The sequence below is a fragment of the Gopherus evgoodei genome, chromosome 1 (assembly GCF_007399415.2).
Source record: "Gopherus evgoodei ecotype Sinaloan lineage chromosome 1, rGopEvg1_v1.p, whole genome shotgun sequence".
Classification (NCBI taxonomy): Eukaryota; Metazoa; Chordata; order Testudines; family Testudinidae; genus Gopherus; species Gopherus evgoodei.
In genome coordinates, this window is record NC_044322.1 from 328,343,583 (window position 1) to 328,415,671 (window position 72,089).

At 43.4% G+C, this 72,089-nt stretch overlaps 2 protein-coding genes across 2 annotated transcripts in view; one reads left to right on the forward strand and one right to left on the reverse strand.

The window, feature by feature from the left end:
- The first annotated feature begins 9,799 nt into the window (after positions 1-9,799).
- On the forward strand, positions 9,800-36,210 carry LOC115644593 (glutamine-rich protein 1-like). Its single transcript, XM_030549214.1, has 9 exons — positions 9,800-9,900; positions 13,005-13,999; positions 23,450-23,606; positions 25,038-25,192; positions 26,695-26,809; positions 26,889-26,997; positions 30,307-30,458; positions 34,621-34,705; positions 35,071-36,210. Exons 2-9 carry the CDS (start codon positions 13,016-13,018, stop codon positions 35,255-35,257), a joined length of 1,944 nt encoding a protein of 647 aa, XP_030405074.1. The 5' UTR covers positions 9,800-9,900; positions 13,005-13,015; the 3' UTR covers positions 35,258-36,210.
- Positions 36,211-63,228: 27,018 nt separating this feature from the next.
- MOV10L1 (Mov10 like RISC complex RNA helicase 1) overlaps positions 63,229-72,089 on the reverse strand; it is a 90,253-nt gene continuing 81,392 nt past the window's right edge. Inside the window, exons 25-27 of the mRNA XM_030549578.1 lie at positions 72,018-72,089; positions 64,124-64,215; positions 63,229-63,420 (exon numbers count right to left, since the gene is read on the reverse strand). The exon at positions 72,018-72,089 is cut by the window's right edge and continues 66 nt beyond it. Coding sequence (XP_030405438.1) covers positions 63,411-63,420; positions 64,124-64,215; positions 72,018-72,089 — 174 coding nt within the window. The 3' untranslated portion in view covers positions 63,229-63,410. The remainder of the gene's footprint in view (positions 63,421-64,123; positions 64,216-72,017) is intronic.

Genomic DNA, 72,089 nt, shown 5'->3' on the forward strand with positions numbered 1-72,089 from the left:
AGTTATTAATGCAACATTAAGGTTACACTGTTAACATTTAAAAAAAATATCAAGGAAAGCAAAAGTTTAGGTTCTTATGGCAGTGTTAACTTGACAGTACTGCACACTGTGGTATTTTCTATTCCCCTTCTCATCAAACGTGTAGTTGAATAAATTTGTTTATATTGTTAAATGTATACCTTAAAACTGCAGTTCTCAACTGTGGTATGTGTACCACTGGTGTAAAACTTAGTCTTTGGGGAAAGTTAAAGCTTAAAGGGAAGCTAAAAGGTATCAATTATAAAAAAAATCTATAGTCTGTGAGGTTAAGGACAATAAGAAGGAATTCTCTAAATATATCAGGAGCAAAGAAAATTCTAAAAATGGTAAATGTCTGATACTAGATAAGGATGGAAAAATTGTCAATTGTGATGCACAAAAGACAGAAATAGTCAAATATATTTCTTTTCTGTATTTGGAAAGACGCAGGATGATATATTTATATGTCACAGTGATAAGGAGATACTGTCTATTATATTAGTAACTACAGAAGTTGTTAAACAGCAACTATTAAAGTTATACATTTTATATCAGCAAAACTGGATAATTTGAACCCAAGAGTATTAAAAAAATTGGCCAATGAGCTCTTTGAACCTTTAATGTTGATTTTTAACAAATCCTGGTACATTACAGAAGTTCCAGAAAACTGGAGAAATGCTAATGTTGTGCCAATATTTAAAAATGGTTAATGGGATGACCTGGGTAACCATAGGCTGTTAAGCCTGACGTGGATTCCACGCAAAGCATGGAAATGCTGAGATAGGACGCAAACAGTGAAGAATAAAGCATGGTGGCATAATTAATGCCAAACACCATGGTATTTTCTGTAAATAGATTTTTGTCATACAAATGTGATATAATTTTTTGATGAGATTACAAGTTTGGTTGATAAAAGTAACTGTTGATATAATATACGGTACTTAGACTTAGGTAAGATATTTGAATCAGTCCCACATGACACTGATAAAAAAAATAGAACTATGCAGAAAAAAAATCAATTTGGAGGGTTTTTTTTAAATCAACAAACTGCTGGATGCACAGATTCCTCATATACAATGAAAATCAGAAAAGTTAGATGGAAAAAGCCTACAGTATTAGGTCATTCAGTCCCCCGTATTGCTAAAGCAGGATTAAATTTGTATACCATGACATTTTCCACTGCAGAGGACAAAAAAGTCCAAACAGCTTAGCCAACCACACGATAGACTGTGAGGCAAAGCCAGAAAAATAAGCATGTCTGCAAGGATGCAGATACTACTGTTGAACGCCTATCATACACAAGTTAATATCTGGACTCTCCAGTGGTTTACCATGGTCCCTTTTATATAGCTATGCCTGCTAACACTCATTTCGAAAGACAACCATACAGAAGGGAAAATGGTTTTCATAATATCACACAGAATATATTTTCTTAACTGAATAACAATTCTTTTATATTAAATTAATAAACATTTTCATTGGTGAGATAAAATGGCATTAGAAATATTATCAAAGGAGTTATGTAGTAGTCATCGGTCTTTAACAGCTAACCTGATTACATCTGAAACGCAACTATAATAAATTAGCTTCAGAAAGAAATGTAATGCCTTTGTTAACCATGGGCCTGATTCTCCTCACACTTCAGCTAATATAAATCAGGAATAATTTCACTGAAATCATTGGTGTTACACAGATGTAAAACTGGCATCGGTGGGAGGTGAATCAGGCTCTCTGTTGTATTTTAATGCAATGGATTTATTCAGGGAGAAGCATTGCAAAATATGGGCAATAAATTCCTTTGTGGCTGTAAACAGGGAGACATATGTCTCCTGAGTCACTGCTGACGCAGATGTTGTCACTGAGATGGAAGAAATGCTTAACTACCTGTCTTAGTAAATCTGTGAGAATGGAACCACTTAGGTGATAACACTATTTTTATATATCTACCAGAATTTTCAGCTATTTTGAACTTCACATAAAATCCATAGTACTTTGATTAAGCAGGAGGCTAGAGATTCTTGATATTATGTGACAAAAGGTTACTATGTAAAGGCAGTCAGAGGAGATAAACAGAATTTTTTAGAGACAATAAACTTTATGAAGAAAGTGGTTGAGCCTTTTTTATTATAGTAGGTCAGGGGTAGTCTATTTTTTGTCAAGATCCATATTTCTTGATCAAGGTATAGTCAAGGTCCAGATTACAAAGAATATAATTAAAAAACAATAATTATAAAGTAAGTAAAAAGATTTCAGAGTCTGTTCAAAAGTGTCTGGCAGTCTGGGTCCTGATCCAAAGCTCACTTAAGTCAATGGGAGTCTTTCCATTGCCATAACTTGGCCTTGGTTCAGATCCTGGACCTGTACCATTTATTTCACTGATTCTAAAGAGTGGGAGCAGCATCAACAATACAGACCCAAACAATGCATAGTAAGAGTTGAAAAAGATAGGTAGAAAAACATACATTGTGAATCCCTTTTAAATAAATCTTTGAAATAAAATTCGTTGGACAAAGAAAAAAAAAGTTGATCTCATTTCTCCATTTAATTTCTGCTGCACCCATTCTATAGAATGAATAAAATCACCTCTACCATATTTCTTCATTGACCCAAATCTAGCTTTTGTTTATACTTTTATACATCATTAATCAGCTAATTTTAGGGTAAGTCTCCAGTTTGAGCTGGAGGTGTAATTTCCCGCTCAAGGACATATACCTGAACTAGTTCTGATTGAGCTTGTGTGTGCTAAAAACAGAAGTGTAGCCACGGCAGTGTGAAGGGCTAGCCACCCCAAGTACAGTCCCATCTGAGACACTAGGTACATACTTGGACGGCTACCCCATCCTGTGGCTTGTACCTTTGCAACTACACTTCTATTTTTAGAATGCTCGTTTGATTAGAGCTAGCAGGGGCATGTCTCCTTGAGCTTGAAATTACACTTCCGGCTAACAATGTAGATGTACCTTTACAATCAGACACTCGCTCTCTTTCTCTCGTCAGGTATCTTTTTTACTTTCCAACACTTGCGAAATGTTGTACAAAAAGAAGACAAAAAACAAGTTGAGGCATTTGAAACAATGACTCTTCACTTGGTGCCTTTTCAGGGACCAGTTCAAAATCAATGAAGTCAACAGAACTACTCACATGCTTAAAGTAAATCACGTTTGGGTCTAGCATTCTCAGCGCCTTGCAGGAATGAGCCCCTTTTTCAAGGGGACTACTCACATGTATGTTTCTAGGATTGGACGGTAACACTACATTACATAATGCCTCAAAGAGGCCAGTTTTGCAGTTCCTGTTCAGGTGACTCCCCCTTTGACTCCAATTGATTTCCTTTGGAATTTGCCTGAGTATAAGGACTGAAAAATCAGGACCAAAGACTGCAAGCTATTGTTTGCATGCTTATTCAACAATGAGACTAATGTAGAAGCCACATAACTGAAATGTGGAAAAGGAATAACTTTTTCAATAGAAGGAGCCAAGGGAGAAGCTAAAATTGACACTTCCAGAACATGATCATGCCACCATCACAAATGTAATTTTATTTTGTAGGGAATGGGGGTAAACTTGATGTACTGGGGGCTGTAACACAAGAAAAGACGAAGATGGGTATAGAGAGAGCACTAAAACAGCACTTTAGTGGGTTTTAAAAAGAATTTTAAAATACACCTATAATAGGAGAAAATGCTGATTTGCAGCAGTACACTGAATAATTTATTTTCAAAATACCTGGGGCCTTATTTACACAAGGAACAGAGCCATTTTGAAAGCTACACTAGAATGCAGTTCAGCCACAGCTTCCACTGCGCTGTCTTCTATTGCATCTTGGCTGGTGGTGTACACAGGACCAGGCCATGCTAGAAATGTGTTATGAATCTACATTATCTGAACACAGCTATATTCTGAATGTAGACAGGACATTAGAGACTACGGACTGGCTTCTGTGACTGTGCACTGAGTGGGTAAAAACATTAGGTCATATGAGCAAAAAGCAGAATGGAAAGCCATGAAAACTGTATTTATATATGCTTTTAAACAAAATCGAACACAAACAAATACTTGATGAGTTTTCAAATATAAATGAAAACAGACAGAGAGGACAATGAAGATGTTTTTCTGAGTTTGAATCTAGACCAAACTTTACTGACTTCAGACTCAAGTAATGTTTTTCTATACAAATCTGCAGGATAAACTGGATGAAGATTACAATAATTCACAAGATATTAATTTTATCTGCCTGTAATAAGTTTTATTTTTCATTTTGGTTAATTTTGATCTCTTCTTTCCACTGTCATTTTATCAAATACACTCTTTGTAAGGTCTGTAATTTAAATTACATTGTGGAAAGGTCTAATGTCTTCACAAGCAGATGAGGTTAATCTGTGGGGTACTGCTGTAAAAGGTCACTACACAACATGACACAGAACTACTTACAGACTAAGAAATTTCATCCCATTTGTAAAAAAGAGAGAAAGAGAAAAGAACTTGCAGTTCCCACTTTCAAGGTAAGTGAAACAATAGTACTGTTCATTTTGCACATACTTCAGGGTGACATAATTTTCAAAGTGCAGCACAAAATTAATTTAAAAAAAGCTATAAATTAGGGCTGTCAATCACAGTTACCTCATATGATTAACTAAAAAACATGATTAAAAATTAATTGTGATTAATCACAGTTTTAATCACACTGTTAAACAATAGAATACCAATTGAAATTTATTAAATATTTTTGGATGCTGTCCTATATTTTCAAATATGTTGATTTCAATTACAACACAGAATACAACATGTACACTACTCACTCTATTACAAATATTTGCACTGTAAAAATGATAAACAAAAGAAATAGTATTTTTCATTCGCCACATACAAGTACAACTTACAAATGTAGATTTTTTTTTATTACATCACTGCACTCAAAAACAAAACAAGGTAAAATTTTAGAGCCTACAAGTCCACTCAGTCCTTATTCTTATTCAGCTAGTCACTAAGATAAACAAGTTTATTTAGGAGATAATGCTGCCCGCTTCTTATTTACAATGTCATCTGAAATTGAGAACAGGCATGGCACTTTTGTAGCTGGCAGTGGAAGGTATTTATGTGCCACATATGCTAAACATTCCAGAGGACATGCTTCCATGCTGAAGATGCTCCTTAAAAAAATAATGCATTAATTAAATTTTGACTAAACTCCTTGAGGGAGAATAGTTAAGTCTCCAGCTCTGTTTTACCTGCATTCTGCCATGTATTTCATATTATAGCAGTCTCGGATGATGATCCAGTACATGTTGTTCGTTTTAAGAACACTTTCACTGCAGATCTGACAAAACGCAAAGAAGGTACCAATCTGAGATTTCTAAAGATAGCTACAGCACTTATCCCAGGTTTAAGAATCTGAAGTGCCTTCCAAAATGTGACTGGTATGTGGTGTGAAGCATGCTTTCAGAAGTCTTAAAAGAGCAACACTCTGATGTGGAAACTACAGAACCCGAACCACCAAAAAAGAAAATGAATCTTCTGCTGGTGGCATTTGACTCAGATGATGAAACTGAACACACACTGGTTTGCACTGCTTTGAATCGTTATTGAGCCAAACCCTGCCATCAGGATGGGTGCATGTCCTCTGGAATGGTGGCTGAAGCATGAAGGGACATATGAATCTTTAGGGTATCTGGCACATAAATATCTTGCAACACCGGTTACAACAGTGCATGTGAATGCCTGTTCTCACTTTCAGGTGATATTGTAAATAAGAAGCGGGCAGCATTATGTCCTGCAAATGTAAACAAACTTGTTTGTCTGAGGCTACGTCTACACTACAGCATAAAATCGAAATTACTAAAACCGGTTTTATAAAACCGATATTATAAAATAAATTTTATGCATCCACACTAGGGCACATTAATTCGGTGGTGTGCGTCCATGGTCCTAGGCTACCATCGATTTCCGGAGCGGTGCACTCTGGGTAGCTACATTAAAGGAATGAGACCAATAACTTCGATTTCCGTCCACACTAACCCTAAATCGATATAGTAATATCGATTTTAGGGTTACTCCTCTCGTTGGGGAGGAGTACAGAAATCGATTTTAAGAGCCCTTAAAATCGATTTAAAGTGCCTTGTAGTGTGGACGGATACAGAGTTAAATCGATTTAATGCTGTTTAAATCGATTTAACTGTGTAGTGTGGACCAGGCCTGAGTGACTGGCTGAACAAGAAGTAGGACTGAGTGGATCTGTAGGCTCTGAAATTTTACACTGTTTTGTTTTTCAATGCACTTATTTTTTGTACATAATTCTACATTTGTAAGTTCAACTTTCATGATAAAGAGAGTGCACTGCAGCACTTGTATGAGGTGAATTGAAATATACTATTTCTTTTGTTTTTCACAGCACAAATATTTGTAATAAAATAAATATAAAGTGAGCACTGCACACTTTGTATTCTGTGTTGTAATTGAAATCAATATATTTGCAAATGTAGAAAACATCAAAAAATATTTAAATAAATGGTATTCTATTATTGCTTACCAGTGGGATTACTTTTTTTAAGTCACGTGGTTACTTTTTTTAATCACTTGACAGCCCTACTATAAATGTTATTATCTTCAATGAAGAAATGTTACCTGCACCTAAAACAATTCTTGTTTTCCTTTAATTTCTTCTAAATATCAGCTTCTTATAGTCTCTTATTTGTTTTTGTTATCTCAACTTTCTTTTTCTTTTCTTTTGGTGTTTCAATCAGTCTGCTGGTAAAATGATAAACATGTTTTGGGTGCTAACTTTTATAAAATGAATTAACCAGGGCCGTAACTAGGCATTTTAGCACCTGGGGTGAGCAGGCAACATGTGGGAGGGGCATGTGGGGGTCACATTATTACCCTAAAATTTAGATGCTAATTGAATTACCTACAAATTTGTCTAATTTTAACAGAAGGGTAAACAAGGTTGTGGCCTGCTCTAAAGGAATTGCCAATGTTACTGGGGGCTTGTCTCTGACCTGCAGAAGGCTCTCTAGAGCAAGCTAGTCTTGCTAACACCTGAAAGGACATGGATACATCCTTCTGAACAAGAATGAACAAACAAGCAATAATTCTTCAAAAACAAAAGAATGGTTTATTTAAAGAAATAAATTATTACAATGTATTTGGGAAAGCAAGAAAGAAAGTAGAAAGAACAGAGTAAAATGCAATAGAATTACAATTGAAATAATTAAAGAGAGGCAGCAAAATCCAAGACACAGACTACATAGGATATCTAACACATGCAGGAAATACAAAGCTTTCAATGTAACAAGCCTATAGAGGTCCCATACACCCAGAGGCCTTTAGTCTTAATGTTACAATTTAACCCCATATTTAATACAATGTGATATATGCCACCCTCTTACAGACAAAAATGAGAAAACTAATACTATATTCACAGATTAAAACACTTACTGGAGTTTCAAAATTTAAACTATCATTAATTTCTGTTTATTTAAAGCCTTAATCTTACAGCTAATTACTGTTTTATGCAAACCAAAGTGTCCCGATACTGTTACCACTCTTTTTATGTCCAATTGAGCGAAATATAATTTTATGAAATTTTAAACCCCTTCTGAGGTTTTTCTGCAAACCTCCACTCAGAACATTCAAGGCAAAAATCTCTTCAGTACAACATGTCCCTCCAGATTTCTGCCTTCCAGTTAACACAAAAGCGGCAAATTGGAAGCTGGTGGGAGCCGCCCAGTCTGCACGGGCCCTTGGCTTTCTGCACTGTGGGAGCCGAGCCGTGGGCTGGCTGCCCAGCAATTCTCCTTGCCCTACTCCCCAAGCACTCCCCAAGTCACTTGCTGTCTCGGTCACCCTATGTGCTCTTGCCTCTCCCCGAAAGGAGCCCAGCTCCGGCCGGTGCCACCACCTGGAGCCAGCCCTTGTCCATAGAGCCTGGCTGTCTATAGGGGGCCCGGCAGGTACGCTCTAGGTGGTGGCCCGTCTTGGGGAGCAGGGTAGGGAGGGCTGCCAGGCAGCCTGCCCACATCCATGCTCCAACAGCACAGAGAGCCAGGGGCCTGAGTGGCCCCACCTGCTTCCAATCCACTGGCTCCTGGGAGAAGATGACAACTTTCAAACTGGTGAGGGGGGGCATCCCCCCTGCCCCAGTTTGAAAATCTCTGTGCTAAATGGAATGCAGAAATCTGGGGGGACATGTGACCCTGTGGGCTCCCTTTACACCACCCCATTTCTTCCACTGCCAAGGCTTCACGCCCTGGATGATTGCCCCGCATGCCCCGCCCTGGTTACAACCCCGGAATTACCATCTTGAAGAAGTCATTACATCACTATTTTCTACGGTGCAGATCCACAGAGGTATTTAGGCTCCTAATTTCCATCTGCTTTTCCATTACAACCACAAGGAAACACTTATCTGTGGTTTCTAAAGTTGAAAACTGCCATCTGACAGACATCTGGTGTCAAGCATAGCAGCTCTCACACAACTTCAAGACTTTTGAAAATGGTGTGGACAGGATGAACCAGCTGCAGCACAGATTGGCTTCTAGCATGCTTCACTACAATGTTGAACCCAACTGACACTGTCCAGTAGGACAGCAGTTTCCAGCACTGGATGTGAGGATGGAGGGAGAAGGAGACAACCCTCATCGAACACGCTTTCCAAGTGTAGGCACAATTAGGGGGTTCTGATTATTAGAATCACGAGGTTCTAAAAGAGCTAAGGAGAGTCATTCTTTACTTTAGCATGGACCTGACACACATACACAGACCTCGCAGAGCTTTTCCCATAGCGTAAATGGTAAAGATTAAAATACTTCATGGTCATTGGCCTACCCAGTGCTAAAAATGTTTTAATCTCTGCCCTTCTGTTGGGAAATATTTGAACTATTTTTTTTTCTGTGTTCTGAACTCCAGCTGTGCTGCTTGCTCTTTTATTTCAGAGAAGCCAGAAAGGAAAAGTTCGTCCTCCTGCTGTCCTCTTCCCTTGCTCATTGGTCCAATTAATCACAATGCAGAACATGGCAGAAACAAGGGCATTTGACTTTGCCTCCAAGCTGGCTTTGGCAACTTACCAAGGGCTGCACTTTTCCCCCCCCATACAAAAGGAGTATGTCACCGCTGTCTTCACTTTTCATATGAGAATAACATTCTAAAGGATTAAAGGTCTTAGTACGCCATGTTCTATTTTGGTTGGCATATCCAGGCTGCCACATTGTTCTTTTAGACCTATAGTTCCTCTTTGTTAAAGACAACACAAGATTAAGGCAGACGTGGGTCCCACTTTGGCTGCATAATGCAGGCAGACACAAGAATGATTCTTCCCACAGATGTCTGAAAGGCCAGTGGGAAGGAGCCAGCTAGAAGTCCTAGGCCTGCAGCCCTGTGGCGCCCAGAGACTCTGCAGCACTCCATTTCGAGAGTGGCATCAGCTGGGACAGGTGATAACAATGAGAGTCACGACTCTAAGCTGTTCTGAAAAGAGGGAGGTTTTATGAAAATAATTAGGGGGACTTTTAATGAGCAAAATTCCAGACAGATTAATAGAACGGAACTTCTTTGCACACCGGCCTGAGGCGTGCACACACACCCTGTCCGCGGCATGCACACCTGCGCACACACCCAACCCCAGGCACGCACACCTCGCCTGAGACATGCACGCCCAGCGTAAGGCTCGCACACCCAACCCCAGGCGAGCACCCCCGCCGCAGGCACGCGCACCCGCGTGCACACCCACTCCCAGGCACGCGCAGGCGCCTATCTTCCCTGCAGCTGGAGACACCTGCCCCGCTGAGAAGCCCCTTGTCGCGCGCACCGGTACCTGGCTCGGGCCGCTGTCGCTCAGCCGGGATCCGGGCGGCAGCCGCAGTTGCAGCAGGCGCTCTCCTGCAGCGGGTGCGTGACGGGGAGGCTGCCCCGGAGAGACAAAGCCCGGCGTGGGCGGCTCGGGGCTGCCGGTGCCGCGGACCCCCCCTGCCCCAGAGGTAACGTGCCTGGGGCCACCCGCCGCAGCTCCACCCCGGCCGCTCGTCCTCCTCCGCCTCTCGCTGCCTTCCCCTGCAGCTGCCCCCCACCCAGCCCCGTCTCACTGCGGTCCCAGCCCCTCTTCAGGCTCCCTCCACCCCGCCCTCCCCTTTGTCCTTGTGACTCCTCTTCGCATCCCGCCCGCGGGGGCTCCAGTCAGGAAGGTGCCCAGGGGCCGTTCGGAGAGTTGAGCCCTGGGGGGGGGGGGGTGTTAGCTGCAGCTGCTGCTGGGGCGTGGGGGGACCCGGAGACCGTGTCCTGCGAGGGGCTGAAGTGCCTGCGATGATCCAGCAGCACGTGCGGTCTGTTCTGGATCCCTGCAGGGTTCTCTTCCGCTAGCGAGGGGGGGCAGCCAAAGCGGGTGGGGTGGGGAGTTGGGACCCTGGGAAAATGACACCGCCGTTTGCTCGTCCTCGCCGCCCCGTGAGTGTACGTGTAGCCGCCGCTGTTACTGTAGGGGAGAAGAATCTTGCTCACGTGGAAAATATTCTTTAGCGTGTAGTGACTGAGTGCTGACCCGAGGGGAAATAATGCACCGAGTTAGCAGACAGGAGGTTTCTTTGGGTCTCAGAAGTGCAAATATGTATATTTACTTCTTGATCAGATAAAGGGAGAGAAGGGATGGAAAAATCCCCCCTCCCTGTTCTACATCTAAAATGACAGCTTCAGCGAAGAAACTGTGTCACTCTCACTGTAAACTACATTGAAAATAAAAGCAGTTATATGCCTCTTAAGAGCTGAGGAAGAGCTCTGTGTGGCTCCAAAGCTTTGGTCTCTCACCAACAGAAGTTGGTTTGATAAAAGCTTTTACCTCACCTCCCTTGTCTCTCTCAAGATCAGTCAATTTTTACAGTTTTTAGTGTTGGTTCATTTTGCAGATAAAATTATAGCTAAATAACCTGTTTAAACAGTTAGTTTTGACTAAAGCCAATTGCTTTAGGAATAACTGTCTGTTAATTCTTTATTGCAGATATCAGATGACTAAGGGAATGGGAAGGATATAGGGAGCGTTTAATCTTTAGGTTCCTGCTTCAGAAACAGACACTGACAGTAATTAAACTGGTTCCTGCTGACAGCTTTTTTTTAGTTAATGGGACTTGGTCCATCTGCTGTTTAATGGCTTTGTCTAGAAATTACAAATTGCTTTATTTTTTTGCTGGAAGCAAACTAAGGATATAGTGGGCATGGTGACTGAACAATCCCATCATTTAGAGACCATCACACCAGAACAAGACTGAGGTTTATGGGTAGAGCAGTGGTAAAGCATATATCATCCATCTTGCAACTAAAGTTTTCCATTTGTCCATATAACGGTACTTGTACAGTAACTCCTCATTTTAAGTCATCCCAGTTAACATTCTTATGTTGCTGATCAATGACGGAACATGCTCATTTAAAGTTGTGCAATGCTCCACTCTTATGATGTTTGACTGCCTGCTTTCTCCACAGCTGGCAGCCTCCCTATGCCCCATCCCCCAGCACCTCCCACCTGCTGGCAGACCCTGCGGATCAGTGCCTTGCCTCTCCTTCCCCACCTCCTGCCTGTGGCAATCGGCTGGCTTGCAGTGTTTTGGGGGCAGGAGGGAGGGGGGAGGAGTGAGGACTCCATGTGCAGGCTCCCCCTCCTGCCCCTGCTTCCTGCCTGGGGCAATCAGCTGTCTTGCGGCATTTAGAATGGAGGGGAGGGATGGGGGAGGAGTGAGGACGCAGTGTGGGAAGTAAAGGGGGATGAGGTGGGGGGAGCATAGAGGCAGGTCAAGGTTGGGGGCTTGAAGGGGGAGGGTGTGGGTGGGCTGACAGTCAGGGCCAGCTCTAGCCATCTCGCTGCCCCAAGCACGGCGGCATGCCGCGGGGGGCGCTCTGCCGCTCACCAAAGCCGCGGGACCAGCGGACCCTCTACAGGCACGCCTGCAGGAGGTCCACCGGAGCCGCCTGCTGCCCTCCCGGCAACCGGCAGAGCGCCCCCCCCGTGGTATGCCGCCCCAAGCACGCGCTTGGCACGCTGGGGCCTGGAGCCGGCCCTGCTGAGGGTTGAGCCCCCAGCCCCTGGTGCTTGCAGAGTAGTGGAAGCTGCCGCTGCTGCACAATGTGCTTCTCCTAGCCTACAGCACCTTCAGCCTCCTTGCCTGCCTCATCTTCAGTGCCAGTGGGCTGTGCCTGTGTAGGGTAAGGTGGGGCACCTCCAAACTATAGTACAGTACCTGTATTAAATTGCTTGTTTAAAATTTATATAATGCCTTTTGTCTGGCAAACAAAAAAAAATTCCCTGGAACCTAATCCCCCCCCCCCCTTTACATTAATTCTTATGGGGAGAGCGGATTCGTTTAACACTGTTTCACTTAGTTGCATTTTTCAGGACATAACTACAAAGTTAAGTGAGGAGTTACTGTACAAGTATTATCCAACCATTCTCTTTCATTACACTTAAACTAAAGTGAATAGTGCAGTAACAACATAGAAATGTTTTTGCCCTCTTATCGTTACTCAGATATATAAAGCTGAACCTATAAACTGTTTTCTCTACACTTTTTTTTGTAGCAGAAAAATTAAAAACTAAGGCATTGATCCTGCAGTGAGCTCCATGCACATAAACCTCCATTGATTTCACTGGGAATCCATGTGGATGTCCATATGGCGATCAGGCACTAAATAATTTCAGTTGTTTTCTGTATTCGTACTCTAATGCAAATATAAAGAAGCAAAAGCTTATAGGGAGCAATGTACATAGGAAAGTAGCCAAGCACAGCCAGGCTGTCATCCTTTCCGGGGTTTGAGGAGTTTGTAACTTGGGCTTCTTTAGAACATCCTAAATATGTAGGCACCTAGTCCAAACATGCAGTAATGCTCATTAATGTTGCTGGGAATTATAAATGTCTATTGAATGAAGAGCAACAAAACTGGTTTAGGTGAGTGTCAGAGAATTTGCTTTTTGTTGTTCTAGTTTAAACATACATTATTTACATGATTATTTTCAGTTCTCAAAAGGATGTATCATTCCATCCAGTATGAAGATCATCAAAGTATGAAAGCCCATTCAATATCTCAACATCACATGAAAGTATTTCTAGACTCACTAAGTAGTCAAGGACCAGAAGAAGTACAGCAGTTTGTGCATTCTCCAATCTCGGTATACCAACAAGGAAATCATTATATATACATGGGCAGCACCGACGTAGCAGGGCCTTTGTTAGAGTTAGTGCACCCAGTTACATCTCCTCTCCAACATCCAGGACTAAGCTTCTGTGGACCTCTGGAGCAGCAGCATATTCAAGTGTACCATACACCATCTCAACAAGGCCATCAAATAGAAATGCAACAAAGTCATTTGGTCAAACAAGTACAACTTCAGATAGAGGCTCAGCCCTCCCCTGAAGGGCAATTTAATACATCAGCCTCTGAATGTGAAAGAAGACTGTCATGTATTTCTCCACCTATGAAGAAAAGGAAAATTGACATGCCTGTAGAAGAGAACTACAGTAATAGTCAAGGTGCTCTGCAGAATGTACCTATTACTGTTCTAACAATGCCTAGCCATACCCAACAGCAGGCTTACAATTCTCTTCAACAAGAACTGCTAACAGTAGATAGGAATCAACTATATGGACTTGCACCTGCTACAGGAACAAATGGCCATCTGCCTGATGTAGAATCATGGGCAGTTTGTCCTCATGCAATTTGCCCTGAAGCTCAGAATATGGTGAATACCCCTGTTTATCGGGATGCCTGTGGTATTATTCAGATTGGTGAAATGGCTATGAATATGACTAGCATTAAGTTAGAAGAAAGCAAGGATAATATTCAAGCTGGTTCAGAAGCTAGAAAGAGTATTCAGGAGAGTCCTGTTCCTAGCACACCCTGTTTCCCAGTGCAGTGTGTAAATAAGAATGGAAATATGCACCTTCCTTTCGCTATACAGAGTGGAAAGAGGATGTATCAATCAGCTGAATACTGGGATGAGCAACAGATGCAGGTAAGCACAAATATGAAGCTGTGTGGTGGGATGTATGTTTGTGACTTCTCTGGGTCCAATCCTAGACCTTTCTGTTTCTCCAAGCTGGGTTTTCTATTTCTCGTATTAGCTCCTTTTCAGGGGAAGGTGAGGTCAGGTGGGATTATGCATTGAGACCAAGATAGTTAGAATCTGAAGCTTTAGCTGCCTTTTATCTGCCTAAAATATACATGTTAAACTCTTCAGGAAGTTTTTGTGCATATATAAATCATTACTGAACAGGCTTCAGAGATACAATATTAAACATTGCAAAATTAGCTTTTCCTGTTTGTCATTGCATAATGTACTCTAATAATCAAACCTCCTCCCTATTGATAGGATATTACCATGTTAAAAGATAAAACTTTAACACCAAAAATTTGAAATGTACCTGTGTAGATAATTGTTTTTTTCATTCTACCTTATAACAAATTTAGGCAAGATGCTCCAGGTGGATGGTCTTGTGCCTGCATGCAACTCCATGGCCTCATGTTCATATTGAACCCCAGTTGCCTTGCACAGGTCTCAATGAAGGTAGACAAAGGTGTGGGGGTGTTTTTTGTTTATAAGAAACTAGGGATCCTTGTCAAAACTGTGGCTTTGGGGCTATGTCTAATAAAACTGTGATTCTATAATGTATAAATTGTAGAAACATATTTCTCATTCAGGCAACTGCCCCTGCTTCTGGGTATTAGACAAAAGAATTCTCTATTAACTTAGTTCTGGTATGAACCGTACTGAAAAGCAATAATTACAGTACATATTATATATTGTGAAGTAACTTGGCCAAAACCAGTGTGTTCTTTAATTAAAAATCTTGTTTAACTATAGATTTGTTGTAAGGAGAAAGTTTGTCTTAATTTTCTTGGCAAAACTAGCACAATATTTGTTTACAAACCTTAATTTAGCTGATTGCATGAAAAACACTAATCAGCTATATTTGTTTTAAACTTGGTCTTCTCCTCTCCCTCTCCCCCCAAAATGTAGCTGAATATAAACCTAAAATTGTGGGATTATGGTAACATTGTTTGGGGACAGAAATGGACAAGGGCTGTAACAGTAGTCATTTATAGTCCTAATTTGGTGTAGTAGTCATTTATAGTCCTAATTTGGCCTACAATATAGCCACACCCTGGAGTTTCCCTACTTTTTTCTCACTCTCCCCCTTCCCCCAGGAAAAAGATTTAAAGGGGCCATGCTCTCTAAACCCCAAAGGGGTTACACAAGTACTGTAGTGCAGTCTCTTTATCATGAAAGTTGAACTTATAGATGTAGAATTATGTACAAAAAATAAATGCGTTCAAAAATAAAACAATGTAAAACTTTAGAGCCTATAAGTCCACTCAGTCTTACTGCTTGCTCAGTCAGTTGCTCAGACAGACAAGTTTGTTTACATTTGCAGGAGATAATGCTGTTCACTTCTTGTTTACAATGTCACCTGAAAGTGAGAACAGGCGTTTGCATGAAACTGTTGTAGCTAGCGTTGCAAAATATTTATGTGCCAGATGCACTAAAGATGCTTCAATCACCATTCCACCACACACGTCCATGCTGATGATGGGTTCTGACTGATAACAATCCAAAGCAGTGCATACCAACGCATTGTTCATTTTCATCATCTGAATCAGATGCCACCAGCAGAAGTTTGATTTTCTTTTTTGGTGGTTCGGGTTCTGTAGTTTCCACATCAGAGTGTTGTTCTTTTAAAACTTCTGAAAGCATGCTCCACACCCAGTACTGATCAGATTTTTAGAAGGCACTTCAGATTCTTAAATCTTGGGTTGAGTGCTGTAGCTATCTTGAGAAATCTCAGATTGGTACCTTCTTTGCGTTTTGTCAGATCTGCAGTGAAAGTGTTCTTAAAATGAACATCATGCTGGATCATCATCCAAGACTGCTATAACATGAAATATATGGCAGAATGTGGGTAAAACACAGAGGTAGGAGACATACAATTCTCCCCCAAGGAGTTCAGTCACAAATTTATTTAACTTTTTTTTTTTTTTTTAAAACAAGCGTCATCAGCATGGAAGCATGTCCTCTGGAATGGTGGCCAAAGCATGAAGGGACATACAAATGCTTAGCATATCTGGCATGTAAATACCTTGTAATGCCAGCTACAAAAATGCTGTGCGAAAATCTGTTCTCACTTTCAGGTGATACTGTAAAAAAAAAAAAGTGGGCAGCTTTATCTCCTGTAAATGTAAACAAACTTTGTTTCTCTTAGCGATTAGCTGAACAAGAAGTAGGACTGAGTGGACTTGTAGGCTCTAAAATTTTACATTGCACTCAAAAACAAAACAGTTATGTACCAAACAAATCTACATTTCTTTGCACTTTCACAATGAAGAGATTGCGCTATGGTACTTGTATGAGGTGAATTGAAAAATACTATTTCTCATTTTTACAGTGCAAATATTTGTCATAAAATATAAAATGAGTACGGTACACCTTGTATTCTGTGTTGTAATTGAAATCAATATTTGAAAATTTAAAAAAAAAATAAAAAATATTTAAATTTCAATTGGTATTCTAGTTTTTAACAGAGCGATTAAAACTGAGATTGTGATTCATTTTTTGAGTTAATCGCATGAGTTAACTGTGATTAATCAGCAGCCCTAGAATTTATCCATTTACTTTATCATGATACAATTTTTTTAAATGATTTGCTGAAATACAAGTATACGTACCATCCTTTTTCCATTACTTAGTAAGTCTTTTTATATTTTACACAAGTATATTAACAAATTCTTATTCTAGTGGTCATTAAAAATTATCCTTCCAAACGTTCATACGCTGACAGGTTCCAATATTTTTGACTGTGATAAATATCAATATGACAGACCAGTAGTACCCAGTAGTACCCAGACCAGTAGTACCCAGGGGGACGATGGAACCCAGCTCTTTCTTCCCACTCTTCTTACAGATACCATGTTTTCCCTCCTTTCTCACTGAGTACTTATGACTTCCATTAAGTATATGTTGTGAGTATGTATTAAAGATAGTTTATGCACAAAGACTAAGGGGGAGATTTGCAAAGGCACAAAGTGTAGTTTGATGCCCAGCCCCCCTCCCCTCGTTTTCTCAAACTAATACTGAATTTATTTGAATAAGCATTACCTTGCATCAACACAGCTTGCTTATGCTTAGTATGAATATATACTGAATACACAGTATGAACTTTACTCTTCTCAGACAACTAGAGCAATTTTGGAGGGGGGCAGGGGGACGATGGAACTTCCCTCAACTAGCAAGGAGGCTTCACGTGTCGGCTGGTCTAGCATCTGCTGCAACCTCAGACAACTTGTGTGGGATTGGATCTGCAAATTGGGCAGCCTGCCATGAACAGCCTATTCCTCCAGGAGCAGCCATTCCGCCCCACTTGTTACTTGTTGTGTAGCCCCACAGTGGGGTTTATGATATCTAGAGAGGGTCTTGCATTACCCCCAGTCCATATACGTTACTAAGACTTGGTGCATTAAGACTATACTGGGGTGAAAGACCCTTGGACTCCCATGTTGGAATCTATTGAATCTCCCTCAGCCCAGGATATTGTAAACACTTTAAATAGTTACAGCCAACATTTGTTTCATATTATATAAACACTTGTGCGTAGTGTTAGGTTTGTTTGTTTTTTTTAAAAAGAGTATGTGACTCTTGGACTGATTATTTTTTCCACTGTTTAGATCCAACACTGCAGTCCTTCTAAAACAATAATGCAAGGATTAAATAACCTAGTTCACTAGGTATGGTACTAAATAGAAACCTGGGCCCCTTTATATGGTGCAAAGTTGATGCAGGAAGAGAGAACCGATTTTGTGTGTGTGTATGTATTGCCTCCTCTTCCTAAGTGTGTACTTCCTGAGCAATGGGGAAAAAATAATTCATTGTGTTTATAACTTAAATCTTAATATATAGATACAAAACATAACAACTGGTGGAAAATACATAGATTAAAACTAGTGCTGTATCCTTCAGAGCAGTCTGGCTCTGTCTGCTGCCAATTTCCTTACCCCTGATGAATCATTTTGTACATTCCTTTACCAAGTACTTGTCTTCAGGCAGAAACTTCCCATAGGGTCTCATTTTGTTCTAGCTAAGGGGTAAAAAGTAACCAACATATATGGCAAAAAGTACATTGCAATTGTAATCTATCTCAGTTTATGTATTTGAATGTTTACAAAAAAAGTTCCCTACATTTAAAAAAAATGGTTTTAACCCAGCAATGCCTCATTAAAGGAAGCTAAAACCAAACAAAAAAGGAGACAAGTGAATCTGAATGATTTGATATTACATCTCTACAAATTTATTAGTGAAACCAATAAGCTTTCCTTAATAGGGCCTTGTTTTATTTTCCAGATGATCACTGTAGCTACTGAAACAACTATTTTGAGATTCATCTGCACACAAGATCTCTGAATCATCTTTTTGATGTTGCCTGAGGAGCCTTCCTTAGCTGCCTTATGTTAAAGTGAACTGTGCTGTACCAGCAGAGTCATGTTTGTTGTAAGTATTCTTTTGCAGCTGTACAGTGAGGTCTCTTAATGTGCCATGCTATATTTCAGTAATTAATGGAGATGATTATTGAACTATATCATTTCACATTACTTAACAAGTTCGTGTTCCTCAAGGATCACCACTTGTTTCACTCTACAACTGCTCCTGCAGGTTCCTCAGACAATAGCATTAAAAATAGCACCTGATTTGTCACACTTTCATGCAGTGTTATGTTTCTTAGTGGCTCCACTGGTCTCCTGGAAATTTAATATAAACATCAGGTTGAAAGAATTACCTCTTCCAAACAGCAAAGTGGAGAAACTGAAGCAGTAAATAGCAAGCATGTTCCAGCTAGCTCTAGATATGCTTGCTAGTCATTAAAGATCAGACAGGGCAGGTGAGAGCACTGAAGTGAGGTCAGTAAAGGTTGGGAAAGTTGTTTCTCTTCTTTTCTCCTGTTTGTTGTGATGAGGGAAAAATTCTTTCCTTTTTCCTTGCAGACTGAACTCTTCTCTTTTCCCATACTAACCTCCCCCAACTTTTATCTTCCTTCTTACCATTAAGGTTCCCTAATAAGAAGCCTTTCACTTCATTGTGGCTTTTCATAAGAACGGCCATACTGGGTCAGATCAAAGGTCCATCTACCCATGTTCTGTCTTCTGACAATGGCCAATGCCAGGTGCCCTAGCACAGTGGTTCTCAAAGCCAGTCTGCTGCTTGTTCAGGGAAAGCCCCTGGCAGGCTGGGCCGGTTTGTTTACAGGCCACATCCGCAGAAAGCGGGCGGGCTGAGGGATGTGCTGGCTGCCATTTCCCACCACCCCCATTGGCCTGGAGCAGTGAACTGCAACCAGTGGGAGCCGTTATCGGCCGAATCTGTGGACATGGCACGTAAACAAACGGGCCTGGCCTGCCAGGGGCTTTCCCTGAACAAGCGGTGGACCAGCTTTGAGAACCACTGCCCTAGAACAGGTAATCATCAAGTGATCCATCCCCTATCACCCATTCCCAGCTTCTGGCAAATGGAGGCCATTGACACCATCCCTGGCCATCCTCGCTAATAGCCATTGATGGGTCTATCCTCCATGAACTTATCTAGTTCTTTTTTCAAATGCTGTTATAGTCTTGGCCTCCACAACATCCTCTGGCAAAGCGTTCCAAAGGTTGACACTGTGTTGTATGGGGGGAAAAAATCTTACTTTTGTTTGTTTTTAAACCTGCTACCTATTAATTTCATTTGGTGGCCCCTAGTTCTTGTGTTATGAGAAGGAGTAAATAACATTTCCTTATTTACTTTTTCCACACAGTCATGATTTTATAGACCTCTATCATATCCCTCCTTAGTTGTCTCTTTTCCAAGCTGAAAAGTCCAAGTCTTATTAATCTCTCCTCATACGGCAGCCATTCCATACCCTTAATCATTTTTGTTGCCCCTTTTTTTTAATCTTTTCCAAGTCCAATATAACTTTTTTTTGAGATATGGCGACTACATCTGCATGCAGTATTCAAGATGTGGGCATACCATGGATTTATATAGAGGCAATATGATTTTTCTATCTTATTATATATTCCTGTCTTAATGATTCCCAACATTGTTTTCTTTTTTGACCACCACTGCACAGAGTGGATGTTTTCAGACAGCTATCCACAATGACTCCAAGATCTTTTCTTGAGTGGTAACAGCTAATTAAGACTCCACTATTTAAATGTATAGTTGGGATTATGCCCTCCAACTTGCATTGCTTTGCATTTATCAACATTGAGTTTCATCTGCTTTTTCAACTGTCACCCACTTTTGAGAGAGCTTTTTGTAGCTCTTCACAGTCTGCCTGGGACTTAACTATCTTGAGTGGTTTTGTATCATCTACAAATTTTGCCACCTCACTGTTTACCCCTTTTTCCAGATCAGCTATGAATATGTTGAATAGGACTTGTCCCAGTACTGACCCTGGGGGACACCACTATTTACCTCTCTCCACTCTGAAAACTGATCATTTATTCCTACCCTCTGTTTCCTATCTTCTAACATTTACCAGTCCATGAGAGAACCTTACCTCTTATCCCATGTCTGCTTACTTTTCTTAAGAGCCTTTGGTGAGTACACTATATCCACTGGATCCCCCTTGTCCACATACTTGTTGATCCCCTCAAAGAATTCTAGTAGATCAGTGAGGCATGATTTCCCTTTGCAAAAAACATGTTGACTATTCCTCAACAAATTTATGTTCATTTATGCTTACCGATCTGTAATTGCAAGGGTCACCTCTGGAACCCTTTTTAAAAATTGGCATCACATTAGCTATCCTCCAGTCATTTGGTGCAGAAGCTGATTTAAATGATAGTTTAAAGACGACAGTTAGTGGTCCTGCATATCTCCCCATCCATTTCAAGTAATCCTTTTATTCATATTCCTGTGAATTCATTAATTCCACACTCTACCTCTTTGATTCTGCTCCATTTACAGTACTTCTCACTTATTTTGTTTATCTCTGTACTCTTGCTATGACACTTTCTAGCTGGGGGTTGCATTTTCACTTGCCACCCTTTGCACTGGGAGCTTTCCTCTGTGAACTGTTTCCTCTTTAAAACTGGTCTCCATCTCCTCCCTAGCTCATGGACCGACACTCTCGGTAAACTAATTTTGTGCTAACATGGAAACAAAATGTATTCTAAGCTACAACAATCTAAACTGTATAGAAATTGAAACAATATCATCTTTATAAAAGGATTATTTTGCAATCTTACTCTTCCCTACTCCCCAGGAAAAAAGCTCATGTAAAAGGCAGTACTAATATATCAATAAAGAAGCCCACTATTTTTAGAGGCTCATACTGTGTGTCTGCAGTTAGTAATCATAATAAAACTGAGACAATTGAATTGCTCCTGATCTGGAGGTTCAATTTTTTTTTTAATTACAAAAACATAAGTCTTTAGAATAATTTTTCTTAGCTTCTAGTGTACTCATTGCCTTGGCAAACAATGTGATGCAAAAGAAAAATAAGCAATACAATGCTACTGACACCTTTAAATATGATTGCCCACAAACACTATATTAAAAGAATATTATTTAGCTTGCAGAGTCAAATACTCAAAAGCTGGGAAATGCCAGATATGTGGTTGCCTCTGCGGCTTTAGTTCTGCCTGCCTCCCCCTTGTGTGTATGATTACATAATATTGTAGCATCATGCATATACCTGGGCTGGGGGACAGAGCTAAGGTTTCTGAGGCAACCCTAGTTTTTTGAGTAATTGATGTTTTGTATGTAATTGCCTTGAACTTCTTAAGAAAAAGGGAGGAAAAACAAATTTTATCATGTGGTTAAGTAACAAAATGGATAATATAAAATGTTCCCCAGCCTAAAGATAGGGGATCTGGTGGCAACCCCTATAATAACATAGATGAAAACTTTACCAAGTACTAAAACCAAAAAAGAGTGCTTTTAGCTTGTGCTCCAAAGGCTGCCAGACTTAGGCTCTAGGCTGGGGAATGAGTTCCAAAGGTGAAGACCCTCTACAGTGAACTCCGCTGCTAGTCCTGCAGAATTAAATTCCAGGGACTAACTGTAACGATCTTGGGGTTCATTAAACAAACCAAATGAATGCGAAAGAAATAAAACTTTTAACAAAACTGGAGAGCTTCTGTGATGAGCTGCTGCACACAGCCCTGATGGTCCCTGCTTCCAGGGCACAACTCCAAATTCCTATATTCATAATTCTGTCCCTTATGAGGGAATGTCTCTAAATTACAGTGTTCTACAAACATCTCTCTGCAATAACAAGATCACCTGGAATGCTGTTGGATAGCTCTGGCTGGGTATTAAGTGGGACACTCTCAAGTTGCTGGGTTCCAGACTACTCAGACCTTTAAAGATTGTCACCAATATATTGAATTGACACCCAGTAACCTGTTAGCTGTTTAATGGTTCATCAGACTTAGAATACGGGCAGCTTCTTTCAGTGGCAGCATTCTGTTCGGGTTTGATGCTGTAACCAGTTACTATTATGCTAAATGATCTGGGACTCTCCTACTTGAGAGACTGCCTCTCTGTGTGATACTGCCAAAGATATAGTCAGTGGAGGCACTTGAGATCAAGTACCCATAACATAAAAGAATGGTTAGTGTAGCATTCCCATTGTGGGTTCCTTGGCTTTGCAGCTCACTCTCCCTGCCTCCTTTGGTTAGAAATATCTCTAATTTGTTCTTCAGGGCATGCTGTAAAGTTTTGATACAGGCAGGTGGCAAGTGATATGGTTTAAGGTATCAGATTTTGTTTGGAGACTGCTGTTTTTGTAAACAAATGAAGCTGGGATAGGGATTATACAAATTCTACATGATTAAATAATGGCAGAGTGCACAGAGCTGGGATGGGCCCTCTTAAATATGTATCTTTATAAATTGAAAGAAAATAAATAAATTTTACTTGAAATCACTTGACTGGAATATGTTAAGCAGGGGTCTGTGTCTGTGCATAATAAGGCCTACTTCCTAATGGCAATGTCTTGCACATGCTTCAGCATTTGGCTCTTGTTCAATGTATTGTTATGACACAGATTCAATAACTGCTGCAAAATAGTAAACCTTTAAACCTAAAGACATCAACTTCTAAAAACCCTTTCTCTGCCTTCAAAATTTAAATAAACTCTCCTAATTGCTGACAAAGTATTTTGCAAAATAGTGGCCAAAAAGACTTGAAATGAGGCCTCATTATTGCCAGATAGTATTGTAAAGCATTTTGGAGAAGGATAATCTTGTTTTGCATATCTAAAAGCAGGCTGTAAAACTGCTGAGATTATACAGTTTATAATGAAATGCTAAGAGAACTTAAATATTAAGTACAATGTCAGCACATACTAAAGGTTATAATCTTTCTTTGCCTATAATACCAAACTTTTTTTCTCAAATGGCTGTTTTATTTTTTTTCCTTCTGGTTACACAGGATTCTCAGTCACTGCCACACTTGCAGATACAGACTGATTTACGTCTTCCTTGCAAACTCAAACCAGAAGAAGGAGCTAATTTCTGGAAGAAGTGGGCACAAATGAAAAATGAGGATGTATGGAAAGATGCTGGAAAAAACCCTCAGGGATTTGGAAGTAGGATTTTTAATTTATTTTTCACTGTTCACTTGAAAAAAAGAGGTCCTTGAATGTCATCTAAAGATTTAGGGCCTGATTTTTGTTCAAATATCTTTCTCCCCAAGTCATCCCATTGAAATCCATGATTAAGGGTTGCAAAATTAGTTATAAAATAAGGCTCTGTGTAAATCACAGTTTCACAGACTGCACAGAAATGGTGAGATTAGCCCAATACTGTGACGTTTTTGCAACCATGGGGAGGCAGAAAGAGGCATCCCTGTTTCAGCCTCTCCTCTGTTGGAAAAATCAGAGTATTGGGCTAATACAGCTGCTGCAGTTGGGGGCTGGAGGTTGAGATGTCTCATCATGTGGTGCTAACTGTCTGGCCCAGCTCTCGCCCAGCCTGCCACTGTTACTTCCTGTCTGGCCAGCAGAGAGACAGGGAAGGTGCAGACAATGCATGGGGATTAGGAGATCCTGGCCTGGCCTAGCCTAGCCCACTCCATGGCAGTCCACGGCAGGCTGAGGGGAGATACTGCAGGTGCTGAGAGGGATTTTCCGCTTGGAGCATGAGCATGTGTGTGAGGGGGGCCAGACCTGGGATAGATGGATGGCGCCATGTGGTGATACACACCCTGCCCCAGGGGCCTGCTATGCCCACTCCTTAGAGTGGAACTGGCCTGCCTCTTACCTGCCCTCCCCAGGATGGGATCAGCCCACTTAACCCACCATAAGCAGCGTCTTCCTCAGCTGGGAGCTGGAGGCTGGGATGCTTGCTTGGAAAAATTGCAGCAGTTCACCAGGGGAGGGAACTCAGCAACTGTGCATGTTCTGGTATTTCGTGAAATTCCAACACTTACCCCTGAAGCTGTTGTGATTCAGTACAAAATACAATGCGGTTTACACAGAGTCTTAGGGCTTGGCTACACTCACACTTTACAGCGCTGCAACTGGGGAGTGAAAAAACACCCCCCTGAGCGCTGCAAGATACAGCGCTGTAAAGCGTCAGTGTAATCAGGGCAGCAGCGCTGGGAGCGCGGCTCCCAGCGCTGCACGCTACACCAGTAAGGGATGTGGTTTACATGCAGCGCTGGGAGAGCTCTCTCCCAGCGCTGCTGCTCTGACTACACTCACACTTCAAAGTGCTGCCGCGGCAGCACTCCTGCAATGCTGCCGCGGCAGCGCTTTGAAATTCCAAATGTAGCCATACCCTTAGTTGTAAACTGCTCATTCAGAATATTTCAGCCTATCGCAGTTTCCAGAAACAGTATGTATTTGGTTATGTAGTGGTTTGTCACTTATAAAAAAAAAAAACAACCCCAAACTTCTCAGCATTAAAAAACCATGCAAGAAATTACACATTTATTAGAGAGAAGAAAGGTTTATGCTAACTTGACAAATAACAGGAGAAAAATAACCTGGCTTAAATATGCTCTTTTCACATTATAGAAAGAAAACCAATGACTTTTAGGGAAGACGTCCTTTCAGTGCCAATAGCAGAACTGAATTATGGGCTGTGCCTAATGACCAAAGACGCTAGAAAGGAAGATGGTTCCTCTTATGAAGCAGACATGTTGTATTATTTCTTCCTTTGTATTCAGAAGGTAAACATAAAATGCTGTTGAATGACTGTTGGACTCCTACTATACACAGAGAATTAGATCTTTCATGAAAAGTGCCGTTTTCCCCTTCAGGACGTATCCCGTGAGAGCTAGTTGCCAAAGAAAATCCGAGAGCTGATTGTAGCTACTCATGCCAAGCTGAAAAAGCGCATATTCCCTTTTCTGAAACGGTGTCACTAATGTAATGTGTTCTGCCCAATCCCATAAAATACTTTGTTAAAATATAGAATTAAACAGTGAAAGCTTTTAGTTTTGTACCTAAGGATGGTGGGGGTTGGAATTCGAGGAGTTCGGGGAGGGGCACAATTGGGGCTTTTTGAGGCATAATAGGATTCCTCAATGCTCAGCATACTAAAGCTTTCATGATAAGAGATCCAAAACAACAGCTTGTTGTTCAGTTCATCCTTCAAGATGTGTTGCTAAGGGAACTTAGTGTGGAGCAGGAGTTAGCCTATAAAATAGATAGGGCATAGGTGCAGGTAGTGTTAACAGCAATCAGCTGAACTGTTAGAATATAGGTATTAATTTTGTTAGTGTAGACCAGGCCCGTGATGATAAATTTGAACCTTCTTCCAATAAGTCTTAAATACCTGTACTGCTGATACCTGATCAATAGGATTAATGAGCTTTACATTCTTGAAGTGTTTCTGAATTCACTGTGTTCTTGCAAAACTCACTTTCCAGTTTATTCTTGTTCAGACGACTAAAGTCTAAATGAAGAAAGTTGATGTATGCATGTCGCAGGCATTATTGAGACAGACTTTTTGGGTGGAAGAGAGATGTTTCATTCCCCCCCCCATAATAATTTAAATAGAACAAACTTAAAATCCAGTTTTTAAAAATGTACTAGTTTAGGGAAATTTCTCTCTCATGCAAGAGTCAGTAGAACTTTGTCAGTGATTCATTTAAAACATGAGATTATTATTTTTTTACAATGAATCATTTAAATTCCAACATGCTAGCCCACTTCACTAGGGAAAATGTTACTGTGAAATGATGAAGACTTACTGATGTTCCTGTTTTTCTGTACTGACTGAGTTACGTTTTTGTAGAGTTTACATTCTGAGCCATTTTATGGTTGAGACATACAGAAGTTAACTAACTTAGGCCTGGGCTACACTAGCGCGGGGAAGGGAGGGGCTGAAACTAAGATACGCAACTTTAGCTACGCTATTCGTGTAGCTGAAGTCGAAGTATCTTAGTTTGACTTACCTACCCGTCCTCATGGTGGTGAGTCGACTGCCGTGGCTCCCCCATCAACTCCTCTTACTCCTCCTGCTGAGGTAGAGTACAGGTATCGATTAGCAGATCGATTTACCGTGTCCAGACGAGACACAATAAATTGATCTCCAATACGTTGAACACTACCCGCCGATCCGGCGGCTAGTATAGATGTACCCTCAGTTATAAAATGAGGTCTAGTAAAACAAAGCTTTCATTTCAGTTGTTATCCTACCTACATCCATTTCTTTTTTTGTTCATAGTATATGTTTGACAATGACAGAATTGACAACATTTTTGCTGATCTTTATTATGTGAAGTTTTTGGAAAGACTTCATGGAGTGATGAAGGGATGGTGTCCAAGAGTGAGCCCCTCTGGTAAGTGGAGAAACATTCGGGTGGGAAATGAAGCCTGTACTTGACTAGTATGTTCTAAAATGAATTTATTTGTTTCCAGGGTATATTCTGTCTAGTTGTATCATGGAGGAAATGTTATGGGACTGCAAACAACTTGGAGCACATTCTCCTGCTACTCTTCTGTTCACACTAATGTATTTCAACACTAAGTAAGAATGTTTTATATAAAAGTCTTTCATGTCTGAGTCCATGTAGCCTACCAAATGGCTTAGTTTTTTGTAATTGCTGAAAAAGATTTCCCAAACTCCTCCTATCCCCTGCATACCAAACAGATGGAATGGTAAATATACTTGCCAAAACCTTACTATTTGTGTTTTGCTCAAATTCTCATTGTCTCTTGATGTTTAGTGCACATAGTGAACTGACGGGTGGGGAGTGGATAGTACATGTTAGAAGTAGTTGTTAGATTTATTTTCCCTGATTACTCATATCTAACTTTTCATAAGAGGTTTATCTTTCAGTACTTAGCTTATCATAACTTTTATATAATTCATTTTCTCTTTTTTATACGTCTTTCTTTAAAACAGAACTATCATGTTGGCTATTTTCACAACCACAAACAATATTCATGTGGAAACCCCTGCAGGACTCATTATGGAGTCTTATAAGATACAATCCCTGTATGCTGTTTATGTAAATTCTTAAAACTTGGTATTTATTTCTTTTCTTGTGCTGTCAGTTTATGAACATCCATTAATATTGTTTCCATTTTCAATGCCAAGCAAGCTATGTATACATTGCAATAAAACACAGTTGGAAGGTAATATATTATTCATTAGTGCAGGGGTCGGCAACCTTTGGCACACAGCCCATCAGGTCATCTGCTGGCAGGCCGTGAGATATTTTGTTTACATTGACCATCCGCAGGCATGGCCCCCCGCAGCTCCCAGTGGCCGCAGTTCACCGTTCTCAGCCAGTGGGAGCAGGACTGCGGGGGGAGGGGCGCAAGTGGGGCAATTTGCCTCAGGCCCCCACAAGAATATAGTATTCCATAGTATTGCAACTTTTTTTTGTGGAAGGGGCCCCTGAAATTGCTTTGCTCCAGGCCCGCTGAATCCTCTGGGCAGCCCTGAATGGGAGCTGTGGGAAGCGTTGGGCCGCAGGAACGTGCTGACAGCCGCTTTCTGCAGCTCCCGTTGGCTGGGAATGGCAAACTGCAGCCACTGGGAGCTGGGGTGGGGCATGCCTGCAGACAGTCAACATCAGCAAAATGTCTCATGGCCCACCAGCAGATTACCCTGCATTAGTGGTCTTAAGCTATTACACTTCCCTCTCTCCTCTTCCCCCCACCACTTGCTTACCCTAATTGTATAATTTAGAATTTTAATTTACTTAATTACATTGGTATTGAATTGTTCACCTCAAATTGGAATTTAACTTTCTAAAAACAGGTTGGAATCAAGAAATCCTATAATACTTGTTGACTTATTCTTCCTTTGTATAAAAATATTTTCTCTTTATAAAATTAAATATTCTGAAATTATTTATAACATAGACATAAGTCAATGATTCTTCCTGACCACACGCTATTTGTGCTCAATTATATTACAAGATGATCTTTGACTCTTCTGAGGATGTGCATTGACAAAAACATTAAGATAAACATTTGCTAAAGTTTTAAAGTAACTGTTTCAAATCATATTTGGTCTGAATTTGACTTTCTTTTACAATTATCTGGTAAATAATATCATCTCTTTTAAAATATTTAGTAATGCCTTTACTTTTTAATAGAAAAATCATCACTGTTCTGTGTAAGGCAAGTTTTTGTATTTTTCCTCTGCAGTTAACAAAGAAATACCATTCCTAGTTTTTAAATAGTTTTTCTTTCTGCACTAGAATCAACAAAACCACAAAGCAATATTAACATTAATTACAAGATGTGTCCAAATATTAGGGGGTATAGAGACTTAAATGTTTTGCCAAAACCAGAAACTTTTGTATAAAAAAAAAAACTTTTAATTTGCAGTCTTATAAAAGACAGCATTACTCTTTTTATAGCTGAAATGAATTTTGGTGTGTAATGATTTTAAACAGATTGCAATTCAATAACATCACAATAGGATGTGCATTCCTATGCACCTTTGATCTGTCATTAAGCTAAAAATTAAGGCCCCAGTCCTTCAAAGCACTCAAGTACCGATGCAAAGTCCAATGAAGTAAATGGAAAGACTCCCCTTGAGTTCTGTTGGCTTTGGATTATGGTTTTAACCATGTGCTTAGCTTCAAGCCCATACTTAAATGCTTTGTTGAATAAGAGCTGGAGGGTATGTCTGCAAGGGATTAAAGACCTGGTTAGCCTAGGTCAGTTGACTTGGGCTCATGGACTCAGGCTACGGAGCTAAAAATCACTGTGTGGATGTTCAGTCTCAGGCTGGACCTCGAGTCTTCGGACCATCCTCTTCGCAGGGTCCCAGAGCTCAGGCTCCAGCTCAAGCCCCAACATCTACACTGTGATATTTTCAGCCCTGGAGCCCAATTCAGCTGATGTGGTCTAGCTGTAAGTGTTGTATCCCTATGTAGACGTACACTAAGTGCCTTTAACTACCCAAAAATGTACCAGTATTTTAACCTTCCCCAAACAAAAAAAGTTAGAAGCATTCAGAATGGGTTTATTTTGAAAGATTATTCTATTTACTATGCTGTTATAAATAGCTCTCAGATGGAGAATCTGATTTTGGGTTGTTAAAATTATTTTTAGTCTATCTTCCTGTTTCTCTTTCATGTTGTTTTATGTTCCTTTTATTTATGGTGGTGGAAGGCAGAGCTGATTGATTGCTATTAAAGATTCTTTATAATGTTGTTTAAGACTCCTCGGTAACCAAATTAGGAGTATACTACAAGCGGAGTAAGATCTCAAGTCAAATCCAGCAGAAACTTCAGTGAGACTACTCACAGTGTGTAAAATTAAGCATGTGCATAAGTCTTTGCATGATTAAATGATGATTTCTAATATAGTATTGGATCCCACAAATACTCGCTTTTCTAGTACTACTCATGTGAGTAAAGTTACTTTCAGGATCCAGTCCACAGATTAACTTCCAAAAGGAAACGCCTGTATAGTATAGTGAGGTCTTAAGGAATGTTTTATCTCTCTGTCCTCACTTCTGGTTTTGGCACAATGCAGAAGGGACCTTTCTGAAATTTGAGGTGGGGTCTAGATGAGTTCATATAATTAGTTGAAGTCAGAATGTGACTTTGAACAGGTAGGATTATATTCTGAATTCATGCTGTGCCATAAAATCGTACTATTGAATCAAATTATTCTGGGTTTACACAGGTATGACAGGTCAGAATTTGGTCCACAGTCCAAAGCTATACTTTTTATCGAGAATCTGGAAAGCCTTTTAACAAATACTTCTTCTCACTTAAAAAAAAACAACTTAAATACTTCCTGCCCAGTCTGCCAATCTTTCTCTCCAAAACCGAGTTATAATTGTTTTTCTCTTGTATATGAGTAGGTATTTCATATTGAAAACTGTGGAGCAGCATGCGCAGCTCGCCTTTTCCAAAATACTGAAGCAGACCAGGAAAAATACAGGCATCGGAAAGGACAAATGTTCTGTTGTACGATTCCTGAGGCTTTCTGGACAGATTCTTGGAGGACGAAAAGGTTTGAACTCATTAGACTAGGATAATACCCTTTCAAATGATTGTCAAGTATCAGAGGGGTAGCCGTGTTAGTCTGGATCTGTAAAAGCAGCAAAGAATCCTGTAGCACCTTATAGACTAACAGACGTTTTGGAGCATGATCTTTCGTGGGTGAATACCCACTTCATCAGATGCATGTAGTGGAAATTTCCAGGGGCAGGTATATATATGCAAGGAAGCTAGAGATAGCGAGGTTAGTTCAATCAGGGAGGATGAGGCCCTGTTCTAGCAGTTGAGGTGCGAAAGCCAAGGGAGGAGAAACTGGTTTTGTAGTTGGCAAGCCATTCACAGTCTTTGTTTAATCCTGAGCTGATGGTGTCAAATTTGCAGATGAACTGAAACTCAGCAGTTTCTCTTTGAAGTCTGGTCCTGAAGTTTTTTTGCTGCAGGATGGCCACCTTAAGATCTGCTATAGTGTGGCCAGGGAGGTTGAAGTGTGCTCCTACAGGTTTTTGTATATTGCCATTCCTAATATCTGATTTGTGTCCATTTATCCTTTTCCGTAGAGACTGTCCAGTTTGGCCGATGTACATAGCAGAGGGGCATTGCTGGCATATGATGGCGTATATTACATTGGTGGACGTGCAGGTAAATGAACCAGTGATGGTGTGGCTGATCTGGTTAGGGCCTGTGATGGTGTCACTGGTGTAGATATGTGGGCAGAGTTGGCATCGAGGTTTGTTGCATGGATTGGTTCCTGAGCTAGAGTTACTATGGTGCGGTGTGCAGTTACTGCCCACATATCTACACCAGCAACACCATCACAGGCCCTAACCAGATCAGCCACACCATCACCGGTTCATTCACCTGCATGTCCACCAATGTAATATATGCCATCATATGCCAGCAATGCCCCCCTGCTATGTACATCGGCCAAACTGGACAGTCTCTACGGAAAAGGATAAATGGACACAAATCAGACATTAGGAATGGCAATATACAAAAACCTGTAGGAGCACACTTCAACCTCCCTGGCCACACTATAGCAGATCTTAAGGTGGCCATCCTGCAGCAAAAAAACTTCAGGACCAGACTTCAAAGAGAAACTGCTGAGCTTCAGTTCATCTGCAAATTTGACACCATCAGCTCAGGATTAATCAAAGACTGTGAATGGCTTGCCAACTACAAAACCAGTTTCTCCTCCCTTGGCTTTCGCACCTCAACTGCTAGAACAGGGCCTCATCCTCCCTGATTGAAGTAACCTCGTTATCTCTAGCTTGCTTGCATATTTATATACCTGCCCCTGGAAATTTCCACTACGTGCATCTGACGAAGTGGGTATTCACCCATGAAAGCTCATGCTCCAAAATGTCTGTTAGTCTATACGGTGCTACAGGATTCTTTGCTGCTTTTAAAATGCTTCTGTGCCATTGTTTGTTACTAAGGTTGTGAAGGACATGACAAAAAAGCCTTCTTGGCAATTTCTTTGGAATCTGAGCACTGCTGTTAGGGTACATATATGCTTAGACTCTGTTCCAGCAGAGAGAACTGTGTAGGTGAATCCCTCCTACAGTACAAAGCCCCATTTAAGTCAGTGGGGTTGTTTAGGGAAGCAGGGGTTTGCCTGTGTAGAGTCAGTCTCGGGCCTGGAGCTTTAGATTGTATTCCCCACCCTTAGTGATGCACATCTTAGTTGGGACCCTCAAATGCACTCAGCATTGGCCTAACTCTGCACTCACTGAAAGCAATTAGAGTAAAGATAGGCCAGCACTAAGTACAGGGCATTCTTAAAAATTCCAACTTTCATGTTTTTGGCGATTTTTCTAACTTTTATTAAAGCTGTCTCCCTGTTTCCTTTCTCTTCTCTCCTTGCATGTTTGTCTGTCTTTTTGCATCTTTTCTACATCTGGTTCTTTTAGAAACCCAGACATAGGATTTGTTTCACAGGGGACATTATGCTATGTATATTTTAGATGAGTTACGCTCAAAATGCTTGGGCCAATTCCTTGCTCCCTGAACCCCTCCTAATTTACAAATGCGCACACACCTCTGCCTTGGTGGAGCATATCTGCTCTCTTCAGAGTTTTTCTTTCCTTAAAACCATAACCTGTCATCAACCTGTGTGTGGAGTTCACATTGACATTCTGTAGGGGAGAGGATTTTTGTCTCTAGCATACTGGCAGACTGTTGTCCTAGCCATTTTCCAAAATGGTTGGGGGTCATGGAACTAGCCTATCTGAAAGTTTAACAAACTACAGCTCATTCTGTGCTCTGAACTGTCAAGTGATTGGCTTCATTCTCCAGTTACTACAGGTCTACCGTACGTACATACATACATAATGGTTGAGTATCTTCTCTGCAGCCATAAGGCATAGGCTGCTTAAAGAAATAGCATCAGACATGTGCGCAAATGAAATCCCTGCCCCCACCCGAGAGGACTGTGCATGTACAGATGAACTCTTGAGGTGATTCCTAAATTATAGAATGAGAGGGTACATTCAGACTATACAAGAGCATTAAACAGTGATTGCTATAACTTTTCTGAATAGAGTTGGTCTCCAGAAAGGCTGGATGTGTATTTTATTCTTTTGGGTCACTTTCTGCAAGTATTGAACAGCATGGCATTCCATAATACTTTCTTTATGCTGCAAAAATTTGAGGCATCCTATTATATGCTTTGTGGGTATAACTTGCACAGCTTCCCTATGTTACCATGTGATCTAATTGGCATTTCTTTCAGGTTGTTTGATGGTCACTTGTTACAGCTTGTCTTAAGCTTAGGCAGGGACCCATATTTTTTTTGTTTGGGGCTGCAACACTGATTGAGGCCTCTCAGTGCTACTTTAATATAAACCAGTATGCATCCCATCTACTACAGTAAAGAATGCTAGCCACTTAAGTTTAAGCACTTTGACTTCTTAATGAAAATGAGTTTGAGTAGTAGGGTTGCAGCTATTCCTAAAGTGCTGAGTGGAGGCCATGACTTGGTTTCTAGAGGGTCTAAAGCAACTTTAATAAAAAAAAAAACAGTTTACAAATAAATAGGATTTCATCCAAGGAAATTGTATAGGATTTACTTAAAAGAATGGAGGATTTGGAGTCCTTAGAAAAGTTGTCAGTATTGCCTTTTCTCTTTATCCCCCTCATCTCCTTTCCCTTTCTGCCACTTTGGGGAATGACACTTTCTCTACTTATCCAGTGGGAGCTAAACACTACCACCAAGACCTGCAACAGAATTTTTACCTGTTTACAAATCAGTCCGTTCCATGATGCCCAGGCATTCACTAGGCTAGTGAAATGGCATCAATCCTAGTGATCCAGCTCCTGGAGCCCTTGAGCTGATTGCAAGGGAAAATTCCTCTCTCATACATGCTTTTTTTATTTTATTTTTTTTGTGCAAGCATTTTAAAATGATTCATAGCCTTAAAAGCACAATTTTTGAAAAGGCTTTGCAAAATCAAGTAAATTAGGAAGCAATCGCTCATACAGTCATTGGTTGTTTTAGTGGGTTTTCAGAGAGGTGCACATATGCCCATAAAGTCAGACTGCTTCAGACTGGATCTGCAACACCTGTGATGGGGTTCTGCAGACACAATGAATGAAATCCTGCCTCACTGAAATCAATAGGACTTTTGTCATTGACTTCACTGGGGTCAGGATTTCACCTCATACGTTCAGAAAACTCATCACTGGTAAATAACTTTTTACATGAACAGTTGGTTTTTATTAGGTTAAATCCTTATGTTTTAGGTCAGCCATACAACTCACAGCATACGTTTTTATAGCTACATGTTTTTAGCTGCCACTGTCTGCAGGGCGTACTTTACTGTTGCATGAGCTTCACCTTCTGTTTCCTATGATACAATTGTGCATACTGATGATCAGTATGGGTAACATTTATCTGTTAGTACAACATGCTAGACTGGCTTTATTTTCCTAAGCTGTCAGTCATTTAGCCACAGACTAGGTCAGACACTGGCAAGAGCAATAAGTTTCTGCATACTACAGTAATGGCGTGCCTGTTGTTGAAATATTCAGCTGCTATTTAAAGGCGCCATACTGAAATAAGACTGTTTAAAATACTATTATTGATCAAAAACTTTCATCTATAAAAATACTTCATTGAAACTAAATGCTGTGTTGTGAACTCACTACACACTATTTGCCTCTTTTTTGATTTGCAGATGAGACTTATGTGGAACAACCTGAAAACCCAGACAACCCTTTGCAGTGCCCCATAAAACTGTATGACTTCTATTGCTTTAAATGGTAAGGCTCTAAGGACTTATTTTCTAAACTAGTTTTAAACATTTGATGGCTTTCAACGTTGTTTCATCATACTAGCTATAACACCTTTAGCAGTTCACAGGGAAAGATTTTTTCTCTTCTATAATGATTGACTTCCCTCATTTAATACTTGGGCTTCAGACCACAACAAACACCTATTCCAGTCTGAGTTTGGCAAGAGTGTATCACTGGTAAGTCAAAGAGGAATGCCTAAAGCTAGCAACTTTTTATGTGTGGGAGCAAATATCTTATTACATAATAAAGAAGTCAGTCAGTTCTAATTTTGCTATTAAAAGGAGTATAACTAAGTAGTGTGTTGCATGGTATAATTTAAACTTTCCTTATAGCCCCCAGGGTGTCAAAGGGCCAAGTGATGCCTTCTATCTGGTCCCTGAACCAGTCGTGGCACCAAACAGTCCTATCTGGTACTCTGCTCAGCCTGTGAAAGTGGATGTGATGGAGCAGATGTTGACCAGAATTCTGATGGTCAAGGAGGTCCAAGAAGCACATGCGAAGACCCATATATCAACATAGCAACAAGGACAAATGGATAAGTTACAATGTTGCCCTTATTACAAAGTTGTAAATGCAATATTTTTTTTTCATAAGGCATGGAAGACTGTCTGTAGCTAACACTTTCTTTTTACTAGAAGATGACTGAATGCTATTAGTAAATAGCCTTTAACAGTACCAATTTGCTAAATTCCACAAAGTGGATTTCCTATTTTGTTCATATTTGTCTAATTTATACTAGCACCTAAAGAGGGACAGATGTGGTTCTAGTACTAATACTGTAAAACACCAGTTAAATCAGAGTCCCAAACCTGTCATTTTGATTAATTTATAAGTACATAGCTCTTTAAACTGAATTGACAGTGGGACATGTATACAAATTCAGTTTTTATCAAAGTCCTCAATGGAAATAGTGGTTACTGAATAGTATTACTTTACACTGTGACTTACTAATAGTCCAATGCAGGCATAATTTTCTCTATAAAACAAGACTGACTTTTACATTTTTTTCCTCGTTAAAAGGATGCTTCCATGACTAGTCTATTTGCAAAGGATAGACTTTTTGGAGAAATAGATTTCTTACTCCTCTCAAAGAACTAACAGCCTTAAATGCCTTGTGGCTAATGTTTTAATATAAGCTATCCAACCTTATACAAATATTACTCTGTTTAGTTAGCAGGGAAAGAATTTACCTCACTTTCAAAAGCTAGGGCAATAAAGACACCAGAAGCACTGAGTCTGTTCCTATTTCTAGGTTGTGGGTATGTGCATCGATAAATTTCTCACTACATCCTTGACACTTTATTGGTCTCAACCGTGTATGTAGAGAAGGCTTGCATAACACAGATCTATACAAATTTACCTCAGTTCAGTAATCTAGTGCCTTACCACAACCCAGCCACTTAAACATTGTAGCGGTGGCTGTAAAGTATCTTGTTGACATAAATTCACCTTTTCCAGGGAGATTTTGTACATTTTTCACATGATAATACTGTATAGATCACCAGTAGGAAAAATGGAGTTTGTTAGTGGAAATATTATAGATTATGCTATGTTATCTTATTTACAAACTCAACACTTATTGTCTTGAAAATAAACTTTTTGCTTTTGATAGTGTTGTCAAAATTACATTTAAACATGAAGATGAAACAAATGAAGTGACCCACTGTTTTTGAATAGCTCACTAAAACCAGACTCAGATCATATTGTGCATAAACAATAAATGGGTTAAGATCACATCTCTTCAAATGTTTGATTGAAGAAGAATGCTGCCACTTTATATTTGTACACTGAGTGGAGGCAGTAGTTTTTGATCCAAGATGGGAGATGTGACTATTGACAGTGACAAATATCTACTGCAGTGCATGACCTCTAGGGCCAACATGCGGAGTTAAAATTAAATAGGGATGGCATCTGATCTGGTTTATACAAGTGTATATGCATGTGTTTTTTTTCTCTCTCTCTCTCTCTCCCCCTCCCTCCCTCCCTCCCTCCAGATACACACATACAACCTGCTGTAAATCTCCAGAAACATTTAAATGAATGTGTTGCAAATTGCCATTCTGAACATATTTTTATCACCTTCTCTTTTCACAGTAGAGATGGGAGAGAAAAATATGTTCAGAATGGCAAAGACCTAATAAATAATCCAGCCCATCTCTGCTAATAGAGGCTTGTTCCTACAGACTTCTCCAAACTCATGTTCTATTGCAAATGATGGGGCTTCTTCCTCTCAAGAATAGCCTCCCTTCTGAAGTGATGAAGCTTTTCCTGCTCAGCTTAGATTTTCTTTCCTAATTTTCTCACTGATCCTTGTTGTGCTTTCAGAATTCCATCCTAAATTACGTTCTTCAAAGAGTCAGACATCCATCCCTTTAGTCATTTTAGTTAAACTGTCACAATCAATCCTCCCACCTCCTTTGGAACTGTTTTCATGTGATCAGCAACCTCGCTGGAAGATTGTTCGTACTGTGGCTGTAAAAAGCATAATCTATACTGTCTATCTTCAAATCATTCACAGAGAGTATATGCATATTGTAAACATAAACAGAGTAGGAAGAGAGCCTTAGGATTCATCCACTCATTTCTGACAAACAATTAACCTACAACATCCACACCCTTCTTGACTGCTAATACACCAGCATAGGAACAGTCGGATGCAACAGGTCTACGTTTGAAGTGCATCTTATGTTACTAAGTTTATTATGCAATCAAAATTAGCCCAGCTGATTAACTTAGACATATGAATTATTGTAGATAAATTTTCACTTCCAAACAATACCCAGCAAAAGATAAAAATGCTGTAGATGTTATTGTAGAGTTTACAGCCGCAGATAATGTGAAAGCTAAGCTTATTTAGTCTTACAAGGAGAAGTTAGATTTTAATTGAGATTAGGATGTCTAGCGTATGTAACTGAGCCTTCATTCTTAAAAGATCCATCCCACTTTGAATGAGCCTTCATCTTATTAGTGATAGACATGATTCAGCTATATGAAAGGAAGTTCACAGCCTAAGTAAACAACCTATTCAGTTACCATTGTCACAATTAAGATAGTGGCATAATTTGGAAGTGGATAACATGGTTACAAATAACAAGGTCTGGTACAGATGGTACAGTACGTTACAGCAAAGCAGCAGCTCTGCTTTAGTTAAGGCGGGGAAGCCCTTTCTGTTTAAAGGTTGACTCTGAGTGCTCTAAAAGCCCCAATGTTTACTTGAATTGCCTTGAAATTTGGTATGCTTCATGAGGATGGCGGGTAGAGTTAGTGATCCAAAGTTGGAATTATTTGAACAAGGAGTTTGAGATCCAGCATTTCTTAAGGTTGACATTCTACCAATGGCTTTGTGTAGACTCGGGAATCACTGTCTCTGATTGTGCCCCAAATGGTCTGTCACTCAACATTTATCCTAACTATTTTAGAATACCTACCAGCCCTTAGGGGAAGTAATAGTGAAAATGTTATTCTAAAAAGTTAACCTGTCTAGATATGTGCTAACGCTTTGCCACAGTAATGTTTCTACTGCCAACCTACATAATGGTCAAGGTAGCTGTGGCTATGACTCAACAAAAACATTTTTCTGTTTAAAAAAACCAGACTGATTTTTACTGACAAAATACTTAACACAGTTAGAGTTGGCTTGTGGTATTTCACGCTCTTCCAAAATAATGAGTTCAGTGACACTGTAACCTCTGAAAACCAGGAAGTAAATAGTTATGGTACATGTGCACATGCGCGCACACACACACATTCTGCTTCTGGAAGTAGTGAAGAATACTCAGGGAATACAGCATATGGACACTGGAAGACAGAGTATAAGGCAGATTGCCTCATATCACAATCATAGTTGTTCTTTGAGATGCGTTGCTCATGTCCATTCCATGTTAGGTGTATGTGCTTGCCATATGCACCAATGCTGGAAGTTTTTTCCTCTGGTGCCCTCTGGAGTGGCGCGCATATGTGCAGATAATATTGGGCTCCACCAGCTTCCCCCTCTGTTTCTTCTTACTGCCAGTGACGGTGCTGGAACATCTCCTTGCTTCAGCAAGTACTCTTCCTATTATTCACTGGTTCTTCCTATCATTCATTGTATAAATAGTTCATTAGATAAGTAGTTCTTTTTGTTCTCTTAATAGTTAGTTAATAGTGCTGTAGATAAGTTAGACAGTCCCCTAAGGGACTTAGCTCAGGAATGGGGCGTGCCCCGGTCCCCGGGCTTCAAGACTTGTGATAGCTGCAAAAAGCCTATGCCAATCAGCAACTCATCAAAGCTGCTTAAAGTGTTTAGGGTAAACCCATGTTAGTCGTATCTGCAAGAGCTTCAAGACAAGAACTAAAAAAGAGTGGGACATAAGACTTGGAGCGCTCCTCATAGAATCAACCCTTGTGCCGGTGTCTGAGCTGAGATCGGACTCTGCACTGAACACAGTGGCATCGGTACGAAATGCACCGCTGGCATTGGCCTCCTGACACCGGTCCCTGGTACTTGCTAAGAAGCAGAGGAAGCACACCGGGAGAGGGCATTCCCCGACATCCCACCCAGAGACAGAGACCGGAGAGCGGCATAGGCCTGTGTGGGCCAACATGTCTCCGGAGCCCAGCCAGGCATGTGCATAGTTGGCTAGGCTATTCAGCTCTCCTAGGGACCCACCAGTAGTAGGGGCAAAGGTCCCATCCATGCTGGTGGACTACAAGGCCACAAAAGACATAGTGTCTTTGCCATTGCCATCGACACATTGTCAAGACTTAGCCATCTCTAGAGGGAAGTCAGCACTGAGGCCCATGCAACGGGTTCTGTCTGTGCAGCATAGCTCCCTGACACTGCAGTGGTTGACATCAAAGCAGCGATCCCTGGGGATGTGTTTCCAAACTGCTCATGCTGATCAGAGTTCTCGGGACCAGTCCCTCAAAGTGTGGCATCACTTGCACAATGGTCGGCACAGAGCAGTCCCTGGAATCATGGCACCAGTCACTGGAGCATGGGCATCGTTCCTTGGGGCAAAGAAGTTAACCAGGACCATAAAACTGGTCCTCGCCACCGAGACGCAGATTGCTGGACTCATGACAATGATCCCAGGGGTTGTGGTGGCATTCTCTGCCATTTCATTCTTGGTCGCTGGACCCCCAGCACCATTCCCAGAGCTTTAGCCATCGATCGCCATTGTACCGTCACTGATCTGCCGAGCTCTGCCATTGGTCCCCAAACAGGTAGCACTGGGACCCCGAGCCCCAGCCGCAGATGCTGGGATGGTAAGTGTGGAGGTGATAGGGACATAGCGTTGGCACTGCAATGGTCTTCAAGTCAGGAACTTTCCTCCTCTGGCTTGGAGGCTGAGGAGATAGCAGGTCTCTCGGGCTGGGTGCACCCAGCCCGATGCGGGAGAAGGGCAAGGGCTATAAGAGCTGTCAAGGCCAACAATCAGCCCTTTCCTCCCACTTGGGCTTCTCCTGCTACCCATCTGGAAACAAGCGGGCACTTTGAGGATGTGTCCGAGGCCGAACTCCCAGTCTGCAGCCAGAATCCTGCACCCCTCTTGTTTTCAGACTTTTTCCTTTCCTCCCCACTTGGGCCGCTATAACATTGGACGGGTGGATCCTCAGCACTGTGGCAGTCGAGTATACCCTACAGATTATTTCTGCTCCACCCTTCCCCATCCCTCTTCAGGGACCCTTCTCATGAGCAACTTCTCGCTGAACAGCTGCAAGCCCTCCTGTGAGTAGGAGCCAAAAAGGAAATCCTCATACATCTAAGAAGAAAGGGTTTTACTCTCAGTACTTTGATACCGAAGGCCAACGTGTGTATGTCTGTCTGCAACCCATATTGGACCCATGAGGCATCAAGTATCTCAAGAAGTTGAAGTTCCTCCTTGCCTCCATTATTCCCTCCCTAGAGAAACAGGTACACCACCCTCGACTTGAAGAATGCTTATTTTCATATTTCCATTTTCCACGGACACAGAAGGTTCCTTTGGTTTGTAGTAGGACAAACCCACTACCAGTTTGCAGTGCTTCCATTTGGCCTGGCTATGCTGTCAAGGGTATTCACAAAATGCATCGTGGTGGTCACAGCCTACCTGAGGTGCCAGGGCATTCAAATCTACCCATACTTAGAAGATTGGCTCATCAAGAGTCGTTTGCAGGCACAAGTCCAGCGCAGCATCTAGTTGGTGAAAGCCATGTGCCAAACACTAGGTCTGTTGTAAATGAACAAAAATCCACATTGGACCCAGTACATAGAGTTCATTGGGGCAATTCTGGACTCTATCTGAGCCAGGGCCTTTCTCCCAGAGTCCAGATTCAAGGCAATGTCAGGTCTCATCACCCAACTCACCGGTCATCCTATCACCACTGCCAGGGTATGCCTCAGGCTGCTAGGGCACATGGCAGCGAGCACTTATGTAGTTCAACATGCACAACTTCATCTCGGGCCCCTCCAGATGTGGCTGGCACCAGTCTATACCCCAGTCAGGCTCCATCTGGATGGAGTCCTCACAGTTCTGCTGCAAATTCTTACTACTCTGGAGTGGTGGTCCAACCTGGTAAATATATCCGAAGGAATATCCTTTGTGACCCCAAACCCCACAATGGTGCTAGTGTTGGACTTGTCTGACTTGGGCCTGGAAGCCCACCTTGGATCACGAAAGACCCAGGGGCTGTGGTCCTGGGAAGAGCTGGCACTGCACACCAATGTCAGAGAGCTCAGGGTCTTCCAGTTGGCTTGTTAAGTATTCTTTTTGCAACTGTCCGATGAGGTGTTACAAGTGTTGACAGACAATAGGGCGTCCATGTTCTATGTGAATAGATGAGGAGCATGATCCTTGGGCCCCCTCTCAAGAAGCCCTTTGACTATGGGACCACATGCTATACACATCAAAGCTCTACATCTCCCTGGTGTCTGAAACACACTAGTGGATCGCCTCAGCAAGTGGCTTTTTTCTCATCACGAGTAGTCCCTCCACTCAGAGGTCGTCAGAATGATCTTCCAGAGGTGGGGAACTCCCCAAGTGGACCTATCCGCCACCAGGCGGAACAGGAAGTGCTATCAGTTCTGTTCCCTTCAAGGGCCCAACAACAGTTCACCTAGTGCTCTCTAGGCTCACTGGTCCTCCCTCTGAGCCTCTAGCCTCCTGTTCTTTCACATCTGTCATGGAAGGTTGCTTTTCTTGTGGCTATCATGTCAGCGAGGGGAGTCTCCAAGACTGAAGCCCTTACATTGGAACCCCCATACATGGTGTTCTACAAGGACAAGGTTCAGTTGCATCCACAACTGGCCTTCCTGCCGAAGGTGGTGGTGTCTTTTCATGTTAGCCAGGACATTTTCCTCCTAGTATTCTGCCTGAAGCTTCACTTGTCTAACGAGGAGAAGCGGTTGCACACCTTGGATGTCGGGCGGGCTCTGGCTTTTTTTTTTTTTTTTTTAAGAGCGTACCAAACCCTTCCTTAGATGACTCAACTCTTCGTCGTGGTGGCCGACAGAATGAAAGGCCTCCCAGTGTCTTCTCAGAGGCTTTTGTCTTGGATTACTACCTGCATCTGTTCTTGCTATGACTTGGTGCAGGTCGTACCTCCAGCCATAGTGATAGTCCATTCAACTAGAGCTCAGGCATTGCCAGCAGCCTTCCTAGCACAAGTCCCTATCCAGACATCTGCAGGGCCGCAGTGCGGTCATTGGTACACACCTTCACAACCCACTATGCCATCACTCAGCAGGCCAGAGATGACGCTGGCTTTGGCAGAGCTGTGTTGCAGTTGATATGTCCATGAGCTTCTACCCACCTCCAGAGATACTGCTTGGGAGTCACCTAAAATGGAATGGACATGGGCAAGCACTTGAAGAAATAAGTTACAGAAGGTTGGTAACTGTTCTTGGAGATGTGTTACTCATGTCCACTCCATGACCTGCTTTCCTCCCCCTCTGTCCAAGTTCTGGCAAGAAGGAACTGAAGGAGGGGGCAGCCCGTTATACAGTTGCATACACATGCCATTCTGGAGCCAGTCCCCTATGGATACCACTGAGGGGAAAACGTCCAGCACTGGTGCATGTGGCAAGCATGCTCACACCTCACATGGAATAGATATGAGTAACACATCTTGAAGAACAACAGTTATGGAATGTTAATAACCATTTTTTCTGCCAAGTTTCTCAAACTAATCCCTCCCTCTATTCAATACAGCTGTATCTAGCAGTGAATGCATCTGTAGTGCATGCAGATAATTTTTAGTGGATAGTGCTAGCTCCAAGGGGAATTATTAAGGGGGCATATACCTATACTTTGTGTTTTCTGGTTCTTCTTTGAGTGGTGGTCCCTATGTGTATTTACTGCATTCCATGTGCCTGCGCTGAATTTTTCACTAGCAGGGTCCATTGGTCTGCACCTGCTGCTCCTTATGCTCTGAACTGAGGGCTTGAGGGGTAGCACACACTGACCTCCTGTCCAGTTCCTTTCTACCATTTGTCATATGAGACAAAACTTCCTCAGTGTCCACAAGCTTTTCTAGCATTCCTGCTCTTAGGTCTAGCTGTTGTGAATAGTTGCTCTTTAGACAGCTTTTAGTAATAGTGTCAGGGGTATAGCTTCCCCTAGTACCTGTACAATTTGGGGCACTTAGTTCCCTCACTTCAATTCCTGCCTAGGCTGCCCCTAGGCTCTTCCTGGTTAGTGATTCCCCACAAGAGCTGCTGATGCTTTCACAGGGAGACCCACTCTTTAAAGTGCAAGATGTCATTCTGTCCTTCAAAGGTGACTGTAGAACTTGGATGGGGCCTTTCATATGGCCCTAATCTGACCTTGGGTCTACTGGCTCTCTAATACAGTGGGTGGAGCCACCACCTAATGGCCCTCTGGCTCCTGTGCTCCTTTACTCCTCATCCTCAGAGGTCAGGCCCAAGGACTCCTCCAAACTCAGAAGTGAGGAGGGTAAAGGCAAGCACCCTGATAAAAAATAAGAATCACCACCTCCTCTAAGGAAAGGGCTACCTCCCCCATAATCTCAGGGTTTAGTGAGCTGTTATGTGCTGGTATGGGTGTAGCTAGAGCTCAGAGAGCATGGTTCTCCTTTGAGTTGTCATCTGGTGTGATAATTGGGTCTAAAATTTACTCTAATTGAGCTCAACTGTAAGTGAGTAAGTTCATAAGACATCACAATAACCTATAACAACCCATATTGACAGGAACAGGTGCAAGAAAACCAGAGAAAACCTGAATTAGTCCAAACAAAAAAGCCTGCTAATATAGTTCTGACTCTTTTGAGATCATATCTGATAAACAAGAAAATGTGGATCTGGAAATTAATTAACCAAATTGGTGTGTTGGGTATTAGCACTAACTCGTGGACAGAATGACAGGATGGGCTAGTCTTTTTGGGGTCTTGAGACTTTGGGGAGAAAATAACAGATGGAGGCTACTGCTGTAAGCTTCACCATCATGGCTGCCATCCCCATTATTTCCTGGGAGTGTGGGTGGTCTTCATCCTAATCCTGAAAGATCTCTCGATTAGACCATAGAGAGGGACCCAGATAACATTGCTGCGTCTACTGGCTGTAGCTGAATCCCAACAGCACTTGGATGAAATGGGATCAGACTTTAACAACAACAGTTCCAGCCCACCTCAACTATCTTTTTCTCTTTTCTCCAAAAGGAAAGTTATTAGCATCTTGGACAAGGGTATTTTCCTTCTAAAAATGCTCTCCTGGGAAAGGGAAGAAGGGATGTTAAAAGAAAAACAAGCCTTACTTAATATTTTACCTTTCAAATGTTTTAACATTTTTTCTTTTATCTTTAATAAAAGGTTAAAAAGATGTTTAATGTTGTATTTGCCATGGTATGAAGCAGCCTGAAGTCTCTGTGTACCAAACCTCAGACCTTGTTTTACACTGTATAATATGATGGTGACTAAATGATAACATCTTTGGCCCACATATTCCATCTAAACTAATACATGTCACTCTAGGTGCTCCACCATAGGACTTGTGCACACTCAAGCACTTCTGGAGATTTTAATCAGCAGGGTCTGAGGGTCTACCCCAGTGTTTCCTCTAATTTTTCCTACCCATGTGCAGAATGAATTTTATGTGCACTAATACGGAGGTGATGTCTGATACATCACCTTCATATTGGTGCACATAAAATTCGTGGGGTGAGGCTGAGGGGTTCTTGTGGGAGGGGGTTGGGGTACAGGGTTGGGGTGTAGCGGTGTGAAGGCTCAGGTTAGGGGTGTGGGCTCTGGGTTTGGAGCACAGGAGGGCACTCTGGGGCTACTTAAGAGAGGACACACCCCAATGCACTCTCCCCACAGCAGCAACTGGGCTGGAAGGAGGGAGGGAGAGGAGCCTGTCCCTACCACGGGATCTCTGGGGTTGGAGCTGCAGGATAGGTGCCCTGGCCCCAGCAGATCTGGGGTTGCTGCTCCTGCTGTGTTGCCTCACCTGCAGCTGCATCTGGGCTGCTCTGGGGCCAGGCCACGCCTGGGCCCAGTCTGGCCATGGCTGGGTCTGTGCCACTCTGGCCATGCCTGGGCCCAATCTAGCCTCACCTGGGTCTGTGCTGCTGCGGCCATGCTGCCCCGGCTGCACCTGGACCTGATCCACCTGTGGCAGGTCCAGGCCACCAGGTGAGTTAGGGCCAGGGGAGGGATGCCACCTGGCCCTGGGTGGGTTCCCTAAGCACCTGCATAGTGCTAAATAGGCTGCCGTGCAGCTTACAGGGAACTTAGGTCTACACCTGCGCTCTATACATCCTTGCGTTCTAGTGCAAGAGTATATAAAGAGGGACCCATTACCCTTCCAGTTCCTTCTCACCCATCCTCATCTCAAGCTGGAGCACTTCAGTGTCTGCTGCTAGTTGTCAGCATCCTTTTATAAATATTCTATTCGTTATTGTTCTTTTACTTTACTTTAGCATAGTTTTGTGCTTTTGAGGGTAGGGGGTGTTTTCCAGCTGCCCCTTTCCTTGTGCTGCCAGGGCCATTCCATTGTCTGGGGCCTCCCTGGTTGGGTTATGCCAAACCCTCCCAGGCTTCAAAGTCTTTTAGCTCTGCCACAGGTCTTCAGCCCTCAGCAACAGGCATTCTACATGAGTCAGGGAGACTCTTGTCCTGTGAAAGGTTAAGGTCTACACTTCATTTAAAAACGGATCTTGCAAGCTCTGAGAGCTCCTTGAGGCTCATGGAGCCTAATCTGTTCCAGTACACTAGCATCACACACTCAGGCGACAGTGGTGTCTTCCACAGACCATGGGGCAGTTTTGGAAACTAACCATTCAAAAAGGAAAATCAAATTCCTGCAGAGAGAGACCAAAAGAAGGGGAAAGTCACTGTTCAAGACTGGAAATAGTGAGAGCTCATGCTCTGGTAATGGGTACTGCTACTGGCTCTGGTACCAATGCACCACTACCCACCATATACTTGTGGGTATACTTGCACCAAGAAATCTTCTAGCAAACCATGCTGAGAGGCATCATCATCAATACTGAAGCTTAGCCCTCTAACCCCTGAGACTTCTCCAGGTGCTATGACTCTTTCTTCTGTGGTTCTGGTATTGCCTCCTTTAGTTCACAGCCACAAAAAGTGCATGGACCATCCCTCTGCACCCTCTCAGGTATATTCCTCCTTCGGGTGCATAACTATGTGGTGCATGAATTGTACTGCTGCACCCTCTCCCTGGTGCAGTCTCTGGCTTCTGCTGAGCACTACTCTGGCTCCCCACTACTGTCCAGGTTCCTCTCTCACAAAGACCTCCTGCAGAAGAACTGGAATCACCCCTCTTAAAGGGTACTGAAATAAACTCTTCCCTAGTATTGCTAGAGAACTTATCACTTGAATTCATCCCAGCAAAAATCTTGACTGCTGGTACCAACCCGATCACCAGCCCCACCTTTGCCTCCAAAATGGACATGGTTCCCAGTACCACTACCTGGAGCTCCTCTATTGGATGCAGGAGAAGATACCTCTTCTGACTTGGACATTTCTGTCCAGGACTGCACCTCCATCCCAAACCCCGTCTTCCTTGTTCCCTAGGAAAAAGATCCCAGAATGTGTCATGTTCATATCACCTCTGGCATGAGTATCCCGAGGACCTTTTCTTTATGCACAACTGTAGTGGGTCTTCTGGAACCCCATGCCTCCTTAAAGTGAGCAGTATTGTAGGCTACCTTCCTGTAAGAGACCCATTTTGGACCAGCAGCTACTGGTACCACAATAGCTTCCCCAAGAAGTAGCCACAGAGGAGCAAGAAGCTGTTACCCCAAAATTTGGACCTAAGACACCCTAATAATGGTCTGCCTATATCTGTAAACCAATTGTCAGTTTTGCACATCTGAGTAGGCCTGCCCTAGAGGAATTACCCAGGTTTTACCAGGGAGGGTAAAACCTCAGAGGACTCCCCAGAACAGACCAGTTTTGTTGACCCTGGGGAGGACACGGATACAGACCTCCGCTCAAAGGACTGACACTCAACCAGTAATTCTGTGAAAACAAAATAATCATTTATGTAAACAGCATATAATCAAGAAAGAACACAGTATAACACAACACAAGCTACATAACAATACAATGTTGCATTGCATACACTAAGAGAGCACAACATACTACATAAATCATAATGGCATACAATGTTGCATAATATAGTTCTTAAATTTATCACAGTGTAACATAGACACACAACAAAGCTGTAAACATTACAATATTTACATATTAAATGGCAAACTTTAAACATTTCTGAGTGGTGATCTGTCACTTACAGAATGCATGTAGTGATCTTAAAATCCATTCATACACAGGCATCCAGCTTGACAACTACCCCCATACATTCCTTATAATTTAAAAAAAAATAACTATACTTACTCTTATTCTTCTTAAATCCCTTTGTTTCGTCTAAGGTCCTTCTGTTCTGTCAGGTATAGTGATTTTAGTTCTACTTTGCTTCTGAGCTTGTCTGCTTTGCTCTCTTTTGTCGTCTTCTCCCTTGGCTCCAGCCACTGCTCATGCACAGTGAAGCTTGTCACCTCTGTCTTATATATGATTTCTGACACTTTCTGATTGGTTGCTCTTTCAATGTCATCTATTAGCATACCTGTTCGGCCAATCAGACTTTCCTATCACTCAAGCTGAACCTGTTTAAGAATCTGCCTCTTACCTGACTGACCCCTCCCTTCATTTATTTAGAGTCAACTTAATCTCACCTTAGTGAACTTTACTCAGCCTGTTACCCTACAGTTTGGATCTTAGGCACTCCAATAATGGGTTGCCTACAACTATGCAATTTATTCCACCCAAATGGGTAATAAGTAAGGCTAAGGTTATGTTAGGGCAGACATGAGAGTCACGGAATGTGACTTTCAGTGACTTCCCTGACAGTGGGGGCCCCCCCACAGCTGACCAGTCACCCTGTAGAAAAACTGCTGACGGAATGTGGTCCTTAGGGTGTACTGAGCATGCTCAGTAACATCTGCTGAAGCCAGCAGTGAGGAACTCCTGCAGCAGTCCAGCCTCTGCTGGTGACCCCTGCAACTGGCCAGTGCAGGTGGGGACCCCTGAGCACCCCAGCTGCCACTGCTGGTGGGGACCCCTGAGCACCCCAGCTGCCACTGCTGGTAGGGCCCCCCATGCAACTGCTCAGCCACCACTAGCAGCCGATCCCATCCTCTCCCCCAGCCCCCACAGGCAGAGGGATCCTGGAGCTGCTCAGTGGCTGCTGGAAGGGGCCCCCACAGCTCCCCAGACATTAGAGGCGGTGGAACCCCTGCAGCTGACTGGATGTCACCGCTGGTGGGGACCCCCTAAGCTGCCCAGCTGCTGGTGGTGGTGGCAGAGGAACCCTGGAAGTGCTCAGCAGCCACAGGGACCCCTGCAGCTCCCCTGCTGCTGGCAGGGCCACCCCTTGCAGCTGCTCAGCTGCCCCCCATCTCACAGCTCCTTGCCACTTCTGGCCACTGCAGAGGGACCCCAGAGCTGCTTAGTGGCTGCTCAACTACCACCCCCAAAAACTCCCCAACCAGTGGTAGCAGGGGACCTCCGCCCCCCCACTCCAGCTCCACAGCGCAAAGGGGACCCTGCAGCTCCCAGCTGCTGAAGGCAGGGGAGGGACGGGGTGGTGGACTCTCCTTCCTCCCCATTTTGTCATGGATATTTTAATAAAAATCAGGGACAGGTCACAGGCAAGAAACAAAACAAAACAAAAAATCACAGAAGCCATGACCTCTCCCTGACTTTTACTAAAAATATCCATGACAAAACTGTAGCCTTAGTAATAAGGTGGTGGCCAGTCCTGGAGGAATTGCCAGGGTATTAGCAGGGGGCTTGTCTCTGACCCACAGAGGACTCCCCAGAGCAGGCTAATTCTGCTAACCCCTGGAAGGACACAGATACAGGCCTCCACTCAGAGGACAGACATGCAAACAGTAATTCTGAAAACAAAGTATCATTTATTTAAAGGAGATAAGCAATTACAATATGTTTAATAAAGCAAGAAAAATACATCATTTTCTACAAAACATACCATGTAAAATGCTGTTATAAAATAAGAGACAGCATAGGAAACATATCAGACATAAGTCATATAGCAGTTACGATATGGTGCTTAAGGCCCACAGAGATCACTCAGACACATGTATAAAGCCCCAATACAAACAGAGCTTCTATGCATATGTACAAGAAAATATTACAATACGTTAAAGAAACATGATGATTTACATTAACATTCTGTGAGCAGTGGCCAGACATTGAATGGGTGGGGCAGATCTCACTCAGAGGCAGGCATCTAGTTTTTATTTACAGGCACATGCTTTTTTTTTAAAATTAGATGGAAAAATCAGACTTATACACTGTCACTCAAAATCCCTCTGATTTGTCTCAAGGGGGCCTTCTGTTACTTTGGAGATAGCTGCTCTGGGGATGGCTGCTGCTGCTGCTGCTTCATGAAGCTGCCATTGCTGCCTGCCCTGAAACTGCTGGTGCTGCTGTGGTGGTAGCTGTTGCCGTTGCTGCCTTGGAAACTACTTGGAAGCTTCAGTTGCTGCTGCCTCTGTGGGTAGCTGCTTCTGGAAGCTTCTGCTCTTTCTTCGGATTTATTCCCTGCAGCTCTGCAACCCAGATACCATACATGCCCACACACTGTTAAGCCTCTTGGCTGTCAGCCTTATATACTGGTTGCTTTCTCAAGTCCAGCTTATTTGCATAGGTCTTTCCTGCCCAATTAGACTAGCTCAGCCAATCAGTTTTCAGTTATTAGCATAGCCTCTCATCCTGTCTAGATCCTCCCATTTCTGCATAGATTGTCCCCTGGAGGTTATCATCATTAGCACAGATCCTCCCTCTGATCCTCCCCTTGAGGTCTTGGGAGCCTTGCTGAGTCATTCCCCATTGAACTCTATCTAAATGTGTGTAATTGGAACCACCATTTTGGTTTTCTGACTCTAAACTATTATTAATTCCTACTTATCTAAAGCCCTAATTCTAAAACTACTGCTGTTTTATGCAAGATAAAGCATTATTGTACTGTCAACACCATTGTCATGCCAATCTGGAGAGGTGCAATATTATGGTGTTTAAACCATTTTCAGTTTTTGAATGCAAATCTCTAGCCAAGGCTCTGCAAGGATTTTCAGAGCAGCTAAAAGCAAAATCTTTTGTTACAACCCCAGTTACCCATCTGCTATTGGCCAGTTCAGCCTAAGATCACCATTTTGATTTTTCTAAGTAAAATCGTTATGGCCACCATTTTAGATTTCTAGCTAAATGCTATAAACTATCACTATTTAATATTTGTAAAAAGCCTTACATCTAAAACTAACTATATTTTATGCATGTCTAATTATTGATACCGTCACCACGTTTGTTATGCTAATTGGGGCAGGTAAAATTCAGGCTGTTTTTCTCCCTCTCTGCCTGCTCCCAGCTGTGTGCCACAGCACTGTCTTTGCTGCTGATTTCTTTACATAGGCTTTAGAGTAGCTTAGGCCTGGTCTACAGCACGCGTTTCAACCAAATTTCGCAGCATTAAATCGATTTAACCCTGCACCCATCCACACAATGAGGCCCTTTATATTGATATAAAGGGCTCTTTAAACCGGTTTCTGAACTCCTCCCCGACGAGAGGAGTAGCGCTGAAATCGGTATTGCCATTTCGGATTAGGGTTAGTGTGGCTGCAAATCGATGGTAGTGGCCTCCAGGCAGTATCCCACAGTGCACCATTGTGACCGCTCTGGAAAGCGATCTGAACTCGGATGCAATGGCCAGATAGACAGGAAAAGCCCCGCAAACTTTTGAATTTCATTTCCTGTTTGTCCAGCGTGGATCTCTGATCAGCACGGGTGGCCATGCAGTCCCAAATCCAAAAAGAGCTCCAGCATGGACCGTACGGGAGATACTGGATCTGATCGCTGTATGGGGAGACAAATGTGTTCTCTCAGAGCTCTGTTACCGAAGATGAAATGCCAAAGCATTTGAAAAAACTCTCCAGGCTATGATACAGAGTCCACAGCACAGTGCTGCGTGACAAGCGTAACGGAAAGCCAAAGAATCAAATGGACACTCATGGAGGGAGGGAGGGGGTACTGAGGACTCCAGCTATCCCACAGTCCCCGCAGTCTCCAAAAAGAATTTGCATTCTTGGCTGAGCTCCCAATGCCTGTAGGGTCAAACACATTGTCCGGGGTGTTTCAGGGTCTCTCTCATCAATTTACGCCCCCTCCCCCCAGTGAAAGAAAAGGGAAAAAAATCATTTCTTGACTTTTTTCAGTGACACCGTATGTCTACTGCAGGCTGCTGGTAGACGTGGTGCTGTGGCATTGAACAGCAGCATCCTCTCCTCTCCTTTCCCTGGTGGCAGATGGTACAGTGCAGAATGACTGGTAGCCATCCTTGTCATCATCCCGTGAGTGCTCCTGCCTGGCCTCAGGTGAGGTTGGCCGGGGGCATCTGGGTAAAAGTAGGAATGACTCCCAGTCATTCCCAGCAGATAGTACAGAACAGTTGATAACCGTCTTCATCATAGCAACTGGGGGCTGAGCTCCATCAGCCCCCCCGTCATGTCTAAAGAAAAGATTCTGTACTGCCTGGACTATCATAGCCGCTGGAGGCTGCCTCCCTCTAATTTTATCTCACTAAAAAGTCAGTGTTTCTTATTCCTGCATTCTTTATTACTTCATCACACAAATGGGGGGGGACACTGCAACGGTAGCCCAGGAGGGTTGGGGAAGGAGGGAAGCAACAGGTGGGGTTGTTGCAGGGACACCCCCTGGAATGGTATGCAGCTCTTCATTTCTGCAGGATCTGACATGGAGCAGCTGTGCTCTCTGGTTCTCTAGTACACTTGCCCCATATTCTAGGCAGGACTGACTCTATTTTAGATAAAACATAAAGGAGGGAATGACCCGAGGAGTCATTCCCATTTTTGTCTTTGCACCCCCAGCCAACCTCAGCGAAGGCCAGCCGGGGCACCCATGACAGCAGCAGATGGTACAGAACAACATAACCATCTCTGCTACCTTACAAAGGCAAATGAATACTGCTGTGTAGTGCTGCAGTACCACCTCTGTCAGCGGCATCCAGTACACATATGGTGACAGTGACAAAAGGCCAAACAGACTCTATGGTTGCCATGCTATGGCATCTGTCAGGGCAATCCAGGGAAAAAGGGCGCGAAATGATTGTCTGCCGTTGCTTTCACGGAGGAAGGAATGAGTGACGCCATTTACCCAGAATCACCCACGACACTGTTTTTGCACCATCATGGGCATTGGGATCTCAACCCAGAATTCCAATGGGTGGGGGAGACTGTGGGAACTATGGCATAGCTACAGTGCAATGCTCCAGAAATTGATGCTAGCCTCAGTACATGGATGCACACCGCCAAATTATTGTGCTTTGCGTGGCCACGTGCACTCAACTTTATACAATCTGTTTTACAAAACTGGTTTCTGTAAAATCGGAATAATCCTGTAGTATAGATGTACCCTTAGAAAGACTCTTATCACATCTAGGAAGTTGTCGTCCTGCCTTGCTGAGAGGGTTATGCCCCTGCCCCCATACTCTGCTGATGAAGAGATTAGACTCCCTCTGGTCCCAATGGAGAAAGTCCAGGAACCTCCACACTTCCTGGTGAACATTCTACTTCCTAGGTCAAGGTTGTCTTATTAATAGATTTACTGTCACCAATCTACTATACGGCAGACACCTGCCATCATCCCATCCACATGGAAGAGGGCAAACAGTATTACGTACTGGCCAAGGGGATAGAATTTTTTTCCCCCTCTGATCCTTGGTAGTGGATTTTTTCCCCCGATGTTTTTTTCCTACCAACTCCTGTGTAGTGGATGCAGTAAACAAGAAATCATTGAAAAGCTTATTCCAAATTGACTCTCTCAAACAAAGGGCTCTAGTGGCTGGAGCTTCTGGGCAAAAAGAGCTACTCCTCAGCTGCTCTGCAGTTTAAGGTCACGAACTATTGAGCCTTGATAATGAAATATGCTTTATTAAACATGTAGCAGGTAGCCAATAAAATGTACAAGACCGAAGAGTCATTTTAAGCCCTTGTTTCAGGCGGCCAGATGATCATGAAGGCTCCCTAGATTCGATAGCAGTTGCTGTCATTCGGTGAGCCTCTTGGCTATAAAACCTCCAGCATTCCCAGGGAAGTTCAGAACGCAGTGGAGGACCTTCTTTTTGAAGCTCTTCAGTAGCAACACCAACCGCTCACTCCACTCTCAAGAATTGCAGGATGACTCTGTGAACTGTTGGGATCTATTTAGCAAACTGCAGCCTGCCCAACAATCTTGACTTTTTCAATAGCAGACCTATAGGAGGCCTGCAAACCCCTCCAGAAAGAGGTTCAGACCTCACAAGAAGGGGCTCTCAACCTTTATGTTGACCTCCCCATCTGCACCTTCCTTCAAACAGCCATTTTGTCAGCTTGGTCGAGGGTCACAATTTACCCCCTTCTTTGGCTCTCAAACTGCTGAAAACCCACCTCAATTTATCCTTTGGGGACTCTCTCCCCAATTATCTACCTGACTGGGACTTCATCACATCAGACAGATAGATGATAAAAGGTGTTTCAATAGGACATTATATCCAACTCCATTCCCCCCACCCTTCCCTTCTCATGAGGGTCTCCTGAGCAGGAGGTTTGACCTCTCCTGCTTCTGCAGGTGATAGATCTAGTTCCCTCAAATTTGCCAGAAAGGGGTTTTATTCCAGGTACTTCCCGCTTCCCACAAGGCCAGGAGGATGGCGGTAATCTGTGGATCTGAAGTCTCTGAATACTTTAATGTTTTAGCAATACTTTTGTTATTAATTTTGCAAAATTGCAATTTAGCAGCAATAACTCCATCTTAGATCCTGGGGACTGGTTCGTTGTTTTCAATCTCCAGGATGGATACATTTATGTAGGTATTCACCCATCTCAAAGACACTCATCATTAGCATGGATCATTACCAGTATCCTATCATCCCCTTTGGCCTTTCATCTTCCCCAAGTGTCTTTACAAAGGTCCCCTCCGTCACTGCAGCTCAGCTGCATCAGTGGGGAATAGCTGTCTTTCCTCATCTAGATGATTGGCAACTCCAGAGTCGCTACTTCCTTGAGATCCAGGCAGCAACCATCAATGGCCTTTGTCTAAACCTGGAAAAAATCCTACCCTCCTACTGGTACAGTGCATAGACTTAACTGAAGCTGCTCTGGACTCAACTGCTAGGATCTACCTACCTACAGAAAGGTTTGCCATGATGGCCAGTCTTCTCTCTACCCTACAGCAGAGCCCACAATCCATAGCAAGGGCTTGCCTACAGCCCTTAGGCCACATGTTGGCCTGTGCATTTGTGACCCCTCGTCGTCCTCCCATGCAAGACTACAACTTCAATGCCTTCAGGCCTGGCTCAGGACTGTTTATACCCCTGACATAGTCTATCCAAACAAGTGACCATATCTCTGAGAGTTCTCTGCTCCATCAAGTGCTGCAAGGATCTTTTCAAAGTTTGTGTGCAAGTTGCATTTTTCTTCCATCCACCCCCGTACAGGTTCATTACCATGGATATTTCCCTGCTGGGTCATGGTGCCCACCTCCAAGGCTCTGTAGGCCAGGGAAAATGGACTCCTGAAGAAGCTTCTGTCCAGATCAACATTCTCAAGCTCAGGGCGTTGCCCCAAAAAATGCATTTTTGGCATTTCTAGCCTATTGCCCACTTAATCTGTCTTTACCGAGGTATAAGTTTCTGGAATTGTTAAGGAAAACACTAAAGGACATGGATATAACCTTCCAATAAAGTAACTGACATGGGCAGTATACTTTTCCAAAACAAAGAATTTTATTAATGTAGCTAATAGCCCCTAATACAGTATGATCTAAAAATCCTAAACAAGGGACAAAACCCCTTATACCAGTGGTTCTTAAACTGTGGGTCGCGATCCCCTTTGAATAGGGTTGCCAGGGCTGGCTTAGGCTTGCTGGGGCCAGGGGCTGAAGCCCTGGGCAGCAGCACTCAGGTTGCAGGCCCCCTGCCTGGAGCTGAATCCCTTGAACTTCAGCTTTGGCTCCCCCTGCCCAGAGCAGTGGGGCTCGGGATTTGCCGCCCTCCCCCTCTCCAGGGCAGTGGGGTTTGGGCAGGCTCAGGCTTCAGTGCCCCCTCCTGGGCTTGTGAAGTAACGTTTGGTGTCAGAAGGGGTCACGGTACAATGAAGTTTGAGAACACTTGCCTTACACAAATCCCTTATTGCACGTTTAAAAGCGCATTTAAACTATGACAGCATATAGTGTAAATGATTCCAAGAAAGTACTTTGCTATGAATGGCCAGTTTGTAACAAATCATGGACAGCAGTTCTTGAATTTGCTCTAAGTTTTGCATAGATAAGTTGCAACTAGTAACAGTATTTTATGCATTCTTAGAAACACCACCCTCTCCCCTGCATACTATATGCTAACATAGTTAAAACTAACAGGATTACTTTATAAATCCTTTGGTATCCTTTGGTTGCTGATGCTTGCTGCTGAAGTGGCTTTTCCCAACAGTGTTTTTACTAGGAAGGTGACCTTCATGGAAAGGAGGGACAGAGAGCATGAAGCCTGTGGGTCAAAGAGTGACTCAGTCAACGCTAAGAAAACAAGGTTGAAGTCCCACTGAGGGCAATAGGTTGTGTGTGTGAAAGTCCTGAGGAGATGCTTCCAAAACCTGGTAGTTAATGGGTGTATAAATATGAAGTGCCCTTCCCCGCAGGTGGTGGGGATGGAAGACACTGATAGCCAGCCTGCTATGGAATTGAGAGTGAGTCCAAATGTCTTCAGGGACAGGAAGTAGTCTAAAAGAAGGGAATGTTCACTTCCTCAGGGGCAAAGCCCCTCTCTGCTAGGCCCAGAGGGTGAAGTGTTTCCACTTGGGCTGATAAGAACACCTCATGGACTCTTTTCTGCAGCTCAAAAGGATATCTTGTAATGCTAACAAACATTCCTGTTCCAGAGAAGATGCCCATCCAAATACCAAGCTCCAATGTGAAACTTCTGTGGATGTCTGATCCTGCTGTTGTATTGCATGAGTAGTTCCAAGAAAGGGGGTAAGGGAATTGGGGGACAGGCCAATGTGGAGAAGTTTGGGAAATCAAAACTGGCAGGACCAGAACAGGGCTATCAGGATGGACCTAGCCCTCTCCCATCTGATTTTGTAGAGGATTTATGGAAGGGGGGGGGGGGGAGAAATGTGTAGTTGATCTGGTCGAACCAGCGGAAGATGAGGGCACTGCCTTGAGAATGGATACCAACAGCTCCCCTGGAGCAGTATGTACTCCATTTGTTGTTGATGTGAGAAACAAAGAGGTCTCTGGTTGGAGTCCCCCATTGCAGATGTTGTTGTTCACTATGGAGTTGTGCAGCTCCTATTCGTGATCAGTGATTAATCTTCTGCTTAGAGAGTCTATAATCATGTTTCGAGTCTCTGAAAGATAGGCTGCTGACCAGGAAGTAAATTGAATAGAACCTTATGCCCTGATAGAGCACCTCCTTTTGACCCATCACTCCCTTTGTAGTAAGAAGTCCACTTCTAGGGTGAGGATGCTGTTGTGAATGTGGTCCCTGAAAAGGGATTGGGGCAGGGGATGTGGATGAAGTAATGCGGTGAACTCAATTGTACAGTCATAGTGGATGACATCCAGGACCCATTAGTCCATTGTTGTTTTACCAGCTTGGAGTGCAAAGGAGTGCTAGATGACCCCCAAAGGGGGTGAGTTGGTTGCATGGTGGTAGGCACAGTGGTGGTTGATGACTCTCTAGTGGCACTCAAATATTTTTGAGAGGTTTGAACATGAGAGGAAGAAGATTGTGAAGGTGGGCCCCAAAGGTGGGATCATTGCATCTTCTGGCACTTATAAGGTTTGTATGACCTCTGGTGAAAGAACTGGGTGTGTAGGTGGCAGGCAGTAGAATTTCCTTTTGAGGGCAGGTGTATAGCTACCCAGTGATCATAGTGTGGCTCTGGAATCCTTGAAGGAATGGAGGGAATCATCAGTCTTCTGAGTAAACAAATGTGACTCATCAAAAGAAAGGTCCTCAATGGTTTTCTGCACCTTTCTGGGGAACCTGGATGAGTGCAGCCATCATTCTCTCCTCGTGACAATACCAGTGGCCATCGAGCGAGACAAGGTATCTGCTGCATCTATAGCCAATTGCAGCGCCATTCTAGCCGCCAGCTTGCCCTCCTCCAGGATAGACTGGAAACATGCTCAATCTTGCTGAGGCAGCTTGTTGGCAAAGTCCTCCAATTTACTGTAGTTAAGAAATACATATTTGGCAAGCAAGACCTGGTAGTTTGAAATCTGAAATTGGACGCCTACTGAAGAAAAGAATTTGTATCCCAGAAGATCCAAGAGTTTGCTCTCATCTGTCAAGATGGAGCATGTATGTTGCTGTCTGGATTATTCTGTTGCTGCTTGCACCACAGGGGCATTGGGTGAGGGGTGAGAGAAAAGTACTCTGACTCTTTAGCTAGCATTTAGTATCTCTTCTCTGCCCCCTTGAGGCTAAGCAAGCAAGTAGCTGGGGTATGTCAAACTGTTTTATCTGGTTGGAGAATGGCATAGTTAATTGGTCAAGCAACCCTGTTCAGTACTGAGGAATGAAGGATGTCCCGGAGCTGATGCTGCTTGTCCTGTACTTCATCCAGTGGAATATGCTGTTTGCCTGTCACCCTTCACAGGAGTTCCTGAAACTTGAAAAAGTCATCTGGAGGTAAGGGGGTGGCTGAAGTGACTGCAGCATCTGGGAAGGATGATGGGAAATGCTCCTGTTCCAATGGTACACTCAGAACTGGACTCAACAGTTCATCCTCCATATCTTGTTTGGAGCATCTGCTCAAGGGTGCCCTAAGCAGAGATAGGGGCAAAGCTTCCTTCATGGAATGAGTGGGTTCCAGTAGGGCCAGCAAGACTGATCCAGCAGATAGTGGGGAGTGCCACATGAAGGTAACCAGCAGCTTCCATGCTGCTGAAGGGGAGGGTATTGCCACACCACGGGAGGACCTTTCATGTAAATTGTACTAACCTATAGTGAACTGGTGGCTCTTATGCTCTGTCGGAACCAGCCGACTATAAGAACTCGGATCCTGGATCAAATGGCGGTACTGTTGAAACCGATGGAAATATGTAAACCATAAGAGACTGAGTTGAAACATGGCCCGACTGTGGCAATTCCTGGATAGGTCGGATTTTCCTAGGTGCGGGTGGCAGAGGAAGATGTGGAGATGTCAGTTCCCCCAGAGTGAACCACTCATGTGGCTCTGGTGCCTTCTCCGAGCACTGTGTTAGACTCGCATCAGAAGTCTCCCTATGAGATATGGAGCAGGCAGATACTGGACACAGTGTTGGTATATAACCCACAAATACTCATTATTACTTAGAAAATAAACCACTCCCTCCACATTCATAGCCCAAGCATACTACACCAGAATCTGAAGATCAGAATTGAAGTCCCGATGGCCAGATGACGTTCAGTCTGAGCACAAGATGCGAGGAGCCAGCATTACATCTTAATCTAAACAGGGCTCTGGATCCACGAACGACTCCAAATTGTGACAGGTTTCAGAGTAGCAGCTGTGTTAGTCTGTATCTGCAAAAAGAACAGGAGTACTTGTGGCACCTTAGAGACTAACATTTATTTCAGCATGAGGTATGCATCCGAAGAAGTGAGCTGTAGCTCACGAAAGCTCATGCTGAAATAAATTTGTTAGTCTCTAAAGGTGCCACAAGTACTCCTGTTCTTTTTCCAAATTGTGAGAGTATCAAATATCTTTAATAATCCACTTTGTCACATCAGTAATTGTCTGGGCAATTTCAGAGACAGTTCTGGGCAAACTGTCAAAACCCAAAATGTTTAGAAACAGTCCCAGGCCCAAACCGTTCCTCTTTCCCCAGTTCTTGTTTACAACTACAGCAGATACATTTCAACAGGTACATTGTTATGGCAATGCCCCCACTGTTATTTCCTTATCTCATATTTCTCCATCTTTCTCATAAAGTTATTTTTCAAAAAAAAAAACTCTTGATGGTTTAAAACCTCAAATTCTTGCTTCGGTTGTCAACACGCAACTCATGGCAAGCACACTTCATCCATATTAGGCCTATATTACATGGATATATGGATTACGTATGGATATATACCTTCCAACACCAGGTGTCGACAGTACCCATTCTATAACTGGAGCTGAGAACTGTCCCCGAACTGATGGATCCCTCATCTTAATGGAGGCTGACCCTGAAAGCGTGCACAGCTTGGTACCAGTGGATCTGTTGGTCTGTGCAATTTTGTGTCATGCTTGTGTGCCTTGGAACGCTGCCACTTCTCTGTGGCTGGAACTCATGGAAGGTGCACCATCCTTTGGCTTGGAGGAAGACTTACTGCCGTGCTTATGTGCATGCTTCCTTGCCTCCCAACTAGGCTCCAGCACAGAGTCTGTAGCTGCAGTACCACTGGAGCTGGAATTGAGCTCTGCAGCCAGAAGCGCACTCCTGAGTTCCTCAGGCCAATGTATGGGGGTGGGCAGGGGAAGCAGAGGAGTGTTCCCTGACCTGGTTTTGACTTCAGATTCATGGCAACCTCCATGAGGTGCTTCTAGAGGAGAAGAGCCTGGCCTTGCTGGGTACGACTTGGGAAGAACTGGCAGACACTGCACCTGGATGAAATGTGGGCTTTTTCCAAGCAGTAGAAGCAGCGTTGGTGCTTGTCACTCAGAATGAACATGGGCAGCAGGCACAGATCTTTAAACTTGGCATCTTTGTCATAATCTAGTACCTGCGTGTGAGTACGGGGGGGAGACAACTGGAAAACAGATTCCCCCAAAGTCCAAATCCTACTAAAACTACAATATTTTATATTTTGATTGATTGATATATATATATCAATCAATCAGAGGGGTACCTGTGTTAGTCTGGATCTGTAAAAGCAGCAGAGTGTCCTGTGGCACCTTATAGACTAACAGACATTTTGGAGCATGAACTTTCATGGGTGAATACCCACATCCGACAAAGGGGGTATTCACCCACGAAAGCTCATGCTCCAAAACGTCTGTTAGTCTTAAGGTGCCACAGGACTCTTTGCTGCTTTAGCTATATATAGAATTTCTAAACTTGTTTGCTTTTAAAAGTGCATCAAAGATGAGAGGACACTAGCAGCTCCAACTCAGACCATGCAGCAGTGAGAAGGAACTGGAGGTGCAGTTGGTTCACCCTACTCTTTATTACCTTGGACAAAACCATAAGGCAAAGCAAGGGTGCATGCGTGGATCAATGGACACCACTACTTTCAAATTCTCCAGCTCTGCAGGCATGGCATGCTTGCGTAAACCCTCAGTGGAATACAATAGGGGCCATCACTCGAAGAAGAATAAATGGATTAAAAACTGGTTAAATGATAGGTAGGTTTCAAGGTGTATTTAAAACAGGTAATTAACAAATGGCTATGGTTCTAGTGGGGTCCTCTAAGGATTGATTCTTGGCCCTATGGTATTTAATCTTTTTATCCATGACTTTGGAAAACAAAACAATTACTAAAAAAATTTGCAGAGAAAAATTGGAAGATAGTAAATAATGAAGAGGACAGGTCACTGATCTAGAGCAATCTGGATCACTTGGTAAGATGGGCTCAAGCAAGCAATGTGCATTTCAATATGATAAATGTAAGGTTGTACGTCTAGGAACAAATAATTTAGTCTCCCATGCTGTAAGTATGACCTATCTTGGGAAGCAGTGACTCTCAAAAAGACTTGGGTGATGTGGTGGATAATCCACTGAACATGATCTCCCAGTGTGATGCTATGGCCAAAAAGGCTAATAATGTGATCGTGGGATGTATAAACAGAATACAGAATAGAAGCAGGGAGGTTATATTACCTCTGTATTTGGCACTGGTGCAACTGCTACTGGAATTGTGTCCAGTTCTGGTGACCACTTTTCAATAAGGATTTTGAAAATTTGGAGAGGAGTCAGAGAAGAGGTACAAGAATGACTGCAGGACTGGAAAACGTGCCTTATAGTGAGACTCCAGAAGCTCAATCTATTTAGCTTATCAAAGGGGAAGACTTGCTCACAGTCTGCAAATACCTACATGAGAGAACAGACATTTGGTAACAGATGGCTCTTTAAATCTAGCTGACCAAGGTATGACAAGATCCACTGGTGACTGCAAGTTCAAGCTAGACACATTCAGACTAGAAATAAGGTGCACATTTTTAACAGTCAGGGTAATTATTGGAACATCCCACCAGGGGTTGTGGTGGATTCCCTGTCAGTGCAGATTTTAAAATCAAGATTGGATGTTTTTCTAGAAAACGTGCTCTAGTTCAATCACAGCTATTGAACTTGAAGCCAGAATGATTACAGGGAAATCCTATGGCCTGTGTTATGTAAGTCAGACTAATTGATCACAAAGGTTATCTGTGAAATCTTAAAAATCAAAAACAGTGTCTACATGCCATGCTCTAGTTCAGCCAAGAGTTACTGGGATGAATGCAGGAATTAGAGGTGAAATTCTGTGTCCAACTTTATGCAGATCATCAGGCAGAAAGATAAGTTGTCCCTTGCGGCATTACTCTTATATGAATTTCAGATTTTTCCCTAATGTATTATATTGAAAAGCATGACATATAGGTCACTACCTTGTAAAAGGCTATCAGATTTCACGAACCACTGATCAGAGCTATTGTAGAAAGACTGTCAGTCATTTGCTGGGAAACAAAAATAAAACAACCCACAAAGTTTGGTAGTTAAAAAAAAAATTAAAAGAAAACACTAAAGTGACTATAAGCCTTCTACTCATTATTATGGGAATACCTTTAATAAAAACATTTGCTTAAGGCATATATAGGCAGTAAGAAACCCAATAAATGAAACTGTAGGCAGTCCAGGCTTGATCATATTGTTGCTTGCAGTATTTCTTAATCTTCAAACAGATGCACCAAGTTTTCATAAAAATCACTAGATCACTACAGTTGAGGTTATTTTTGTACACTATGCTTTATTATTTAAACATTAGTCAGTAAATTTCTAAACACCCTTTATCTCACTTATACAGGAAAATAAGCCATATGTATGTTATCATATTTTTTCATGTAAAGAGAATACTTAATGCGGGCCATTCTCATAGAGATGGATTTGCTGAACACTTTTTCCAAAACAAAAAATTAAAGTTAGTTTGTTGGAGTAACTGCTGCAGTGTTTTTCCACCTCTACTGTAGAGTGTGCGATTTTTAACTCTAAGTAACCCTTGTAATCTTTAGATGACATCTTCCAAACTAAATTCTAATTTCCTAGTCCCAAATCATTAAGTTGATCCTTTCTGTGAAAGTGCACTAGAAACCATCTAGGTTATCTGCTTGCATGAGATCATTGGCTGCATTAAAAAAAAAAAGGTTAGACGTTGCCTCAAATGTAATGCCTTGTCACTACTTCCTCTCTCTCGCTAATAAGAGAACCTGGACAAAGCTCAAATGCAGCACAAGCTATGAGTTTCATAAATACGGTAGCTCTATTATAGTTTTTTGTGGCAGTTCAGCCCTAAGAAGCTAAGTCACCCTCAGAAGCTACAACAGGTCAGAGCAAGGAAAAACACTTTTTGGAAACAGTAGCTTTCTTCAGAGAAAAATGCCAAAGACTAAAGAGAGGGGAAGAAGAAGAAACAGAAATGCTTGAAACACTGCAAAAACTATTATTTTGCTATAAAGCTCTGTCAGAAGCCTGGACTGAAATACTTGCCTGGGTCTGAACAGAAACTGATACTACATGAACTCAAAGGATTTGCAGGGCAATGAATAAGAGACATTACAAAATCGTAGAATATTACAGATACAAAATCAAACAGAAGATGGGAAAAATTCAACATTAGTTCCTGGTTCTTTTTAGCTTCTATTTTGAGAAGCCAAAAGGGTAATGGTACATTACAGTATGCATAAACTTTAGGTATTTATACTGTTTTGATACAACAGTTAAGACTTAAGTTGGTATAGCAACTTTACCTTGACATATAGGATTTTGAACTTAAAGTTGTTTTTAGTTAAATTAAAAAAATCCCCTTAAGTTTAGGAATACAAACTACTTAGAAAACAATGCTGAAACTAGAGGTCCTGAGCTTGTTTTGAATTCAATGCTTATCACACATTCACTTTCAGATGGAAAAGTCTTCTGGTCATGCCCCGAGCACTGGAAGCTAGTCGTATCTATGGATTAAAAAAAGTGAGGGGAAAAATAATTACAAATGGTGAAGTAGATCCAACCACCCTTCTGTGAATATGAAAGTGCTGGTTTAGATAAAAAGTTAATTCCTGTGTAGTAAATCTAGTATCTTGCTTAAATGGGCTCAGTTAGCTTAAATCATTCTCTAAAAACTGTTCTCCCTTAGTTAAGTTGCTATAATCTTAGAAACCTTAGAAATAGATTTTCAAATCAGATTTTTAAGTTATTGGTGTAAATGCTCAACAAGCAGTCAGCCCATTCGTTTTGATACACAAAGCTCTATTTAGGAGCTTTTTAGGCACTCATTGGAATATAATGGCCTTGGTTCACTTACAATTTTTGGATGTACTTTTTACTATTTGTAGGTCTCTAAAGGCCATTCTTAATGACTTGGAAGAAAAACTTGAACAACAACAACAACAAAAATCTAGTCTCCCAAATACATGTGCACAATTTTGATAAGTTACAATAGTCTATATAACCTAGAATTTGGTAATTAACACCTATGGGAAAAGAAACACTTTGGTTTCATATCCTTAATCATATCTCAGTAACCACCCCTTTTGAAAGCTAAATGGAAACAGATGTTACTGTATTTGTCAGACCCTTATTAGAGACTATCTGTTTAGAAAAAACACACAATAAGTTGCCCCCACACCTAACCATACTGGAAAGGCAGGCACTCACTGTTGCAGAGATTTCAGTTCAGAAGGCAAATCACAACCTACATAAACTCCATTTGCTAGGCTGTATTCCAAAAGAGCACTGAAACAGGGATCCTACCAAAAAACAAAACAAAATGCAAGTGTAAACACAGTAGCACATTTTGAATTCATTTGTGTATTTAAGAGAGTATTAACAGGTGATACAAGAGTACAGGAGACCTAAATTTATTTGAATAAAGTATTTGTCAAAAAATAGAACCTGTAGACTGGTTAACAAAAAAAGTAATTAAATAATGTTGCTGCATTTAGCTGGAATTTACGTTCTCTACAGATAGATTAGTATGTGCTCCTAAAAGCATGAGACGTTTCTGAAACCCTGCACTCTGGAAAGGCACAGTAACCTTATCTGTTTGATCCATTATAAATGATAAAGCCAATACACACAGGCAGGTGGTGATTCTAAATACACAGAATGCTTATTAGCTGTAGTCCCCCACATTTCCTTACCTGGAAATGAAAGTGTTTTTGCTCCATCCTCTCACCTTGGTCAACATGGATTTACAAAGCAGTACTTTTCAGGTAACAATCATGATGTTTAGGTTGATTGTTAATACCTTGTTAGATTCCCTTTAGGCTTGGTATTCCCAAAATAATCCAAGGACTCTTAGGGCTTCTTTTGGGAAGATTGGATTTCTAAATTATAAATTCATATTGACCAAGATCAGAGGAGGGACTAAAACACTTTCATTTCCAGGTAAGGCGGAGGACGGTAACTTAAAGAATGATACTTCACACTGATTTTCTCCATCTAAACTAGGGTGACCAGATGTCCCAATTTTATAGGGACAGTCCTGATTTTGGGTTTTTTTTCTTATGGCTCCTATTACCCCCTGCCTCTGTCCCGATTTTTCACATTTGCTGTTTGGTCATCCTAATCTAAACAAACCTAGAAAGTGTCCCTATATGGTAGGGAAGATAGTCTAAGCCATTTTATTGACAAAGGACAATTCTGACTGTCCTACTTCTACGTATTTGCTTACTCTTAGGACATGGACAAAAAGCTAAATATTCTAAAGACTTGTAAGTGATATCTGAAAGTATTCTGACATTGTGGATGGCAATGCCCATATTATTTCTTAGGACATGGAAGTCAATAGCTGTAGTACTAACATACACAAAGTTCCAATGCAACTGAAGCCACAAGCTGAGAAGTCAAAAATATTGCATATAAATTCCTTTCTCCAACTGTCCCTTTAGTCACAGATAGGGATACAAATTTAAATAAAAGGAGATGGCTGCGCACTGAAAAAAAATACAGGAAACTAGAAACAGTATGCCATCTTGGTGGCACCTCTGGTTTCTAGGTGAAATTTATAAGTAAAACTCTCCCCACCCCCAACTGTCCATCCTCCGAATTCCCTTTGGGATCTGAAAATCAGGCCAGATTCTTTCACATTTGTGCATCACCACCATCAGTAGACCATACAGTCCAAATTCTGACTTTATTCTACATCTGTGCAACCCCATTGAAAGCAACATCCAATGGAGCTTCTGCACATGAGAGCAGAATTTGGCTCCACAATTTAAACAATTATGAAATCTACTAATATATATGCTAAGAGAGAATCCAGCTCACAAACCTAGCACTGTAGAGATAATGCAGCTAACATGAGTTAAAAAAAAAAAAAAAAAAGAGACTTGACTTTTAGTGACATGTCACTATAGTCAAGAGATAAGGTGCCAGCTATGCACAGAGACAGGTACGTTAGGTTAGAATGTGCCATTTTAATCACTTTTCCAAGCAGAACTACACTAAAAAAAAAAAGACAGTTACCTTCTCATAACTGGTGTTCGAGATGTGTCGCTCATGTCTATTCCACAGTAGGTGTGTGTGCTCACCATATGCACTGGCAGTGGAAGTTTTTCCCCTAGCAGTACCCATGGGGGGGAGAGCCCCCCGTGGCCCCTGGAGTGGCACCTGCCTGGTGCGGTATAAGAGGAGCTGCGTGCTACCCCCACCCTCACACCCTCACTTCCTTCTTGCCAGACAACTCTGGCAGAGGGGAAGGAGGGTGGGATGTGGAATACACATGAGCAACACATCTCAAAGAACACCAGTTACAAAAAGGTAACTGTGAGTGACTGCTCATGTGTATTCCACAATAGGTGATTGCAAGCTATACCTTCATGAGGTGTGTAGGAGTTCACAAGTTCTCGGGATGAAGTACCACCCTGCTGAACCCAGCGTCATCCCTGCTTTGGGAGACTATCGAGTAGTGCGAGGTGGACGTGTGAACCGAAGACCATGTGGTGGCCCTACAAAATGTCCTGTGTAGGGATGTGGGCCACAAAGGCAGCCAACGAGGCTTGCGCCTGGGTCAAGTGCGCCCTCACAATGGGCAGCGGGGGCACACCTGCCAGCTCATAACAGGAGCGGATGCACCAAGTGATCCAGGTGGAAAGCCTCGAAGTGGAAATTGGCGGGTCTCTCGTGTGCTCAGCTGAGGTGATGAACAGTTGCTAGGACTTTCTGAACGGCTTTGTCTGCTTGAGGTAGAAAGCCAAAGCTTGAGTGTGTGGAGACGGCGTTCCTCACTAACCGCATGAGGCTTGGGGCAGAGGACTGGTAGAAAAATGTCCTCTGACCCATGTGGTAGGCGGAGACCGTCTTTGGGAGGAATGCGGCGTGTGGGCGGAGTTGGACCTTGTCCTTACGAAAGACTGTATATGGCGGCTCAGAGGCCAGGAGCTACCTGGCCGACATGATAGCAACCAGGAAGGCCACCTTCCACGAGAAGGGAGACCAGGAACATGTGGCCAACGGTTCAAATGGGGGCCTCATAAGACAAGCCAGCACCAGATTCAGGTCTCATTGTGGGACCAGGGGCTTAGAATATGGGTAAAGCCGGTCCAAACCCTTAAGGAACCGGCCAGTCAGAGCATGGGAGAACACAGTGTGTCCTTGCACCGGGGAATGGAAGGCCAATATGGCCGTCATGTGTACCCTGACTGATGAGAGCGCCAGGCCCTGGGCCCTCAGGTGGAGGAGGTAATCAAGGATAAGCTAGATCAGGGCAGCCATTGAGGACACACTTTGTTCCGCCACCTACTTAGAAAAATGAGACCACTTCGCCATGTAGGAGCAGCGAGTGGAGGGCCGTCTACTTTTGAGGAGACATGCTGAACCTGTTCTGAGTATGTCCTTTCCTCATCACCGAGCCACTGAGCAGTCACACTGTGAGGTGAAAAGCTGCCAGGCTGGGGTGCAGGAGGCGGCCCTGGTCCTGAGAGAGCAGGTCCAGGCACAGCGGCAAGGGCCATGGTGGAGCCACCGCTAGGCCCAGAGGGTCCCGTACTAGTGCTGTGTGGGCCATGCTGGAGCAATGAGGAGGACCCTGGCTTTGTCCGTCTTTATTTTCTCCAGGACCCTGCTCATCAGAGGGAATGGGGGAAAGGCATAGAGAAGCTGACCTGACCAGGACAGGATAAAGGCACTGGAGATAGTGCTCTTCCCTAGGTCCCCCCTGGAGCAGAACCAGGGGCATCATCAGTTCTAACAGGTCACGAATAGGTCCACCTGGGGAGTTCCCCACCTTCGGAAGAGCTGGTGGGCCATTTCCAGGTGCCTGGCAGGTGAAAGGCTTTTAGGTGGATATTGTGAGCTATATAGAAGTCCCACAGACTGAGGGACTCATGGCAGAGGATTAGGCCCTGCCTTGCCTGTTGATATAGAACATTGAGGCCATGTTGTTCATGAGGACCCTGATGACGACCTTGCCCTTCAGGTGCGAGTGGAAGGCCATACACACCAGTCATGCCTTGAGTTCCTTGATGTTTATGTGAAGGGTCAGGTCTTGCAGATTCCACAGGCCTTGGGTCTGAAAATTCCCCACATGGGCTCTCCGGCCCAGGTCCGATGCATCGGACACCAGCTCCAATGATGGGGCCCTGTCACTGACTGGGACCTATTGAAGCTTGGTGTGGACCACCACCGTAGGGAGGTGATCACTGGCTCGGGCACTGTGAGGACTTTGTCCATGCTGTCCATGGCCTGGGAGAACTTCGAGGCCAGCCAGAGCTGGAGGGACCTCATCCTCAGTCTGGCATGGTGGACCACATAAGTGCACGCCAACATGTGACCTGGGCAAGTCCTGGCTGTCGTTACCAGGAACATTGCAATTGAGTTGATGAAACCTTTCAGGGTCTCGAACCTGTCTGTGGGGAGAGGCCCTGGCCGATGTTGTGTCCAGCATTGGACTGCAATAAATTCTATGCATTGGACTGCGACTAATGTGGACTTGGTGTTGTTTACCAACAGGCCCAAGGCGGTGCATGTGGACAGGAGAAGTGCTACACGATCCCTCATCTGCAATCGGGAGGTGCCTTTGAATAGCCAGTTCTCCATATATGGGAATATCTGGACCCTCTGATGCCTGAGGTAGGCTGCTACCACTGATATACACTTTGTAAAGACCCTGGGGGCAGCTGACAGACCAAATGGGAGGACTGTGAATTGGTAATGATTCTGTCCCACCAGGAAATGGAGGAAGTGCCTGTGCCCTTCAAATATGTGGATATGGAAGTACGTGTCCTGTACATCAAGGGCAGCGTACCAATCCCCAGGAGTCAGGGAGGGGATGATGGAGGCCAGAGAAACCATGCGGAACTTGAGTTTCATCATGTAACTAGTTCAGGCCCTGCAGGTCCATGATGGCGTTGAGCCCCCTTTGGCCTTTGAGATAAGGAAACACAGGGAGTAATATCCCTTGCCCAGGAACTTCTTGGGCACTGCCTCTATCACTCCTAGTTCCAGAAGCCGCCCAACCACCTGCTCGAGCAGAGCCTCGTGCGATGGATCCCCCAAGAGGGATGGATTGGGTGGGGAGGAGGTCAACTGAAGGGTGCAACCCCGGGAGATGATGTTGAGGACCCAACAGTCTGAGGTGAGCCGCGACCATTCCAGGAGGAAAGCACAAAACTGATTGGAAAAAGGGAGCTTTACTGGGGGTGGATCCCTGCTGACAACTGGCGGGGTACCCCCACATGTCCCATCAAAACCACCTCTTACCTGCTTGCCTGCCCTCAGAGGACCCAGGCTGGGGGACAGGCTGAGACTGCCTTTGCGGGTGTTTTCTAAAGTCCCACTGCTTCTTATGGGTGGCCTCGTACTTCGGGAGGGTGGCCTGGGTGGGAGTCTGCTGTGGCTTGAACTTGAGTTTTGCCGGAGTAGGGATGTAGAGATCCAAGGTCTGGAGGGTCATGTGGAAGTCTTTTATGCCATGCAGCCTTGTGTCTGTTTCTTCAGCAAACAGAGCCTTCCCATCAAAAGGGACATCCTGCATTGACAATAGCGCTTTGCTGGATAGCCCAGAGAGCAGGAGCCAGGACGCCCGTCTCTTGGACACCGCCGAGACCATGGACCATGTGGCCGTGTCCGCTGCATCTGAAGTGACCTGCAGGGATGCTCTCGCGGCCGCTGCCTCTTCCTCCACAAGCACCTTGAACTTCTTTCTATCATGCTCCCGGAGGGAGTCCTCAAACTTGGGGAGGGATCCCCAGAGATTAAACTTGTAGCAACCCAGGAGAGCCTGATGGTTTGCCACTCTAAGCTGGAAGCTTGACAACAAAAACTTTTCTCCCAAAAGTATCCAGCCTCAGAGTCTTTGTTCTTAAGGGTTGGGGCTGGTTGCCTGTTGTTCCCTGCAGTTGACCGACTCGACCACCAAGGAGTTAGGCACCAGGTGGGTATACAAATATTCGTGCCCCTTAGTGGGTACAAAGTATTGCATTCTGCCTTCTTAGAGATGAGAGCAAACAAGGCTGGTGTTTGCCACAGGGCATTTGAAATTCTTGCCACCCCTTCACGGAGCGGCAAGCCACCCTGCCCAGTGCCGAAGGGGACAGCACATTGAACAGGGAGTCTGAGGGCTCCTTCATCTCCTCCGCCTGGAGGTGGAGGCTCGCTGTCACCCTTTTTAAGAGGTCTTGGTGGGCCTGGTCATCGTCCTGTGGGATGGAGGGGGGCAGGGCCACAATCAGCTCCTCCGGACAGGCCGAGGAGGCCAGTGTGGTGCTTTGGGTGTCGGCTGGCACTGGAGGATCCATCACCTGGTCAGACTCTTGGCATGGTGCCGAGGACATGGGTCTCACCAACTCCTTTCTTGGCAGTCTAGGGATGGAAGCTGACAGTGCTTCTGATGCTCCGACCACCAAGCGAGTCCCCACTGGAGGCTGTGCCGGTGGCCATGGTGCTCATTGGTACCACTGGGACGGCCATGACACTCGGTGCCACTGCACTTGCTGAGGCACCAGCAGGGCCAGCTGTTCAGGCTGGCTAGCCTAGCCTGTAGATGGGTGACTGTGAGCAGAGGCCGGGCTGACGTGCGACTCGCTGCTGCCTCTGGACCGGGAGTAGCGGCGGTGCTGGGATCTACATTGGTCACGGGACTGCGATCTCGAGGTGGAGCAACGGCACCGACAGTAGTAGCTGCTCCGTGAATGGCCTCGACAGGGCAGACCTGCAACAGCGAGACACTGGCGATTGATGTCCAGGGCTACGGTGCCTTGGCGGAGACTCGGAGCGGGAGTTTGACCGGGAACAGCATCGACGAATACCGACGGGACCGTGGCAGATGCTCTGTGAAGATGAGCGGTGCAGGGAGTCCCGGTTGGACGGTACTCATCCAGACAGTCTGGCTGGCATCAAGGGCGAGCCACATGGACTGAGCCCTGAATGGTTGCTGGGCGGTGAGTGGTGTTGGGAACGTTCCCTCGACTGAGACCAGTACTGGGCCAGCAGCGACTGCGGTGATCCCAGTGGCAGCTTGCCCCTGGAGCACAGGGTTGACATCGGCAAAGCTCCAGGCATCGGCATGGACATGATGTCCCTGGCCACTTAGAGGGCTTCGGTCATAGATGGCATCCAGACATCCGGAGAGGCCTGCTCCGAAGGGGCCGGGCTACTCCACTCAACGTGCGTCGGAGACCTAGGACCTGGTGGGCATCAAGGACTACCTGACATGGGCCTAGCTTCTGTCCCAAACTTCCCTCGGTGCCATTGTGAAGAGGGAGTCTTTCCAGTCCTCTTGGCGTGCCCTGTGGAAGGGGAGCGGTGCCACCTGGTGGATGGTACCAGAGGGTCTCCGCGTACTGACGCCACGGTGCCAGATACCTGTTCGGAGCAGTGTGCCGGGGTTGGGGCCAGCGCTGAATCCATCAGGATGGCCTGGAGCTAATGCCCCTTTCTTTTTTGGTCCGGGGCTTAAACGACTTGCAGATCTTGCACCTTTGGCTGATATGGGTTTCTCCCAAGTAGTGCAGACAGTCCGTGTGCAGATCACTCTTTGGGATAGAATGCCTACAAAAGCCACACGACTTAAATCCTGGGGCGCAGGGCATGCCCTGGCCCAGGCTCACTAACTAACTAAATTAACTGAAAAAAGCCAACTAACTACAGGTACTAATGAATGAATGAACAGTTCTGTGGACAAGCTGCAGCAAAGCTGGAGCTGAGCAGTTCCAACGCACCTTCACTGTCAGCAAGAAGGAACTAAGGGTGGGGGGGAGCGCACACCTCCCCTTATACCGCACCAGGCAGGTGCCACTTCAGGGGTTGCGGGCGGGAGGGGCGCTCCCGCCTACAGTACTGCTTGGGGAAAAACTTCTGGTACCAGTGGACTTGGCAAGCACACACACCTATTGTGGAATACACATGAGCAATCACTCGAAGAAGAAGAAGAAAGCAGTGTTCAATGCTGTTTTGAAAAAAGTTTCATATAAAGGAGAATGAAGAGACATTGTTTTTCACACGAAGTAAACAAACTCAAAACAATTCATAGCCCCGAAATACAATACAATTACTGCACACACTTCTGGTTTTTTAAAACAGGAAAAAAACAAAAACACTACCACCTTACTTTTACAAGAACATGAGGATTTCCCACCACAATAAGCAAAGCCTTTGGTCTGGTAATTGCCACATTAAATCG

Coding starts and splice junctions, on each gene's coding strand:
- LOC115644593 (XM_030549214.1), top strand. CDS start 13,016: ATGTATCATTCCATCCAGTATGAAGATCATCAAAGTATGAAAGCCCAT. Junction 25,193..26,694: donor TCTTCCTTTGTATTCAGAAG/GTAAACATAAAA, acceptor TTTTGTTCATAG/TATATGTTTGACAATGACAG. Junction 34,706..35,070: donor GACTTCTATTGCTTTAAATG/GTAAGGCTCTAA, acceptor CTTTCCTTATAG/CCCCCAGGGTGTCAAAGGGC.